This window comes from Ranitomeya variabilis, chromosome 6 (assembly GCF_051348905.1).
Source record: "Ranitomeya variabilis isolate aRanVar5 chromosome 6, aRanVar5.hap1, whole genome shotgun sequence".
NCBI classification, from domain to species: domain Eukaryota; kingdom Metazoa; phylum Chordata; class Amphibia; order Anura; family Dendrobatidae; genus Ranitomeya; species Ranitomeya variabilis.
In genome coordinates, this window is record NC_135237.1 from 264,983,940 (window position 1) to 265,056,028 (window position 72,089).

Below are 72,089 nucleotides of genomic sequence, written 5' to 3' on the forward strand. Positions count from 1 at the left end.
GGACCTGAGAATTACATCACGGCTTGTTGTGATTGGTCGCTCAGCGGTCACGTGGGCCGCCGCGACCAATCACAAGCCGTGACGTCATCGAAAGGTCTTTCAAGCGCCATTCTTAGGAACGGAAGATGCCAATTACTACCAGGGCGTGTCAGAGGGTGAGTATATTAATATTTTTTATTTTAATTCTTTATTTTACACTTAAATATGGATCCCAGGGCCTGAAGGAGAGTTTCCTCTCCTTCAGACCCTGGGAACCATAGTATCCCATTGCACTGCATTGGGTATCGCGTTTCGGCCGACCCCGACCCCGACTTTTTAATAGGATCGGCCGATTTCACTCGACCCGACTTTTGAGAAAGTCGGGTTTCGTGAAACCCGACCCGATCCTATAAAAATAAAAGTCGCTCAACCCTAATCAGAACTTCTTTGAGATAGAACAGCCCCTGCTCCAATCTCAGAAGCATCCACCTCGACCTGAAACGGGAGCGAAACATCTGGCTGACACAACACAGGGGCAGAAGAAAAACGACGCTTCAACTCCTGAAAAGCCTCAACAGCCGCAGAGGACCAATTGACCACATCTGCACCTTTCTTGGTTAAATCAGTCAATGGTTTAACAACACTAGAAAAATTAGCGATGAAGCGACGGTAAAAATTAGCAAAGCCCAGGAATTTCTGAAGGCTCTTCACAGAAGTAGGCTGAGTCCAATCATAAATGGCCTGAACTTTAACAGGGTCCATCTTGATAGTAGAAGGGGAAAAAATGAAGCCCAAAAATGAAACCTTCTGAACTCCAAAGAGAAATTTAGACCCCTTCACAAACAAGGAATTAGCACGAAGGACCTGGAACACCATTCTGACCTGCTTCACATGAGACTCCCAATCGTCCGAAAAAACCAAAATATCATCCAAATATACAATCATGAATCTATCCAGGAACTTTCGGAAGATGTCATGCATAAAGGACTGAAACACAGATGGAGCATTAGAAAGCCCGAATGGCATCACCAGGTACTCAAAATGGCCCTCGGGCGTATTAAATGTTGTTTTCCATTCGTCGCCCTGTTTAATACGCACAAGATTATACGCCCCTCGAAGATCTATCTTGGTGAACCAGCTAGCCCCCTTAATCCGAGCAAACAAATCAGACAGTAGCGGCAAGGGGTACTGAAATTTGACCGTGATTTTTTTTAGAAGGCGGTAATCTATACAAGGTCTCAGAGAACCATCCTTCTTGGCCACAAAAAAGAACCCTGCTCCCAACGGTAACGACGACGGGCAAATATGCCCTTTCTCCAAGGACTCCTTTACATAACTCCGCATAGCGGCGTGTTCTGGCACAGATAAATTGAACAGTCGGCCCTTCGGAAACTTACTACCAGGAATCAAATTAATAGCACAATCGCAATCCCTATGAGGAGGTTGGGCACTGGATTTCGGCTCATCAAATACATCCCGGTAATCTGACAAGAACTCAGGGACTTCAGAACGATGGGAAGACGAAATTGACAACAATGGGACATCCCCATGTACCCCTTGACAACCCCAACTGGATACAGACATTGATTTCCAATCCAATACTGGATTATGGACCTGTAGCCATGGCAAACCCAAAACGACCACATCATGCAGATTATGCAACACCAAAAAGCGAATATCCTCCTGATGTGCAGGAGCCATGCACATGGTCAATTGAGTCCAGTACTGAGGCTTATTCTTGGCCAAAGGCGTAGCATCAATTCCTCTCAATGGAATAGGATACTGTAAGGGCTCCAAGAAAAAACCACAGCGCCTGGCAAACTCCAAGTCCATCAAATTCAGGGCAGCGCCTGAATCCACAAATGCCATAACAGAATAGGACGACAAAGAGCAAATCAGAGTAACAGACAAAAGAAATTTTTCCTGTACCGTACCAATGGTGGCAGACCTAGGGAACCGCTTAGTGCGTTTAGGACAATCAGAGATAGCATGAGTGGAGTCACCACAGTAAAAACACAGCCCATTCTGATGTCTGTATTCTTGCCGTTCAGCTCTGGTCAAGGTCCTATCACATTGCATAGGCTCAGGCCTCTGCTCAGAAGATACCGCCAAATGGTGCACAGTTTTGCGCTCACGTAAGCGTTGATCGATCTGAATGGCCAAGGACATAGACTCATTCAGACCAGCAGGCATGGGCAATCCCACCATAACATCCTTAAGGGCTTCAGAAAGACCCTTTCTGAAAATTGCCGCCAGGGCACACTCATTCCACTGAGTAAGCACAGACCACTTTCTAAACTTCTGACAATATACCTCCGCTTCATCCTGACCCTGACACAAAGCCAGCAAGATTTTCTCTGCCTGATCCACTGAATCTGGTTCATCATAAAGCAATCCAAGCGCCAGAAAAAACGCATCTACATTACGCAATGCAGGATCTCCTGGCACAAGGGAAAATGCCCAGTCTTGAGGGTCGCCACGTAGCAAAGAAATAATGATTTTTACTTGCTGAATGGGGTCACCAGAGGAGCGGGGTTTCAAAGCAAAAAACAGTCTACAATTATTTTTGAAATTCAAGAACTTAGATCTATCCCCAGAAAACAAATCAGGAATTGGAATTCTGGGTTCTAACATCGGGTTCTGAAATACATAATCTTGAATGCCTTGTACCCTTGCAGTGAGTTGATCCACACAAGAGGACAGACCTTGAATGTCCATATCTACACCTGTGTCCTGAACCACCCAGAGATTTAGGGGAAAAGAAAAACAAAACACGCTGCAGAGGGAAAAAAAAAAAATGGTCTCAGAACTTCTTTTATCCCTCTATTGAGATGCATTAACACTTTACGGGCCAGCTGTACTGTTATGATGACCTGGTGGTTAGGAGCACTAGGAATGACCTGATGAGCAAACTAGTAATACAGGACAAGCTCTGGGAAGTGGGAGCTCTGCTGACCGCAACTCCTAATCCTATAACAACAACTAGAAATAGCCGTGGAGCGTACCTGACTCTGCCTAGACGCCTCTTCACAGCCTAAGAGCTAACTACCCCTAAAGATAGAAAATAAAGCCGAACTTGCCTGAGAGAAATTCCCCAAAGAAAAAGGCAGCCCCCCACACATATTGACTGTGAGTTAAGATGGAAGTCACAAACACAGGAATGAAATAGGTTTCAGCAAAGGAGGCCAGACTTAACTAAACAGACTTGAGGATAGAAAAGGTATCTTTGCGGTCAGCATAAAAAATTACCAAAAAACCACGCAGAGTGTGCAAAAGAGACCCCACACCGACTCACGGTGTGGAGGTGCCACTCTGCATCCCAGAGCTTCCAGCTAGCAAGGCAAAATCATGATAGCAAGCTGGACAAGAAAACAGTGGTAAACAAATAAGCTAGCAGGGACTTAGCTTTTGCTGGAGTAGACAGGTCATCTGAAAGATCCAAGAGAGAACTGAACAAGTACTAGGACATTGACAGCTGGCATCAGGTAACGATCTAAGTGGAGTTAAATAGAGCAGCCAGCCTAGGACTAAACGAGGTCAGCTGAGGAAGGAACCTCAGAACCAGCAGCTCCACTCACAGCAACCAGAGGGAGTCCATGGACAGAACTCGCCGAAGTACCATTCATAACCACCGGAGGGAGTTCGAGAACAGAGTTCACAACAGATATGCAATGTGCCGACATGGTGGAATTCCACTCTGCACATGTTGCAGCGACTGTGGCAACAGCGATGAGCCCTGACGCAGTATGTCATGTCGTATAGCCTGGGCGAATGCAGTAGGGACGTGGTGCATATCAAATTTACATAGTGGGCACAGATTAAGGACCTCTACACCCTTCAGCACAGTTTCGAAATGGGTACTTAGAAATTTAACTCTGACGACGCCATCATCAGCATCACTATTCACGGTCATCTTTATGCTGGAACAGACTTTGAATAGCCTGCGGGACGAGACGGTGGTCTCAGAAGAAGAGGAGGACACAGAGGAGGATGTGGAAGGGATAACATTGTCTCTAAGTTCCAGACTGTCATCAAATAAGTGGGTGCCAAGGGTGTATTACTGCGATCGAAGGGGGCTGGTGATAACAGACAAACTGTTAATGAAGGTGCAAGATCCAAATGGAGGAGGAAGAGGTGATGGGCGAGCAACTGTCATTTGAAGATAACAATTCTCTCCTCTCTGTTGTTCGTGGTTGGTGGGAGGGTACGGAGGAAACGAGCATCATTGTTACCCAGCCACCAACACAGCATTGGCTTGGACCTCATGATAGAGCCTGATATATTAGTGCTTTCTTGCTGCACAATCTGCAATATGATTCCCATGTAGTTATGATTAAGAATACTGCTGACTACTAGGTTTCCACTCTGTTAGATCCATGTTATAAAACCAAATTTTGCAGATGCTTCCTGCCCTGGAAAGGGACCTGCAAATGCTGGAGTATCAAAACACACTTTTACACAACCTTAAGAGAACTTTTCCCCAAGACAGCAGTTTAGCACACAGTTTGCAATGTAGCTCTAGACTTCCAACCTCTGGCATGTTATTTTGTCAATTCCAAAACATTAGCAGTAGCAGCAGCAGTGGTGTAAGTGGAAGAAGCAATTTCTGTGAGTCCTTTAACACTTTTTTTTAAACCAGCTCGAGCACCAGCACAACAGAGTCCAAATCTTAGACACGGTGAAAGAATGGAGAGGATGATGCAGAAGTATCTAGAACTGATAATCAATATCATCAGGGAGGGTTTGTACCCTTTCACATTTTGGTCTTCCAAAATGGATGAGTGGCCTGAGCTCACCTCACACGTGTTGGAAGTTTAATCGTGCCGTGCAGCCAGCATTCAATCAGAACATGTCTTCAGTGTTGCTGATGATATCCTGATGATAAGAGCAGCCGATTGTCCCCTGAAATTGTAGACCATCTAACTTTCATGAAGAAGAACAAGTCTTTGATCGCCAAGGAATTTTGCACCTAATCGCAGACTGTACAGACTAGGTGATATTGCATTTATTAGTGAGTGTGCTGCATTAATATCACATAACTGTGATATCTTTAGTGTGGCTTCTGCTGTGGCTGCTTCTGCTGATGTTAACACAAATTTGTGCAAACGTGAACAGTCATGGTAGGTCTACATCTGCTGGATTGGGCATAGTGGAAGACCTGTCGGTCCCTATTATACTGTTTCTACTATGGTGAAATTGATGCCACTTTGGTAATGTCTGCCAATAATTTTGGGAAATGTAAACAATCCTGGTTGGGTGTCCATCTGGTGGATTGGGTGCAGTGTTATAGAATAAGATTTGTGGATTATATATGCGCTACTAACCAATTCGAAGCCAGAAGTAGTGAAGGAATTAATGGTGGTTTATCCAACGCGTTTCAGAGTCTATATGACTCCTTCTTCAGGAAATACCACATCAACATCTGATGTTGATGTGGTATTTTCTGAAGAAGGAGTCATATAGACTCTGAAAAGCATTGAATAAACCACCATTAATTCCTTCACTACGTCTGGCTTCGAATTGGTTAGCAGTACGGACTTAATCCACAAATCTTTGTCTATAATATTTCTGTTTTGGTTGCATGTCGACCCATGGATCTGTGGCAGCTGGCATATACACGCTTTCACTACACCACAATCAGGTGAGCAGCTCTTTGCTAATGCGACACTTGTAAATCGTGAGATAAGACCCTATCTGCGCTTTTCTTTTTCCTGCAAGTTTTTATTACCAGGATTGGGTGTAGTGGAAGACCTGTCGGTCTCTTTTATACTATTTCTACTGTGATGAAATTTATGTCACTTCTGTGGTGTAAGTCCCTCATTTGTTTAAATGTGAGCACACCTGGTTGGGTGTCCATCTGCTGGATTGGGCGTAGTGGAAGACTTGTCGGTCCCTGTTATACTTTTTCTACTGTGGTGAAATTTAAGCCACTTCTGTGGTGTAAGTCCCTCATTTGTTTAAATGTGAGCACACCTGGTTGGGTGTCCATCTGCTGGATTGGGCGCAGTGGAAGACTTGTCGGTCCCTATTATACTATCTATACTGTCTTGAAATTGATGCCCCTTTGGGGGTGTCTACCAATAATTTTTGGAAATGTGAACACTCCTGGTTGAGTCTCCTTCATGCGAGATTGCCTGTAACAGCAGGCCTCCGAGATTGTCAGGCCTCCACTTCCTTGGATTCAACTACCCACGTTACTATAATTAAATTTTTCTGACAATGGTAGTATATGAAACTGATGTTTGTGCCACCTGAGTGTGACTGAGTGTGAAAGCAGGTAGATGTGTTGCACGTGGTATCAGGGCTCCCAGCAAATGAGGCTCACACCGATCTCTCACCCACCTCATCTTACTGTGACGTTCAATTGAAAGTTGTAAATGCTGTCCCAGACTCCAATACCTCATGCCTGGCTGATTGCTGTAGTGCCATGTGTTTCTCCCTCATTTGATGTGTTTTGGCTGCATTTCAGGGCATTATAAGGTGTTGTTCATGTGTTTGTTTGTTTTTGCCTCCCATTTACATGAATGCCGTTTGGTTATGTTCGGTGAATATTTGATGAATTAATCAGCAAATATTGCATATTCAGCGATCATAACCTGAACAGATCATTGAAATATTCGCTCATCTCTAGTTATGTATTCCATATATTTTATTTTAGACTGGAGAGTTGCATTAAAAGGGTTTGTTTGAGATTAGAAAATAATGGCTGCTTTCTTTTAGAAACAGTGCCACTACTGACTAAGGGTTGTGTGTGTTATTGCAGTGTAGGTCTGTAGCTACATTCATTTTAAAGGGATTGAGTTACAGTACCTGTCACAATCCATGGTCAGGGTTGGCACTGTTTCTGAAAGAAAGCAGCCTTGTCTTTCTAGTCTGGACAATCTCTTTATGTGCTGCCTCCCAGTGCTGCCTTTACTATGCAGGACAGTTAAGGGTGAATGTGCAATTATTAGATTCTGGATTAATTCTGTTAGAGCTGTTTTCAGTATATCTTGCAGTACATGTGGATACTCTACTCGTCCCACATCCTGATTAAGGCTCGTTACCTTTTAGCATTATAAGCTCAGGGTTTCATGGCTAGTTGAACTCTCCTAGGATCCTAGGACAGGTCATTCTGTCTCTTAGTCACATATGCTCTGGATCACACAATCCCTTTTCTTTTGCCTCCTCTCCCTTCGGATCACCCGAGAAGGCGGCACAGCTCACCATGGACCTTTAGGTCCACTTACTATGCACTCCAAGCTCTATGTGACTCTCTGATAAGAAATAGTCACTTTCCTTTCCTTCATTCTGGGCTAGTCCCAAGCATTAACTCTGTCTACCCCTATGGTCAAACTACACATATTACTAACGTTACTAACACACATCCCGATTCACATTATATCACATCTAGTGTTGAGCATTCCGATGCTGCAAGTATCGGGTATCGGCCGATACTTGCTGTATCGGAATTCCGATACCGGGATTCCGATACTCTTGTGGTATCGGATATCGGGTATCACAACAACATTAATGTTAAAATGTGTAAAAGAGAGAATTAAAATAAAAAATATCGCTATACTCACCTGTCCGACGCAGCCGGGACTTCAGCGAGGGAACCGGCAGCGTTGTTTGTTTAAAATTCGCGCTATTACTTGGTTACGTGAATTCCCGGCTTGTGATTGGTCAGGTCGGCCATGTTGCCGGGACGCGGACCAATCACAGCAAGCCGTGACGAAGTTACGTCACGGCTTGCTGTGATTGGTCCGCGTCCCGGCAATATGGCCGCCCTGACCAATCACAAGCCGTGACGTCACGGGAGGCTGGACACGCGCCCATTTTAAAATGAGCGCGTCCAGCCTCCCGGCTTGTGATTGGTTGACCGCGGCGCAACCAATCACAAGCTGTGACGTCACGGGAGGCTGGACACGCGCCCATTTTAAAATGAGCGCGTGTCCAGCCTCCCGTGACGTCACGGCTTGTGATTGGTCAGGGCGGCCATATTGCCGGGACGCGGACCAATCACAGCAAGCCGTGACGTAATTTCGTCACGGCTTGCTGTGATTGGTCCGCGTCCCGGCAACATGGCCGACCTGACCAATCACAAGCCGGGAATTCACGTAACCAAGTAATAGCGCGAATTTTAAACAAACAACGCTGCCGGTTCCCTCGCTGAAGTCCCGGCTGCGTCGGACAGGTGAGTATAGCGATATTTTTTATTTTAATTCTTTCTTTTACACATTTATATGGTTCCCAGGGCCTGAAGGAGAGTTTCCTCTCCTTCAGACCCTGAGAACCATCAGGAATACCGTCCGATACTTGAGTCCCATTGACTTGTATTGGTATCGGGTATCGGTATCGGATTAGATCCGATACTTTGCCGGTATCGGCCGATACTTTCCGATACCGATACTTTCAAGTATCGGACGGTATCGCTCAACACTAATCACATCCCATAATATTATATATTAAATTTCACATTACACCACATAACAGTAAACTTGTTTATTCAGAGGTGAAACGTGGGCAGCTTGTCCATATACTTAAGGTGCAACCTCTGATTAGTACCTATGTGTCACAAGACTTTTATAAATGTAATCTGTACTTGCTATTTGAAAGGAAGAAAACAAGGATTTTTGGGGGTAGATTTTGTAATAACACTAAACATATTTGATAATAAATGGATTATAGAGTATGATAGATTATAGATAGAGTTAGACAGATAGGTAGTGTATCTATAATACATGTACGTCTGGTATGGATTTATCTTTTATGTCTTAATTTCTTATTTTATCATCTGTTTAATGATAGCAATGACAACTTTATGTATAATTTAGACATTTTATTTCTTCAACAACTTAAAAAAACATTAAATTTAGTTTAATAAAAAGTGGCATCTCTTAGAAATGCTTTAATCTGTAGGCTTACATAATACAAATATTAAATTAGTACCTTAGAGTTTTATTTGAAGAGACGCAAAAGCTAGAGAAAGTCAATTCAGCACTTTGTTATAATATTATGTATATACAGACAATGCCAAAAATGAGGGAGAATGAAATTTAAATGAGAACTTGTAATAAAAAAGCCTTTCTCTTCAATAGGAGAAACTTCTTGCTCATTGAAAACCTTCCTTTAGTACTGTAATGGCAGCCCCTGCTGTCTGCTTAGGAGAACAGCAGAAGTAGACACTGATTTCCTATTGTTTTTCCCTTTTATTATATTCTCTATTGAAATATTGAATTAGGCAATTAGTAGGCTAACTTATACAAGAAGTATAGAAAGGAATGATTATTCAAATATAATAAATATATGAGATATATATCTATTCAAAATGTTGAAAAAGATGTGTGAATTGTATTTGCTGCACAAACTAGAGAGTGAGTTTTATCAATAGCACACTGTTTACTAATGTGAGTTTGCATGGAAAAACTCTGTACGAGGCTCAACAGTAAATTGGTGCCGAATCCCCTTTTTCAAGACTGGTGAAATCACAGAGGTTGTACTCCCACCCTTAATAAGGGGATATCTTTGGTTATGTCATCATTTTGTAGGTTAGGAAAAGTTTGAAATTAACAAAAGTTATTTTTTCCCATTGAAAATATGTGAGTATGTGTGCTTATCCACTCACAAGGTTTGATTTAGTCTTTGTGGCTTTCATAATAAAGCAGAGTGTGCAACATTGCTTATTCAAAGAGCCACATTGTTATATTAAACTAATCCCTCCCAAAATTTAAAGATTTACTAAAATGATTACATCATGAAAACCAATATATGTACTTGATTACATCACTAGAACCAAGTTTTGAGACATTCTGAGATTATGAAGTGGATTTGGAGAATTTCTGCTCCAATATCTCATTGTGACCACACCCAAACTTTCACTTTCACTCAGTTTGTGGAGCAGAAACTGTGTAAAAACTCACCAAATCCTCCATATAATCTCACAACACCAAGTTTTAGTATGATTAAATTTTACCATAGCCATTAAGCATGTCTTCTGGCCAGTTATGGATTGCTTCAGATGTACAACATCAGAATCACTATCAGTGCATGAATGCAGAACAAGAATTGGTACATGAATGCAGCACCAGAACCGCCATCAGTACATGAATGCAGCACCAAATGTAGTACAGCAATCAATTGAAATGTCAGGTCAGCCCCACATAAACTTGTACTGTATGAACCTGCAACTTCCAGATTGTCCTTAGCAATAGTAAGAATATGTTGGAAGTTGTAGTTGCCAGTCATCATTTGACTGCGTACCATACAGGAACCAAACTATTGATTAGATGCAGTCAGTATAACAAATAAATATTTAAATCCAGGTACCATACAGGTGAATTTTTCTCTAATTAAAATTGTTCTCATGTAGTACAGACACCATGATTAGGTTTCACCCCCACATCTCTGCAGACTTCCATCTTTTCTGTCTTCTGTAGTGTATCCTTGCATGGTGCCCTTAAAAAAGTATACTTATAATGCTCCATGAATAAATATATCTCCTATGTTGTGCTCCTTTATAAATATTTGCTCACTACACACTGCCCAATCCATAATAGCTCCCACAATGTCCCTCTCCATAGTATCTTCCACATTGCCCTTCTCCATATTATCACCTCACTCTGCTCTTCTCCAAGTCACTCACTCTGCCCCTCTCTAAAATATTCCTATCTCACTCTGCCTCTCTCCATAATATTTTGCCACATTGCCCTTCTCTATGATATCCCCCCACACTACCCCTCTCCATAATATCTCCCCACACTATTCCTCTCCATAATATGGAGCCCCACAGCCCCTCTCCTTAATACCAGCCATTACACGTCTCCATAATATTCTCTCACACTGTCGCTCTCTATAACATCTCCTTCCACACAATATCTGCATATGAATAAATATTGCAATCTTTCCCCGTGTTCAACGTAAATACAGGCACTACTTATTTTCTGTTTATATTTGATATTTATATCATATTAATTGTTTGATGTTCTTTACGTAGTTTTATGGGTGTATTGCTGAATCTATTTAATATTAAATAGCTTATTGCTTGGTGGTGCTTATTCCTTGGTGGTAATCCTATGTTATCAGTGGTCATGTAGCGGGTCATTGTATTATGTTGAATCTGATTTGATTTTTGTAATAGTCTTACATTTACCCCAATCATCAGTGTTGTACTTACAAACACCTTTTGAGTTTAAAACATTTCCTGCCGCTCAACAAACATGAAAACCTTTGTTCTTATTTTCACCACATGAGCTGTCAGAAACTTAACAAAGCATACCTTGCTAAAGTCATCTTTTAAATATTCTTTTAATAACTTAACTGATACCCTTTTCACTCCCAGAATCCTCTCCTGCATCTTATTCATAGTTTGACCTTCCTCCTCACTGGCTCATCCATCATACATTGAACTTTTCACTCTTCTCCATACTTGTCTTATCCTGGCAGGGAAACCTTTGTCTATATCCTTTTTTACCACTCACAGGGGACTCTGTATTTCTACAAGTATGTATCACAAGGCAAAATATTTGGGAGACAAGATTACCACTTTGACTCCCTTTGAAACTTGGTATGGATGGTCACCTTTAGAAACCATCTATCATCCTTGTTTTTTGGCATGTTAGCTAATAAGAGCGGCATAACATCTGATCAATAGAACATGTCTAGCACATCAGCAACAAAGAATAACTAATCACTCCCTTCTCTTAGCCTTTCCCAATGGGCAATGTTGGATACAGGAAAAAAGTGTATTAATTGCTGAAAAAAACAATCTTGGAATGTGGAAATTTATTAAAATGTATGTGTACAATATCTATCTATCTATCTATCTATCTATCTGTCTATAGATAGATATCATATATATATATATATATATATATATATATATATATATATATATATACACATATACAGTGAAGAAAATAAGTATGTGATACATTGCCGCATTTGCAAGTTTTCCCGCCTACAAAAAATGGAGAGGTCTGTAATTTTTATCGTAAGTACACTTCAACTGTGAGAGAGAGAATCTAAAGATAAAAAACAAATTAAATTGTATTTTATTGCTTTAAATAAGTTTTTAATCATCTACCATCCAACAAGAATTCTGGCTCTTACAGACCTGTTTGATTTTTTTAAGAAGCCTTCCACCTCTGCACTCATTACCTGTATTAATTCCACCTGTTTGAACTTGTTACATGTTTAAAAGACACTTGTCTACACACTCAATCCATCGCACGCTAACCTCTCCACCATGGACAAGACAAGGTCCCTTTGGTCACCCCAGCACATGTCCAGACCCGTTTGAAGTTAGCCAGTGACCATTTGGATGATCCAGAGAAGGCATCGGAGAAGGTCATGTGATCAGATGAGACCAAAATAGAACGTTTTGGTTTCAACTCCATTTGCCGTGATTGTAGGAACAAGAAGGATGAGTGCAACCCAATGAACTCCTTCCCAACTATGAAGCATGGTGGGGGAAACAACATACTTTTGGGGTGCTGTTCTGCAAAGGTGACAGGATGACTGCACCATGCTAAAGGGAGGATGGATGGGGTCATATACAAAGAAAAAAAAGAGTACATGCACAAACTAAATGATCGCCAAATATTAACAAATTTAAATTGGAGAACAAAAACGAATCCTTAAAAACACTTAAAAAGCATCCAAGCATGTTTTTAAAGATTCTTTTTTGCTCTCTAATAAAAAATTGTTAATATTTGGTGATCCTTTAGTTTGTGCATATATCATTTTTCTCTTTGTATATGATTCAATTGATATACAGTAAGGTGATTCCATTTATATGTAGTCTATGATGGTGCCGACTTACACTTGTATATTTTGAATCGATCGGGTAATGTTTCGCAAGATTTTGGCCAACAACTTCCTGCCCTCAGTAAGAGCATTGAAGATGGGTCATGGCTGGGTCTTCCAGCATGCTGAAACTGATCATGGGCATATAACTCCTCTGATGCCATAGTCAGTAATGACAGCGACATAGAGGGGCACTGCACAGGGAGAGTGCTCCCTGCACCTTTCATCAAGACATCGTGATGCGATCGCGTTGTCCTGATGATCTCAGTAGAGACCCCCGGCTCCAAGATGGCCACACGGTCCTTCCCGGTCCTGCAAGGAAAGTGGCTTGTGAGCGCCTGCTGTGAGAAGGCGCCGGCATAACTCCTTCCCTGCCTGTCAGATCCTGATCTGATACTTTGCAGTGCAAAGTGTCAGATCAGCCATCTGATGTTATATTGTAAAAGTATTTTTTTTAAATCTCTAAATAAAGATAAATAAATATTTTTCCAATAAATAAATGTATTTATGTATAAACTAGATGGTAGCCCGATTCTAATGCATCAGGTATTCTAGAATATGTGTGTAGTTTATTTATGAAAATTTTCGAATAATACATTGAATACACAGGATTCGGCCGGCCAGGCGTGACCAGTTAGCGAAGCGTGGTTCAAATCCCATGCCAATTCGCAGCCGGACTGCACTGATTGTTCTCGGCTGTCCACGTAGTGTATAGCACAGCCATGTAGTATATAACAACCCACGTAGTATATAGCACAGCCACGTAGTATATAGCACAGCCACGTAGTACATAGCACAGCCATGTAGTATATAGCACAGCCACGTAGTACATAGCACAGCCATGTAGTATATAGCACAGCCACATAGTATATAGCATAGCCACATAGTATATAGCACAGCCACGTAGTATATAGCACAGCCCATGGAGTGTATAACAGCCCACATAGCACATAACACAGCCACGTAGTACAAAGCACAGCCACGTAGTATATAATACAACCACATAGTATATAGCACAGCCACGTAGTATATAGCACAGCCCACGGAGTGTATAACAGCCCACATTGCATATAACACAGCCACATAGTATATAGCACAGCCACGTAGTATATAGCACAGCCACGTAATACATAGTACAGCCATGTAGTATATAGCACAGCCACATAGTATATAGCACAGCCCACGGAGTGTATAACAGCACACATAGCATATAACACAGCCACGTAGTATATAGCACAGCCACGTAGTACATAGCACAGCCACATAGTACATAGCACAGCCACATAGTTCATTGCACAGCCACGTAGTATATAGCACAGCCACGTAGTATATAGCACAGCCACGTAGTATATAGCACAGTCCACAGAGTGTATAACAGCCAACATAACATATATTACAGCCATGTAGTTTATAACAGCCCACGTAGCATATAACACAGCTCACATAGTATATAACAGCCCATGCACGCAGTATATAATACAGCCCATGTAGTGTATAACACAGCCCACGTAGTGTATAACACAGTCCACGTAGTGTATAACACAGCCCACGTAGTGTATATCACAGCCCATGTAGTATATAACACAGCCCTCGTAGTGTTTAACACAGCCCACGTAGTGTTTAACACAGCCCACGTAATGTATAGCGCAGCCACGTAGTATATAGCACAGCCACGCAGTATATTGCATAGCCCACATAGTATACAGCACAGCCCACATAGTATATAGCAATGTGGGCATCATATCCCTGTTAAAAAAAGAATTAAAATAAAAAATAGTTATATACTCACCTTCTGTCGGCAGCCCGGATCCAGGCGAGGCGTTTACTGATGCCCCTCGCGACACTCCGGTGACCGCTCCATGCATTGCGGTCTCGCGAGATGATGACGCAGCAGTCTCGTGAGACCGCACGTCATCATCTCGCGAGATCGCAATGCATGGATCGGTCACCGGAGCATCGCGAGGAGCGGGAAAGGCTTGTTCTGGATCAGGGGGGCGACGGACGGTGAGTATATAACTATTTTTTATTTTTTTTAATTATTTTTAACATTAGATCTTTTTACTATTGATGCTGCATAGGCAACATAAAAAGTTGGTCACACAGGGTTAATAGCAGCGTTAACTGACTGTGTTACACCACGGCATAACGCGGTCCGCTAACGCTGCCATTTACCTTGTGCGAGCGCTGACTAGAGAGGAGTATGGAGCGGGCACTGATGGCTGGGGAGTAGGGAGGGACTAATTCTCGGCCGGACTGTGCTTGTCGCTGATTGGTCGCGGCCTGGTGGCCGCGACCAATCAGCAATGTGGGATTTCCGGGACGGACAGACAGACAGACAGACAGACGGAAGTGATCCTTAGACAATTATATAGTAGATAAGAAAACAATGAAAGTACACATATTTGGTATTGCTGAGTCCATGATGACCCACTCTATTAAACTGTCTCATTAGTTAACCCTTCACTAAACACCGTAAAAAAATAAAATAAAAAAACTAGGCAAAAAATAATGCTTTATCATCACACTGAACAAAAAGTGTAATAATGCTTGATCAAAATGCTGGATGTAAAAAAAATGGTACCGCTGAAAATGTCATCTTGTCCCGCAAAAGGCAAGCCACCACACAGCTCCATCAGCAGAAAAATAAAAAAATGATAGCGCTCAGAATAAAGTGATGCAAAAATAATTATTTTTTCCATAACCCCTTAGTGACGGAGCAAATTTGCAGCTTAATGACCAGGCCAATTTTCACAATTCTGACCATTGTCACTTTATGAGGTTATAACTCTGGAACGCTCTAATGGATCCTACTGATTCTATTTTTTCAGGACATATTGTACTTCATGTTAGTGGTGAAATTTCTCTATATTACTTGCTTTTATTTATGAAAAAACTGAAATATGGTGAAAATTTTTAAAATTTTGCAATTTTCAAACTTTGAGTTTCTATGTCCTTAAATCAGAGAGAGATGTCCCAAAAAATAGCTAATAAATAACATAAATAACAATAAATAAAATTTCCAACGTTTTTTCCAGCACAATTTTGGAAGTTATAATGGTTAAAAGTTGACCAGCAGTTTCTCATTTTTATTATAATGGTTAAAAGTTGACCAGCAGTTTCTCATTTTTACAACACAATTTGCAAAACCCTTTTTTTGGGACCATCTCACATTTAAAGTCACTTTGAGGGGTGTATAAGACAGAAAATACCCAAAAATGTAATCATTCTAAAATCTACACCCCTCAAGGTGCTCAAAACAACATTCAAGAAGTTTATTGACCCTTTACGTGCTTCACAGGAACTGAAGCAACGTGGAAGGAAAACTGTTATGATCCGGTGGTAGGATCACCAAACTGACCTGATAGGTAAACCTGAATAGTAGGACAAGCTCCGGGGATGTGGGAACTATACCAACCGCAATCCTGATCCTATCCACACACACTAAAGGCAGCCGTGGAGCGTTACCTAAAAACCTAGATGCCTCTTCACGGCCTAAGAAACTAGCTACCCCTAGAGGGGAAGCAAAGCCTCACTTGCCTCAGAGAAATAACCCCAAAGTTTAGGCAGCCCCCCACAAATAATAACGGTGAGCTAAGGGGAAAATACAAACGTAGGAATGAAAAACAGGTTTAAGCAAATGAGGCCCGCTAACACTAAATAGACAGAAGATAGCAGGGATCTGTGCGGTCGGTACAAAAACTATCAAAAACTATCCACGCAGAAAGTACAAGAACCCCCACACTGACTCATGATGTGAGGGGCGCACTCTGCTCCTAAACTTCTGACAGAAAACATCTGCTTCATCCTGACCCCGGGAGAGAGCCAGCAAAACCTTTTCTGCTTGGTCTACCAGATTAGGTTCCTCATAAAGCACTCCAAGCGCCAGAAAAAATGCATCCACATTTTGCAATGCAGGATCTCCCGGCGCCAGAGAGAATGCCCAATCTTGAGGGTCACCACGCAACAAAGAAATAATAATTTTAACTTGCTGAACCGCATCACCAGAAGAACGAGGTCTCAGAGAAAGAAATAATTTGCAATTATTTTTAAAGTTCAAAAACCTAGATCTGTCTCCGGAGAACAGCTGAGGAATAGGTATCTTAGGCTCTGACATAGGACTGCGGACTACATAATCCTGAATGCCTTGTACCCTAGCAGTGAGATGATCCACACTAGAAGACAGACTCTGAAGGTCCATAGCTGCAGCTGAATTCTGAACCACCCAGAGATTAAGGGGAGGAGAGAGGCTAGACACACTGCAGAGGAAAAAAAAAAAAAAGAACTCAGGATGACCCTCGGAAATGACTCTACTGGTCCATCTATCCGGGACAAACAGTCTCTCCGGTGGACCACGGTCAGGTCTATTGGCCTGAAATTCCTGCAGTACCCGTCGTAAATCAGGGGAGATGGCAGACAAAATCACCCCCTCTCTGAGGACACCAGCCGGTTCAGAAACTCCCGGAGAGTCAGGCACAAAGCTCCTAGAAAGAGCATCAGCCTTCACGTTCTTCGAACCCGGAAGGTATGAAACCACGAAATCGAAACAGGAGAAAAACAGCGACCATCGAGCCTGTCTAGGATTTAGCCGTTTAGCAGACTCGAGATAAGTCAAATTCTTGTGATCCGTCAAGACCACCACACGATGTTTGGCTCCCTCAAGCCAATGTCGCCACTCCTCAAATGCCCATTTCATTGCCAACAACTCCCGATTACCAACATCATAATTCCGCTCGGCAGGCGAAAACTTTCTTGAAAAGAAAGCACATGGCCTCATCACAGAGCAATCAGAGCTTCTCTGTGACAAGACAGCCCCAGCTCCAATCTCCGAAGCATCAATCTCGACCTGGAAGGGCAGAGAGACATCCGGCTGACGCAAGACAGGAGCCGAAGAGAACCAACTTTTGAGCTACTGAAAGGCCTCAACGGCCACAGAAGACCAATTCGTCACATCAGAACCCTTCTTGGTCAAATCCGTCAAAGGCTTAACCACACTGGAAAAATTAGTGATGAAGCAACGGTAAAAATTAGCAAAACCCAAGAACTTCTGAAGACTCTTTACCGATGTAGGTTTAGTCCAGTCATAAATAGCCTGGACCTTGACTGGATCCATCTCAATGGTAGAAGGAGAAAAAATAAAGCCCAAAAAGGAAACCTTCTGGACTCCGAAGAGACATTTAGAGCCCTTCACAAACAAAGCATTGGCTCGCAGGACCTGAAATACCAACCTGACCTGCTTCACATGAGATTCCCAATCATCAGAAAAGACCAAAATATCATCAAGGTACACAATCATAAACCTATCCAGATATTCTCGGAAGATATTGTGCATGAAGGACTGGAACACAGAAGGGGCATTAGAAAGCCCAAAAGGCATCACCAAGTACTCAAAATGGCCTTCGGGCGTATTGAATGCTGTTTTCCATTCATCGCCCTGCTTTATACGCACAAGATTATACGCTCCATGAAGATCTATCTTGGTGAACCAACTGGCCCCCCTAATCCGAGCAAACAGATCGGACAACAGTGGCAAAGGTACTGAAATTTGACCGTGATGTTATTTAGAAGGCGATAATCTATACAGGGTCTCAAAGAACCATCCTTCTTGGCCACAAAAAAGAACCCCGCACCCAAAGAGGACAAGGACGGGCGAATATGCCCCTTCTCCAAAAACTCCTTGATATAACTCCGCATAGCGGCATGTTCTGGTACAGACAAATTTAAAAGTCGTCCCTTAGGGAACTTACTACCAGGAATCAAATTTATGGCGCAATCACAATCCCTATGAGGAGGTAGGGCACTGGACTTGGGCTCATCAAATACATCCTGGTAGTCCGACAAAAATTCAGGGACTTCAGAAGGAGTAGAAGAAGCAATAGACACCAAAGGAGCATCGCCATGAATCCCCTGGCAACCCCAACTTGACACAGACATTGCTTTCCAATCCAGGACTGGATTATGAGCCTGCAGCCATGGCAGACCTAACACGACAAAATCATGCAAATTATGTAACACAAGAAAGCGAATCACCTCCTGATGTGCAGGAGTCATGCACATGGTCACTTGAGCCCAGTACTGAGGTTTATTCTTGGCCAATGGCGTGGCATCAATTCCCTTTAGTGGAATAGGGAATTGCAATGGCTCCAAGATAAAACCACAGCGCCTGGCAAATGACAAATCCATCAAATTCAGGGCAGCGCCTGAATCCACAAAAGCCATAACTGAGTAGGATGACAGAGAGCAAATCAAAGTAACAGACAAAATGAATTTAGGCTGTATAGTACCAATGGTGACAGACTTAGCGAAGTTTTTTATGCGCTTAGAACAATCTGAGATAGCATGAGCAGAATCACCACAGTAAAAGCACAACCCATTCTGACGTCTGTGATTTTGCTGTTCAATTCTGGTCAGAATCCTGTCACATTGCATAGACTCAGGCTTCTGCTCAGAAAATACCACCAGATGGTGCACTGGTTTGCGCTCCCGTAAGCGCCGATCAATCTGAATGGCCAAAGACATTGACTCATTCAGACCCGCAGGCGTGGGAAACCCCACCATAACATCCTTAATGGCTTCAGAAAGACCCTTTCTGAAAATCGCTGCCAAGGCACACTCATTCCATTGAGTGAGCACAGACCATTTCCTAAACTTCTGACAGAAAACCTCTGCTTCATCCTGACCCTGGGAGAGAGCCAGCAAAACCTTTTCTGCTTGGTCTACCAGATTAGGTTCCTCATAAAGCACTCCAAGCGCCAGAAAAAATGCATCCACATTTTGCAATGCAGGATCTCACGGCGCCAGAGAGAATGCCCAATCTTGAGGGTCACCACGCAACAAAGAAATAATAATTTTAACTTGCTGAACCGCATCACCAGAGGAACGAGGTCTCAGAGAAAGAAATAATTTGCAATTATTTTTAAAGTTCAAAAACCTAGATCTGTCTCCGGAGAACAGCTCAGGAACAGGTATCTTAGGCTCTGACATAGGACTGCGGACTACATAATCCTGAATGCCTTGAAGCCCCACACCGACTCACAATGTGAGGGGCGCACTCTTCTCCCCAGAGCTACCAGCAAGCGAAAAATCACATATAAGCAAGCTGGACTGAACACATCATATACTGAGAAACATATTCAAGGAAACAATGAGCAAAAAAAACTAGCAAGACTTAGCTTCTCAGAAATAGACAGGTCACCAGGAAAATCCAGGAGAGGTCAGAACCAGTACTGAATACAACGACAGCAGGCAACAAGTAAAGGTCCAGGTGGAGTTAAATAGGAACCAGCATAGCAGGAAATGAGGCAGCTGAGCCCAGCTCCAGACCCGCAGTATCGCTAAAGACCACCAGAGGGAGCCCAGACGGAATTCACAACAGAAAACATTAATATTTAACTTTTTTTTACAAACCTTTTACTTCAGAACCATTTTTTTTCACAAGTGTAAAAAGAGAAAATGAACCACAAAATTTGTTGTGCAATTTCTCTTGAATATGCCGATACCCCATACGTGGGGGTAAACTACTGTTTGGGCGCATGGCAGAGCTGGGAAGGGGCACCGTTTGACATTTTCAATGCAGAATTGCCTGGAAGTGAGATCAGAAGCCATGTCACTTTTGGGAAGCCCCTGATGTGCCTAAACAGTGGAAACCCCCCACAAGTGACACCATTTTAGAAACTAGACCCCTTAATGATCTTATCTAGATGTGTGATGAGCACTTTGAACCTCCAAGTGCTTCACAGAAGTTTATAACACAGAGCTGTGAAAATAAAAAATCGTATTTTTTCCACAAAAATGATGTTTTTGCCCCCAAATTTTTTATTTTCTCAAGGGTAACAGGAGAAATTGAGAAATTAGACCACAAACTTTGTTGTGCAATTTGTCCTGAGTATGCTGATATCCCAAATGTGGGAGTAAACCACTGTTTGAGCGCATGGCAGAGCTCGGAAGGGAATGGGCACCTTTTGACATTTTCAATGCAGAATTGGCTGGAATTGAGATCGGACGCCATGTCGCTTTTGGTGAGCCCTTGATGTGCCTAAACAGTGGAAACCCCCCACAAGTGACACCATTTTGAAAACTAGACCCCGTAAGGAACTTATCTAGATGTAAGGTGAGCACTTTGAACCTCTAAGTGCTTCACAGAAGTTTATAATGTAGAGCCGTGAAAATAAAAAAATCTTATTTTTTCCTCAAAAATGATCTTTTCGACCCCAAATTTGTTTTTTGTTTTACAAGGTTAGCAGGAGAATTTAGTCAAACTAAGATGTTGTGCAATTTGTCCTGAGTACGCCGATACCCCATATGTGGGTAAAGCCACTGTTTGGGCGCATGGCAGAGCTCGGAAAGGAAGGAGCGCCGTTTGACATTTTCAATGCAGAATTGGCTGGAATTGAGATGGGGTGCCATGTCGCTTTTGGGGAGCCTCTGATGTGCCTAAACAGTGGAAACCCCCCAAAAGTGACATCATTTTGGAAACTAGTCCCCTTAAGGAACTTTTCTAGATGTGTGGTGAGCACTTTAAACCTCCAAGTGCTTCACAGAAGTTTATAACGCAGAGCCATGAAAATGAAAAATCTTTTTATTTTCCTCAAAAATGATATTTTTAGCCCATAAATTTTTATTTTCACAAGGGTAACAGGAGAAATTGGACCCGAAAGTTGTTTTCCAATTTGTTCTGAGTATGCTGATGCTCCATATGTGGAAGAGAAACTACTGCTTGGGGACACGTCGGGGCTCGGAAGGGAAGTAGTAATGTTTTGGAATGCAGACTTTGGTGGAATGACATGCGGGCATCATGTTGCGTATGCAGAGCCCCTGCTGTGCATAAACAGTAGAAACCCACCACAAGTGACCCCATTTTGGAAACTAGATCCTCCCATTGAACTTATTTAGATGTGTGGTGAGCACTTTGAATGCCCAAGTGCTTCACAAAAGTTTATAACGCAGAGCTGTGAAAATTCCACAAATTTGTCTCCTGAGTACCCTGATGCCCCATATGTGGGGATAAACCACTGTTTGGGCGCACAACAGAGCTCAGAAGGGAGGGAGCACCATTTGATTTTTTGAATGCAAAATTGGCTGTAAACAATGGTGGCACCATGTCACATTTGGAGACCCCTTGATGTATCTGCACAGTGGAAACCCCCCAATTCTAACTCCAACCCTAACCCCAACACACCCCAACCTTAATCCCAACCCTATCAATAATCCTAGTCACAACCCTAACCCCAACACATCCCTAAACCCAACCCTAACAATAATGCTAATCACAACGCTAACCCTAATCAAAACCCTAACCATAACCCTAATCACAACTCTAACCAAAACACACCCCTAACCCAAATCAAAAACCCAAAACCTAACTATAACCGTAATCACAACCCTAACCCCAACACACCCCTAACCCTAATCCCAACCCTAACCCTAGTCACAAACCTAACCCTAATCTCAACCCTAATCACAATACACCCTAACCCTAATCCCATCCTGAACCTAACCCTAATCCCAAACCTAACCCTAATCCCAACCTCTAATCTCAACCCTAACCCTAATCCAAACCTAACCCAAATCCCAAACCTATTCCTAATCCCAAACTAATCTTAATTTCTACCCAAACCCTAATCCAAACCCTAATCCCAACCCTAACCCCAATTTCAACTCTAGCCCTAACTATAGCCCCAACCATAACCCTAACTTTAGCCCCAATCCTAACCCTAACTTTAGCCCAACTCACTTTAGCCCAACTCTAACCCTACTTGGAAAATGGAAATAAATACATTTTCTTAATTTTATTATTTTTTCCTAACTAAGGGGGGGTTATTTTCTATTTTACTATTTATAAGATCTATCACAGTGACCAAAATGAAGCAATAGGAAAAATCTTTCTATTGTTGCCGGGTGCCGGTTGGCAGATCTCGGCGTGTGCACTGCACATGCACCCACCATTTTGTTCCCGGAAAAAGATGGCGGTGCCCATGGGGGAAGCAGACGGGCTGAGGAGCACCGGGAGACACTGGTAAGTATCAGGGGGCAATCAGGGACCCTATTTCTCTGTCCTCTGATGTGCTATCACATCGGAAGAGAGAGAAATTAATTGGCACATCTGACTTTTTTTGTGGTTGCTGGTATACGGTTAATACCGGCGATCGCAACCCAGGGGTTGGTAAAAACAGACCCGTATCATGTTCTTTGGGGTCTCGGCTACCCCCATCAGCCGAGACCCCAAGATCTGCAAGGTGCCGGCCAATCTCGGCGGGCGCACTGTGCATGGTCCCGCAATTTTGTTCCCAGGAGAAGATGGTGGTGCCCATGGGGGGAAGCACGAGGAGCATCAAGAGGTACCAGGGAGGGATTGGGGACCCTATTTCTCTTTCCTCTGATGTGAGATCACATTGGAGGACAGAGAAATTAAATGGAACAGCTGACTTTTTTTGCGGTCACCAATAAATGGTAAATAACTTAGATTGCAACCCGGGGTTGGTAAATACCAACCCAAATCATGTTCTCTGGGATCTTGGCTAGACCCTGGAGAAAATCCAGCTCTGGGGGTGCTATAAACTTTTTCCAAAGCACCGTTAATTAACTACCGTTAAAAGGCGTATCGGCGGTCGTTAAGAGGACAAAATAGTTTTTATTGTGTAAAAGTGCCAAAACATAAAAAACTATATAAATGATGTATCACTGTAATCGTACTGACCTGAAGAATAAAGTGGTCTTACAAATTTTACCACACGTGGAACAGCATAAAAAAAAACAAAGCAAAAAGCAATTCCTGAATTGCTGTTTTATGTTCATCCTGTCTCCCAAAAATCAGAATAGAAAGCGATCAAAAAAGTAATGTGCCTGAAAATGATAGTAATAAAAACATGAGCTCGTCCTGCAAAAAACAAGCCATCACATGACTCTGTCAGCTGAAATATGAAAAAAGTATAGCTCTCAAAATATGTTTTAGCATCACCATTAAAAAGCGTATTTTGTCAGCAGCCAAGCATAAAAACTGTACCTGATGGGGCTCACAATCTAAATTCCCTATCAGTATGTCTTTGGAGTGTACGAGGAAACTGGAGCACCCGGAGGAAACCCATGCAAACACGGGGAGAAGATACAAACTCCTTGTACTTGGTGGGATTTGAACCCAGGACTCCAGTGCTGCAAGGCTGCAGTGCTAACCACAGAGTCACCAATATAAATCTGGTATTGCTGTATTGGGTACCAACCCCAAGAATAAAGTTGCCTAATTGCTTATATCGCACAACAAATGGAGTAAAAAATAAATAAAACCAATTCTTCACATGCTAATGATTTTTTCATTCTGCCTCCCAAGGTTTGCAGTAAGGCTTAGCGCACATTTATCCTGCACTCTGCACTGTGCCCTTACACCTGGGTTTCCATGTAAATCTCTGAAATACGTGATTCAGACAGAACCCCTGGCAGAAAATTCCCTATAATGAGGCAGATGGAGGCACTGTGGATGCCGTCTGGCATGTGATCCGGTGGTGTCCGTCTTTTTAGGATTGCATAAAAGTGCCGTCGGCCACAGTTTTGTGCACTTCTGAAAAGGACACCGCTGAACAGAGGCCAGAAGGACTCCAGAAAAACTCTGCTGCCTCATTATAGTGAATGGATCCCTCGGGGGTTCCATCTGTCACAGCACTCGGAGATTTAGATGGAAACCCCAAAGTAAGGGCTCAGCATAGAGAGCCAAATAAATGTGATCTCAAATGTTATGTTAAATTTTCCCAATAAAAGCTTCAACTCAGTCCACAAATAAGCAAGTCCCCACTACAATGTCATATGTTAATGGAAATATAGGGAGCATCCTCGTTACTGGTAGTACAAAGACTCTGGAAAAGTTAAATGGCTCCTCGCTCCCCATAAGAAATTCAGCAAATTCTCCTCTCCTAAATCCAAATGCCCCCCTCCCTGCTGAGCCCCAGTGTGCCTAAACAACATTTAGCACCCACATATTTGGCATTTCTGTAGTGATGAGAGCCTGCCTAATTTACAGGTGTTTGTCTCCAGAACCATGAGCTGGGCATATTGTACAGGTGACTGCAATGTACTGGTCACTGTAACGTACTGGTCACTACAACGGCAGTTCGTAATTTTCACACAGCAACATCCTCTGCTGTCTGTTTCTGGAAAACACACATGGAGTCAAAATCATCACTACAAATTACCAAAGGGTTAAAATTTCCAAAATGGGGTCCCTTATAGGGGGTTCTGCTGTTCTGGCATCTCAGGGCCTCTGCCAATGTAACATGGCACCCTCAAAAAGGTGCAGCAAAATCTGCAGTGTAATATGGCACTACTTCCCTTCTGAGCTTTGCCCTGTAGTTTTCGACCACATATGGGGTTTCAGTGAGCTCAGGAAAAATTGCACAACAATTTTGGGGTGTCCACTTTCTTTTTTTGCCCTTGTGAAAATTCAAAATTTGTAGCTAAAAAAGAATTTTGTGGGATCAATGTGATTTTTTTTTATTTTCACGGCTTAACATTATAAACTTAGTGAAGCACCTGGGAGTTCAGGGTGCTCAATACACATCTAGATAAGGTCCCAAATGGGTCAAGTTTCCCAAATAGTGGCATTTGTAGGGGGTTTCCACTGTTTAGGCACATCACGGGCTCTTCAAATGCAACATAGCGTTCGCTAATTATTCCATAAAATTTTGCCTTTAATAAGTCAAATGGCGCTCCTTCCCTTTCAAGCCCTGCCATACTCCAAAACAGTAGTATTCCCCCACATATGGGATATCAGCTTACTCAGGAGAATCTGACCAACAAATTGTATGGAGCACTTTCTCCTGTTACCATTATGAAAATACAAAATATGGAGCTAAAAAAGATTTAGCTGGGAAAAATTAGATTTTTTTATTTCCACTGCTCTACATTATAAACTTCTGTGAAGCACCTGTGGGTTCAATGTGCTCAATAAACATCTAGATAAGTTCCACAAGGGATCTATCTTCCAAAATGGTGTTACTTGTGAGGGGTTTCCACTGTTTAGGCACATCAGGGGCTCTCCAAACGTGACATGGCAACCGCTAATTATTCCAGCATATTTTACAATCAAAAAACAAATGGCGCTCCTTCCCTTCCAAGCCCTGCCATGCGCCCAAACAGTTGTTTACCTCCACATATTGGGTATCTATGCACTCAGGAGAAATTGCATCTGAGGGTTCAAGGTGCTCAGTACACACCTACATAAGTTCTAAAAGGGGTCTAGTTTTAAAATGTTGTCACTTGTTGGGGCTTTTCACTGTTTAGGGACATCACAGGCTCTCCAAACATGACATGGCGTCCGCTAATTACAGTCATATGAAAAAGTTTGGGCACCCCTATTAATCTTAAGCTTAATGTTTTATAAAAATGGTTTATTTTGCAACAGCTATTTCAGTTTCATATATCTAATAACTGTTGGACACAGTAATGTTTCTGCTTTGAAATGAGGTTTATTGTACTAACAGAAAATGTGCAATCTGCATTCAAACAAAATTTGACAGGTGCATAAGTATGGGACCGATGCACAGTGCCACCATCTGCAGCAAGTTGATGCTGCAGATCTCTGGAGGTGGTCTGAGGATTGTCCTTGACTGATCTCACCATTCTTCTTCTCTGCCTTTCTGATGTTTTTCTTGGCCTGCCACTTCTGGCCTTAACAAGAACTGTACCTGTGTTCTTCCATTTCCTTACTATGTTCCTCACAGTGGAAATTGACAGGTTAAATCTCTGAGACAGCTTTTTGTATCCTTCCCCTGAACAACTATGTTGAATAATCTTTGTTTTTAGATCATTTGACAGTTGTTTTGAGGAGCCCATGATGCCACTCTTCGGAGGAGATTCAAACTTGCAAGTGGCCACTTTAAGTAGCTTTTCTCATGATTGCATGCACCTAGCTATGAAGTTCAAAGCTCAATGAGGTTACAAAACCAAAAAAGTGCTTTAGTAAGTCAGTAAAAAGTAGGTAGGAGTATTTAAAACAAGAAAATGATAAGGGTGCCCATACTTATGCACCTGTCAAATTTTGTTTGAATGCAGATTGCACATTTTCTGTTAGTACAATAACCCTCATTTCAAGGCAGAAACATTACTGTGTCCAACAGTTATTAGATATATGAAACTGAAATAGCTGTTGCAAAAAAAAACATTTTTATAAAACATTAAGCTTAAGATTAATAGGGGTGCCCAAACTTTTTCATATGACTGTATGCCAGCAAATTTTACATTCAAAAAGTGAAACGGCGCTCCTATCTTCCGAGCCCTGCCGTGTACCCAAACAGCAGATTTCCCAACATATAGGGTATTGGCACACTCAGGAGCACAACAAAATATATGGTCCATTTTCTCCTGTTACCTTTGCAAAAGTAAAAAAAAGTAGGTCTAAAGAAAATTTTTTGTGAACAAAAAATGTTTATTTTCTTCTTCCACATTGCAAAAATTTATGTGAAGCACCTGAAGGGTTAATAAACTTCTTGAATGGGGTTTTGAGTACCTCGAGGGGTGCAGTTTTTAGAATACGAACTGGTAGTTTTTTGAAGCAGATTTGTTAGATTTTTTCCATGCTTCTGACCCACTATCCGTATCATGATATTCCATATTGTCTCCTGAAAAATCTGAGGCTTCAGCATCACTGGGGTCAAACATAACTTTTCATCGTCCAAAATGTCCAGAACCACTGTTCATACCATATTTCAAAATGGGCATAGGGTAAATCTTCTTCCTCCAACTGTATACGCAATTGCTACGGTAATTAGAACGTTTTTTGTAGCCATAATTTCCTCCTCAATTTTGTTCATTGTATTATTCAGTTTCTCCTGCAATTTCTTGTATTCCATGTCATTATGATTTTCCATTAATTTCAACTGGATTTGTGCCACATTTTCTTCTAAATCTGCCAGTTTCTGATTTTCTAATTTAAGTATCAACTGCATTAATTTGACTGAACAGTTCGATAGTATATCATCCCATTGTTTTTCAAATTGGTCGCCAAAATCAATATTTGATTGCTTTGTGTGAACAGGGCCAGAAATATAGCATGCAGTAGAAACAGAGAACAATGTTTAATGGATCACAGTATATGTGATTCTCAATCACAAGTAGTTTTTTCTACACCATTTTCCATTGAATATCCACAAATAGTCAATATAATAAAACGGCATCTTCCAGTTTTGAGGCAGGATAAAAAACTTACACCATTTTAGATAGTGGAGTGCGATTTGTAGCCAAAAAATCCAATACTTTAGCCAACATGTTGTCACCCAGTTTATATGTGGGATCAAATAATTCAGGAAAAAGAGCTTATTCCTGGTCAGAAAGTACAGGTAACTACAAATGCAGCATGAGTAGATGTGGATTGTGTCAATATATGCAAAAAAACATCATATTTAGAGCAAAAGATGCATAGCATGATTATACTATCAAATTTTTTTGCTAATTGTAAATCCAGGTCTGTAATATATTTGGTTTCCTGTCAGGTGTGTAATGTGCAATATGTTGGATCGACCACACGTAAATTAAAGCAGAGAATTAAAGAGAATGTATCAGGAGCCCCTACAGGTAATAGCAATGATAAACGCTCTTTGTCAGGAGTGTCCAGATACTTCAAGGAGGTTCATGCTGGTGACACGACTTCTATGAGTGTAACTGCCATTGAACAAGTAAAGAGGGCAGTCAGAGGAGGGGATATAGTATCTACTCTACGAGCCAAAGAGGCTGCTTGGATCTTAAAATTAAATACTTGTTTCCCCAAAGGAGTAAATTATAAAACAGATCTGATGTATTTTTATTAAGTGATGTTCTCATGTATAAATATAATAAAGATATGTGGTTTATGTATATATGTGGGGGTATTTATGTATTTATGTGTATTTACATGTATTTACATATATTGGCGAAGGGTATTGTTGTATTCTTTCTATTTGTATTTGCAATATTGTATATAGACTTAGTGGCTATAACATTTGTATCACTCTCAGGTTGGGCAGGGTGTGTGTCTTTGTCCAATGGATACTCAGGGATTTGATATATGGTTAATTGACATGTATTGTGATTGGTTGTAGCCTTTTGTTGTGTGCCTTTATAAATTGTGTTGTAATGTGTTTTTATTATGATATGACTAAGGGTAGTATTGCCTGAAAAGAGTCAGCCTGTTTTTATGATGCACTAATAAAGGACAAGATTTTTATTCTGTTTTCATCTCCTCCATTCAATATTTGCATGAACTGGACAAGTGAGTGATTTGTATTTTCACCAAGGAGTCGGCTGGCAGGAACTTGGTGGTGATCCGTGCTCTGCACATGTCTATTGAGAATTGGATTCTAATTAGGGTTGAGCGACTTTTACTTTTTCAGGATCGAGTCGGGTTTCGTGAAACCCGACTTTGTCAAAAGTCGGGTCGGGTGAAATTGGCCGATTATTTCGAAAAGTCGGGGATCTGACCGAAACACGAAACCCAATGAAAGTCAATGGAGAATCAAAGTCGGCAGTGAGTGGAGGACAGGAAAACACCAACAGAGCCCATTTTAATGCCAAAAACATCAATTCTTGTTACTTAAGCTTGTCAATCTTAATTTACCTTATAATAATAGTTAGCCATTGAAAATTTGGGGGTCATTTGGCAACAGTTGTGGGGGGAGTAGGGCTGGCTCAAGTTTTTCGTGGGCCCAGAAAACGCAGACTATGTCACGGCGGTGGAGCAGGGAGAGGTAAGTATTTCAACTTTGCAAGTGCTGTGATCCTGAGCAAGCAGGGGGGGCACACTCGTTCGCATTGCCACTGGCACAGGGCCCCTCAAAGTACAGCGTTGTGATTGATGGCGGGGGCGCCTCCCACCGGCAGAGACACTTTTGCGTACTATGAGGGGCCCTGTGCCAGTGAAGTCGCCAATGAGTATGCCCCCCCATCTGTTGAATTAACCTGCACTTTCATCTGCACCTTCCTCTTTGTCCCCATGTAAGGTGGTATAGTATGCGGGAAGGGGAACCTGAGTTTCAGCAGGGTCAGATTCAGGCTGTGTAGAGTGCAAGGGGAATGTAGTGGTCTGTGTCAATGTACCAGCAGACTCCTCTAGCAGTGGCTGGGCAATGGGCAGGAATGAGGAGGAAACACAGATATAGGCCCAAAATAAAAAAAAGTAGGCTAAAAGCTGTTAAAAATTGGTAACAGGAGTAAACAGGCGGCATTGGTTTGTTCAGTGGAAGAGAACAACAATCAGCGGCAGACACCGTTAGTAGGCCCAACCAAACAAGTAGGCCAAATGCAGTTTCATAGTCTAAATATAGGCCGAAAGCCTGAAGATTGAAGCTCAGCTTTGTGTAGTAGAGGAAAACAAGAGGCAGCAGCAGACAACGTTACTAGGCCCAAACCAAGAACTAGGCCAAATGTAGTTTCATATTGTTGTTACAGGCCGAAAGCCTGAAGCTTCAAACTCAGCTTTGTTTAGTAGAGGAAAACAAGAGGCGGCAGCAGACAATGTTACTAGGCCCAACCCAACAAGTAGGCCAAATGCAGTTTAATATAAAAAATATTTAAACGAAAGCCTGAAGATTGAAGCGCAAGAAAAATAAACCAGGAGAACACCAAGGAGCGGCAGACACCGTTAGTAGGCCCCAACCCAACAAGTAGGCCAAATGCAGTTTAATATTTGAAACGGGACAACAGTTGAAGTTCAGATTTGTTCAGTGAAGGAAAAAAAGAAGCAGCGTCAGACACCGTTATTACGCCCAAATAATAAAGACAGTGGTAGTAGGCGCAAAGTATTAAATGGAGGCCAGGGCCCCTGTATATTTTAACTATCATCTATCATTTCAAATAATTCGTATTGGCAGTGCCATTTAAGGTTTTAACCGCACAGACTACACAGTGGTGGGCGGTGGTACTGGCACAGGGCCCCTCATATTACGACGGTGTGATATGAGTTGTGGTTCAGTGTCTCCCCCCCAAAAATGAGGAAGTCTGGTGGAAGAGGCCGTGGGCGGGGGTTGCCAGCTGGTACTGATGGTGCTGGTGGTGCTGCATCTCGTGGTAATGGCAAAAGCACAGTAGCACCTAAGGCTGGAGGTGTTCAGCCTGCGTCATCGTCTGGCTACACAAGGCCTTGAAGGCTCCCTTACCTGGGACTAGGAAAACAGCTTTTAAAGCCGGAGAAGCAGGAAAAAGTGTTGTCTTTCCTTGCTGACTCACCTTCTAGCTCTTTCGCCTCCTCTTCCCAAAGTTCTAAATGTAAGAGCAGCCAGTCGCCAGTGGATGCTCCCGGTCAGGAAAAAGACGTTTCCTTGTGTCCTTCTCCCAAACCAAAAGTGAAGGATGCATCAGGCGACACTACAGGTTACTTCATGGAGCTCTTTACACATACCGTGCCTGGGTTAGAAAGGGAAATTGTACACTGCCAATTACAAGAAGAATCAGACATGGAGTGCACTGATGCACAGCCACAGCTAGATTGTGATGCTGTTCCATTGACTCTGATCACTACATTGCCATCGCAGTTTACTGAGCCAGAATGTGACCCTGATGAGACTATGGTGCCCTGTCCCGAACGCTATAGCACCTTACATGGTGACACTGAGGAAGGTGCACATGACATTGAGGAGGAGTGATAGATGACCCAGATTGGCAGCCATTGGGGGAAGAGGGTGCCGCTGCCACTAGCTCAGAAGCGGAGGAGGATGATCCACAGCAGCCATCTACATTGCAACAGCTCTCATCTGGCAGGCCCGTATCAGGCCAACAATGTTTGCGGAAAACAAAAACAGTTTTAGGAGAGTGTGGCCATTCGGTGAAAGTAGCACAGCGCACAATGCCTGAAAAGGTTTTCGATAGTAGGAAGAGTGTAGTGTAGCAATTTTTTAACCAAGATCAGAATGATCAGTCAAAAGTTATCTGTAAGAAATGCTCAAAGACCTTTAGCAGAGAGAAGAATCTTCAAAATTTAAATACAACGTGCATGCTTAGACATTTAACCAGTATGCACTTGCAAGCCTGGACTAACTACCAAACGTCCTGTACCGTTGGTGCACCTGCTCGGAATGAAGGTAGTCAGCAATGCTACATTGCTTCCCTCACTGTAAGCCCACCGGTTAGGACACCACCAGCAGCAAATGTGGAGGTATCGTCGTAAGGCCAAAGCAGTCAGGGAATCACAAGGTTATTGGTAGGAAAGACTGTATGTAGGCCAACAACAAGAATACCACAACAAACTCTCTCTCAATCCGCCATGTCCACCACCACCACCGCTAGTTCGACCATATGCAGCTCTCCAGTCCAGCTCACCCTACAAGAGACTCTCGTTAGGAAAAGAAAGTACTCATCCTCTCATCCGCGTACACAGGATTTGAACGCCCACATTGCTATACTAATCTCATTACAGATGATGCCCTACCGTTTGGTTGAAAGTGAAGCTTTCAAAGACCTGATGGCCCACACAGTACCACGCTATGACCTACCCAGTCGACACTTCTTTGCGAGAAAAGCCATCCCAGCCCTCCACCAGCATGTCAAAGAAAGCATTGTCCATGCCTTGAGGCAATCAGTCAGTGGAAAAGTGCACCTCACAACAGATGCATGGACCAGTAGGCATGGCCGGGGACGTTATGTGTCCATCACGGCGCACTGGGTTAATGTGTAGGATGCAGGGTCCACAGGGGGCAGCCATAGTGGGACAGTTCAGCCTATCCCACAGTCTAAGGAAACAGTTGGCATAAGGCGTTAGCCACTCCTCCTCCTCCTCCTCCATAAGCGAAAGCTCGTGCACAGAGCGCAGTCGCCCTACCACTCCATCCACAGCTGCCAGTGTTGCACACGGGGTGTCCCATTATCGAACAGCTAGTGGTAAGCGTCAGCAGGCTGTGTTTCAAATGAAGGGTTTGGGCGACAACAGAAACACCGCAGAAGTACTGGTGGAGTACTTGTAGCAACAAACTCAGTCATGGCTGGGCAGTGTACATCTTGAGGCAGGCAAGGTATTCAGTGATAACGGAAGGAATTTTATGGCTGCAATAGCCCTTTCAGAACTGAAACACATACCTTGCCTGGCTCACACCTTTAACCTGGTGGTGCAGGGCTTCCTCAAAAATTATCCAAAGTTACCAGCCCTGCTCCTGAAGGTGCAAAGACTTTGCTCGCACATCCGCCGGATGCCCATACACTCCAGCTGTATGCTGAACCATCAGCGATCGCTGAATCTTCCCCAGCACCGCCTAATAATCGACATTGCAACAAGGTGGAACTCCACACTGCACATGATTCAGAGGCTGTACAAACAGAGGCGTGCTGTAATTAATTTGTGGGAGGATACAGGGGCAGGCACTTGGATGGCAGACATGGAGTTGTCTGGTGTGCAGTGGTCGACGCCATCATAAGCATTAACATCCCACTTATACGTCTGCTGATGCAAAGTTTGACGTACATTAAGGAGCAGGCGTCTGCAGCCGAGGAGGAGGGAAGCCTTGATGACAGTCAGCCATTGTCTGCTCAGGGAACTGTCAAGGACGAATTGGCGGATGAAGAGGATGAGGAGGAGGATGATGGGGATGAATATGTATGGGAGGAGGATGATTCTCAGGTGGCAATAGAAACTGGTGGCATTGCAATGTCTGGTACAGGTTTATTGCGGGACACTTGTGATGTTGATTTGCAAGAAAGTTGTCCTCAACCCAGCAGAAACAGTTAATTGACACCTGGAACATTGGCCCACATGGCTGAGTATGCCTTGCGTATCCTAAAAAGGGACCCCCGCATTGTTAAAATGATGACCAATGATGACAACTGGTTGGCCTGCCTCCTGGATGCAAGATATAAAGGAAAACTGCAAAATATCATGCCACATGAGAACCTACGTGAAATATTGGCTACCAAACAAGCAACTCTTGTAGACCGTTTGGTTCAGGCATTCCCAGCACACAGCGGCGGTGATGGTTCTCACACAAGCTGCAGGGGGCAACATGGCAGAGGTGCTAGAGGTGCAGAAATCCGAAGTGGCGTTGGACAGAGGGGTTTTATGACAAGGTTGTGGAATGATTTCGCAATGACCGCTGACACGACAGGGACAGCTGCATCGATTCAAAGTGACAGGAGACAGCATTTGTCCAGTATGGTTACAAACTACTTTTCCGCCCTTATCGATGTTCTCCCTCACAGGTCATCCCCTTTGATTACTGGGCATCTAAACTAGACACCTGGCCTGAATTGCCAGAATATGGATTACAGGACCTCGATTGCCCTGCTGTCAGTGTGCTTTCAGAAAGAGTGTTCAGTGCTGCTGGTTCAATACTGACCGAAAAAAGGACACGTCTGGCTACCAAAAATGTTGATTAGCTAACCTTCATTTAAATTAACCAATCATGGATTTCACATTCTTTTGCCCCACCTTCCCCTGCTGACACGTAATTTGCCTGAAAGATGACTTGCTTTTGGGGGGAGAAACAGAACCCTAACTCTGGCCCTGTGGTATAACACAACACTATGAGTGTGGCAGAAAGTGGCTGCCTGATATACGACGCACTAGCAGTACAGCTGAATATACACTGTGTGAGAATTTGAATCTCCATTTTTTGGGGGGAGACACTGAACCCTAAATCTGGCCCTGTGGAATAACACAACACTATGAACGTGGCAGAAAGTGGCTGCCTGATATACGACGCACTAGCAGTACAGCTGAATATACACTGTGTGAGAATTTGAATCTCCATTTTTGGGGGGGAGACACTGAACCCTAACTCTGGCCCTGTGGTATAACAAAACACTATTAATGTGGCAGAAAGTGGCTGCCTGATATACGACGCACTAGCAGTACAGCTGAATATACACTGTGTGAGAATTTGAATCTCCATTTTTTGGGGGAGACACTGAACCCTAACTCTGGCCTTGTGGAATAACACAACACTATGAACGTGGCAGAAAGTGGCTGCCTGATATACGACGCACTAGCAGTACAGCTGAATATACACTGTGTGAGAATTTGAATCTCCATTTTTGGGGGGAGACACTGAACCCTAACTCTGGCCCTGTGGTATAACACAACACTATGAACGTGGCAGAACGTGGCTGCCTGATATACGACGCACTAGCAGTACAGCTGAATATACACTTTGTGAGAATTTGAATCTCCATTTTTTGGGGGCAGACACTGAACCCTAACTCTGGCCCTGTGGTATAACACAACACTATGAACGTGGCAGAAAGTGGCTGCCTAATATATGACGCACTAGCAGTACAGCTGAATATACACTGTGTGAGAATTTGAATCTCCATTTTTTGGGGGGAGACACTGAACCCTAACTCTGGCCCTGTGGAATAACACAACACTATGAACGTGGCAGAAAGTGGCTGCCTGATATACGACGCACTAGCAGTACAGCTGAATATACACTGTGTGAGAATTTGAATCTCCATTTTTTGGGGGGAGACACTGAACCCGAACTCTTGCCCTGTGGTATAACACAACACTATGAACGTGGCAGAAAGTGGCTGCCTGATATACAACGCACTAGCAGTACAGCTGAATATACACTGTGTGAGAATTTGAATCTCCATTTTTTGGGGGGAGACACTGAACCCTAACTCTGGCCCTGTGGAATAACACAACACTATGAACGTGGCAGAAAGTGGCTGCCTGATATACGACGCACTAGCAGTACAGCTGAATATACACTGTGTGAGAATTTGAATCTCCATTTTTTGGGGGGAGACACTGAACCCTAACTCTGGCCTTGTGGAATAACACAACACTATGAACGTGGCAGAAAGTGGCTGCCTGATATACGACGCACTAGCAGTATAGCTGAATATACACTGCGTGAGAATTTGAATCTCCATTTTTGGGGGGAGACACTGAACCCTAACTCTGGCCCTGTGGTATAACACAACACTATGAACGTGGCAGAAAGTGGCTGCCTGATATACGACGCACTAGCAGTACAGCTGAATATACATTTTGTGAGAATTTGAATCTCCATTTTTTGGGGGCAGACACTGAACCCTAACTCTGGCCCTGTGGTATAACACAACACTATGAACGTGGCAGAAAGTGGCTGCCTAATATATGACGCACTAGCAGTACAGCTGAATATACACTGTGTGAGAATTTGAATCTCCATTTTTTGGGGGGAGACACTGAACCCTAACTCTGGCCCTGTGGAATAACACAACACTATGAATGTGGCAGAAAGTGGCTGCCTGATATACGACGCACTAGCAGTACAGCTGAATATACACTGTGTGAGAATTTGAATCTCCATTTTTTGGGGGGAGACACTGTACCCGAACTCTTACCCTGTGGTATAACACAACACTATGAACGTGGCAGAAAGTGGCTGCTGATATACAACGCACTAGCAGTACAGCTGAATATACACTGTGTGAGAATTTGAATCTCCATTTTTTGGGGGGAGACACTGAACCCTAACTCTGGCCCTGTGGAATAACACAACACTATGAACGTGGCGGAAAGTGGCTGCCTGATATACGATGCACTAGCAGTACAGCTGAATATACACTGTGTGAGAATTTGAATCTCCATTTTTTGGGGGGAGACACTGAACCCTAACTCTTGCCCTGTGGTATAACACAACACTATGAACGTGGCAGAAAGTGGCTGCCTGATATACGACGCACTAGCAGTACAGCTGAATATACACTGTGTGAGAATATGAATCTCCATTTTTGGGGGGGAGACACTGAACCCTAACTCTGGCCTTGTGGTATAACACAACACTATGAACGTGGCAGAAAGTGGCTGCCTGATATACGACGAACTAGCAGTACAGCTGAATATACACTGTGTGAGCATATGAATCTCCATTTTTTGGGGGGAGACACTGAACCCTAACGCTGGCCTTGTGGTATAACACAACACTATGAACGTGGCAGAAAGTGGCTGCCTGATATACGACGCACTAGCAGTACAGCTGAATACACACTGTGTGAGAATATGAATCTCCATTTTTTGGGGAGAGACACTGAACCCTAACTCTTGCCTTGTGGTATAACACAACACTATGAACGTGGCAGAAAGTGGCTGCCTGATATACGATGCACTAGCAGTACATCTGAATATACACTGTGTGAGAATTTGAATCTCCATTTTTGGGGGGGAGACACTGAACCCTAACTCTGGCCCTGTGGTATAACACAACACTATGAACGTGGCAGAAAGTGGCTGCCTGATATACGACGCACTAGCAGTACAGCTGAATATGCACTGTGTGACAATTTGAATCTCCATTTTTTGGGGGGAGACACTGAACCCTAACTCTGGCCCTGTGGTATAACACAACACTATGAACGTGGCAGAAAGTGGCTGCCTGATAAGATGCACTAGCATTACAGCTGAATATACACTGTGTGAGAATTTGAATCTCCATTTTTTGGGGGGAGACACTGAACCATAACTCTGGCCATGTGGTATAACACAACACTATGAACGAGGCAGAAAGTGGCTGCCTGATATACAACGCACTAGCAGTACAGCATAATATACACTGTGTGAGAATTTGAATCTCCATTCTTTGGGGGGAGACACTGAACCCTAACTCTGGCCCTGTGGTATAACACAACACTATGAACGTGGCAGAAAGTGGCTGCCTGATATACAAGGCACTAGCAGTACAGCTGAATATACACTGTTTGAGAATTTGAATCTCCATTTTTTGGGGGGAGACACTGAACCCTAACTCTGGCCCTGTCTTATAACACAACATTATGAACGTGGCAGAAAGTGGCTGCCTGATATACGACGCACTAGCAGTACAGCTGAATATACACTGTGTGAGAATTTGAATTTCCATTTTTTGGGGGGAGACACTGAACCCTAACTCTGGCCCTGTGGTATAACACAACACTATGAACGTGGCAGAAAGTGGCTTACTGATATACGACGCACTAGCAGTACAGCTGAATATACACTGTGTCTGAATTTGAATCTCCATTTTTTGGGGGGAGACACTGAACCCTAACTCTGGCCCTGTGGTATAACACAACACCATGAACGTGGCAGAAAGTGGCTGGAATTATTATAAAGAAAAAAAAAAGGTACTGCAATAACACGCTTCCTAGTCCCTACAATGATCTCAGGACAAGTATGGCAGCAATAAAAAGGACTTAAGAACAAAACAGTGTGGACAAATAAACAAGACAGGTAACTATGCAGAAAGGAGCAACAGGATTTTTGCTTTCAAAAAAGCAGTTGGTTTGCACAGCACCGTGCACACAGCTATGCAGCTGATGCACTAAAATACGACCTCCACTGTCCCTGGACAAAAAGGTGGTGTTGGACAGTGGAAATCGCTACAGCACAAGCGTTTTGGGGGTTAATCTTCCCTCCCTAACTATATCCCTTCTTCTGATGAAGCTGCAGCAACCTCTTCCTATGCTAAGATCGGCAGAAGTAAGATGGCGGTCGGCGTGCATGCCCCTTTATAGCCCCTGTGACGCTGCAGAAAGCAAGCCATTCACTGTCATGCCCGTCTCTAAGATGGTGGGGACCGAGACCTACTGTATGTCATCACGCTGCCCACACTCTGCGTCCTCCTTCATTGGATGAACAATGGCGGTAACAGCGTCATACGAAACGTGACTTTGGCGCTCTGATCGCCGATTGCGTGGCCGATCCCACACTAGGATCGGTTCGGGTTTCATGAAACCCGACTTTGCCTAAAAGTCGGCGATTTATGAAAATGACCGATCCGTTTCACTCAACGCTAATTCTAATACGTCTGGTTGGGTGAGCTGATGAAATCCTAGTATTTGCAAGTTTACACCACAAAGACTTAAACTGCAGGGTCAAAAACTGAAGTAAAAAATGTAATTAACCCAATTGCATAATAGATGCAGAAATGCTGTAGAAAATCTGCAAAATCAAAACTCTTTGTGGGAATGAATTTCTAAATCTAAATTCCCAATCAGTATGTCATTGGAGTGTGGGAGAAAATCTGAGTACCCCAAGAAAAGATGCAAAATTGGGGAGAACATACAAATTAATTGCAGATGTTTTCCTTTGTGATAGTTGAGCACAAGACCCACAAAGTAACAGTACAAACTTCTGAGCCACCATGTTGCCTTAAGCAGGCTTTTATGCCTCTTCCTAGTGCCACAGATTGGAGCTAAATATTTAAAAAGTGGATTACTTGCAGCTTTTATTGACACCAGCTATTTTTTTCAATTTGTAGAACTTTATAGCTTGTACTTATTGGTGCTTTAATTTCAATGTTGATGTGTAGACCCATGTGTGTTCTGGTTTGTCAAGGAATCAGTCATCTGTAGTCCAAAGTTTGGTTCAGGCATCAGAGCTTGACCTGAACTTGACCCTGAACTCGAAACCAATAGAAGTCAATGGTGATCTGAACTTTGGTGCTGTAAAATGGCTGTAAAATGGTTGTAGTAAAATCTAGGGGGCTGCAAAGGTAAGCAAACTAGGGGTAAGAGCAGGACAATTGCCATGCAAACAAATGTGGATGCGAAAATGACTTAAAATAAAATAGAATACAAAAATTAATAATCTTGAACCAGGAAGCAGAGGTCCAAATGGAGGAAGAGGTTAGGGAGGAGGTGCATATGGAAGTCGGGTTGTTGGTGGAAGAGGCAGAGGAGGATTTAGCCAGCACAGTTTTTGTTTTTTTGTTGTTTTTTTGGTATTTTTTTAGGGAAATTATTTAAAAGAACATAGACTAAAAAAAGAAAAACAATCTTGAACCAGGATGCGGAAATCCAAGTGGAGGAGGTGGTTGAGGAGGAGGTGAAGATGGACATGGTGTTGTAGGTTGAAGAGGCAGAATAGGAGGTAGCCAACACTGTTTTTGTGTATTTTCAAATTTTTTTATGGAAATGAGTTCAAACAACATAGAATAAAAAAATAGAGTTTAAATAAATAACAATCTTGAAAGAGGATGTGGAGGTCCAAGTAGAGGAGGAGGTAGAGGAGGAGGTGGAGATGGACCTGGCATTGTAGAAGGAATACAAATATTCTCTGAATGTAGCCAAATGCTATTGGAGTCAATGGGAGGCAAAAGCAATCACATACACAACCCCTTCAAATGTTCCCAAAAGCTGCCAAAACACATGAAATTAAGGGCAGACACATGGAAAGTGGCCAGCACTTACAGCTTTGAATCGAGCTTGAAATTAAGATGAGGAGGGTGAGGGATCGGTGTAGGCCTGCTATGCTGGGAACCCTGATACCACATGAAACTGCTCTACCTGCTTTGATTTTCAGCCACACTCACGTGGCAAAAATATCAGTTTCGTAGACTGCTATTGTCAGAAAAATCTAAGGATAGCAACACAGATAGTTGACTCAAAGGAGGTGGATGCCTGTTGGTATCAAAGGTCTACTGCTACAGGCAACACACATGAAGGAGACCCAACCAGAAGCCTACACATTTAAAAAAAATAGTGACAGACACCACCAAAGTGGCATCAATTGCAATAGAGTAGAACTAGTACAATGGGGACTGATACCTCTTCCATTACCCAGTAGATGGATACTATAATGGGCAATGTGGTGGAACCAATGTGCCATATCCCTCTGAAAACCTGGAGGGGAGTAACTAGGTGGCATACCAAATCCAACCTCCGATAAGCGGCAGCAGGCAAAAACCATAACCCAAGGAGGGACAAGGAGGTGGCACTGGGTGTTGCTCCAAGGCTGTCCTATAGAGTGCGGCAGCTGACCCTCTAGAGTGGGTAGGCTGGTATGGCCCCAAAGAGGGAAAAAGAATGCAGGCAGGCACTGTAGGGACACTGGAACCATAGATGCAGATGGAACCGGATGAGGAACAGAAAAGCACTGGCAGGTGCAGCATTGACCTGGGGTTTACACAGATGGGCAATGAAAGATGTGATCTGGACTAGTTGATAGACAGAAGAGCGCAAACAGTTACAAGCATAGACAAGCAGACGGGTAGACTTGGGGAAACTGACAACTAGTAAGCATGCAAGGCAAACTAACAACATTGCTCAGGCATTTCCCTATTGGAGGAGGAGCCTTAAATAGAAGGTGTCACCCAGCTTTTGGCTGGGAACACCTTAAAGCGATGTGAGAAGTCCCTTTAAGAGGGAGTGCATGCAAAATAAGCATAGTCCCCGGACCCACAACTGAACATTGGGGACAACAACACATAGGGGCAAGATGAGGAGGTGTTGTGTGAGTGGAAGACACTGAATGTCCTGTCTGTTAGGTACAAGGAGATGCAACAAAGTGCCAAGTCTGTAAGGGCAAGATATCAGAAAGTCTATAGTAAGGGGTCAAAGGCAGATGCCAGGTCCAGAAGAAGGAGGAGGACAAACTAGCATCGCTTTCATTTGGTGGTTATTTGGTCATTGGTGTCTTTAGTCAGGGCAGTTTCAGCGGAATGGTGCGGCTGGAAGCCATATTATAGGCAATCAAAGAGGGAGCAAGAGAGTAAATGGGAGGACAGTACAAAGTGTTCATGTTGTTCCAGTAGTTTGGAGGCATAGGGGAGAAGTGATATGGGGCGATAGCTAGACACAGAGGATGGGTCTAGGGATAGCTTTTTGCGGATGTGTGTGATCGAGGTATGTTTGAATCAGGAGGGGAAGACACCAGTTGTTAGTGACAAGTTGAAGAGGCGTGTTAGGCTTGGGATGAAGAATGTGGTAAGGTTTGGAATGAGGTGGGACATTATTGGATCAATGTCACAGGTGGTGAGGTAAAGTCTTCAGCTGAGAAGAGAGCAGAGGGAAGGGGAGCTGGTGAATGTAGGAGAGAATTTAAAGTACTGAATAGCTGTTTACGATTGTGAGACAGGTATGATATGAAAGATGAGACTTAGGTTTGTTTTGCTGCAGTGAGCAATTTTTACAACTTCTGTTACTCTAATCCCTTACTTTGGCAGCCACACAGCGGTACACTTTGTAGGTGAGGGCCAGAAAGAACATGTGCTGCAGTAGATGGCAAGTACTGCCTCAAGTGGCCTATGCTCCTCTTCCTCCACCTTAACAACTTACAAATTACAGTCCTCAGCGGTAGCACCCTAATTACACTTGTTTTCCCTCACATTACAACTCTCCAACCGCCCAGTTGACTGTAGGGAACCACATATTGTTGAGTCTGCAGATCTGTTCACACATTCTATACAACAGGCATTGGAAGTATGCTCCAAAGATTTACAGAATCAAGAGGAGGAAATCATCTGCCCCGATGCAGAATTTTTTTTCAGTTTGATCCAGGGCTGGACGAAGTAGGGTCCGAGCAGAATCCAAAACCTTGTCAGCACACATTAATTCCGTGGATGGAAGTGATCATGATGAGACTCAGCTACTTGAGGCACCTGCAGACTGTACTGTGCTGACAGGGCAGGAAAAGGAGGAGGGTGACTCTCAGGGTGAGAACTGAGAGGATCATTAAGTAGTAGATCCCATTTGGTGTTAACCCAGAGGCTTGCAGCAGAGGAGGAGGAAGAAGAGGATATTACATTGCGGCTTCCCACAGACACAGAGTAATGCAACCACGACAAGCAATGCATCCTCAGCCCCAACTCCGTCAGTGGCCAGCAGAGCTTGTGGTTCTGCAGTTGCCTAGCTTGGGTTGATTTTTCAGACTGATAAAAAAGACAAAAATTACATTATCTGCCAAAAACGACAGAGTCGAGTTAAAGAGATGCAATAATTTGACTACTACATGCATGAATAACCTATAACTCTCAATTAGCTATATAAAACAATACTTTATTGATTAAAACCATAAACCACAACCACAGACATACCAACACTAACAACCGTGCTCTCTAGTTGGTATCCTATCAAGGGGATACTGGATGCCTACTACCTGACAGTGGAGGTTGGCACCCTACAAATAAACGAGATTGGCGCCCCCACTCAACGACGACTTGCCCTAAATCTCCTATTAATGCCCTATATATAGATGTGTCACAGCCGGGCTACCAAATATCCAACAGGAAACAAAGTAAGGGTAGATAGATATCAATAATCAAAATTACCCACTAATAAATAGGGCAAAAAATATATATATATTTATTATTTTTAATAGGGTAAGAGACACCCTATATAGATTTTTGATAGGGTGAGAGACACAGACATACAAAGTGCAAAACAGTGCAGAATAAAGTGCTATAAAGTGAACAGGTATTCCTAGGCTAAACTGCTCCCTAGCCTCAATAACTACCTTGCTGTGGAGGTTGGCACCCTACTGTACAGCGGAATTGGCGCCCCCACTCTGCGGCGGCTATCCCTTGGATTCCCTATGGGTAGCTCAAAGCAGTGCCAGAACCATATAATAATTGACTTGATAAATTTATAACAAGCAAGGCAGAAATAGATGAAAACCCTGACTAAATAGTCAGTATCACCTACAACAATCTAACCATGTACCTATAAAATGTATTGCCAACACAAAAATATCGCATCTCTCATGTATACAATCATATGCGAGTTATTTTAAAGAGGCTGTTCTCATCAAAAACCAACGATATGCCACTCTTATATGGAACTATCTGCCTCATTTATAATTATTGCAGAAATTAATTTGACAAAAGTACATGGGTAACAGTGCAGTAGAGCAGTAAACCAGGAATGATACTCATCATAAATCAGGAGATGTCATGGTGCGCCTCTACGCGTTTCACCTTTACGGATCATCAGGAGGCTTTGATGTATGGATGTGCTATGGAATAACCAGCTCCCTCTTACTTATATAGGTTCTGTAGTCAGTAAATAATTGTGGCTTGCTAGAGGCATGACTATCCCTATCTTTAAAGTGTCTGCTATATCGAGCATTTCCAACACAGGAGTGAGTTACACGGTACATATTGTAAGCATACTGGCCGCCATGTTATTGTGGCCCCTCTGGTATAGACCCTCACTCAACTCCATATGGATTCACGTTACCTCCCGTGCGCCAGTCGGACCTCGCTTTACCTGGCGTGCGTTTCAGCTGGAGCGCATACAACCGCGCCTTCCATAGAGCGCATGACCGGAAGTGGTCAGCGCTGACCAGAATCATGATTGCGCATGCCCGCATAGTATGTATTGATGCTGCTAGAGATGCACTGCTTCAGCCGGAAAGGCCCACTAAGGCGCACATAGCTGCATCAGCGGCACTGCGCCGAGCTTGTCGGCATCACTGCAGAGCGTCTATGGTTGCTAAGTAACGGGTAATTAATAAAAATAGCAGCGATCATCTTAATAGATGTAATGCTGATCATAGGGAAGCCTGCTCTACATCTTATGCATGCGCATTATAGTTATCATGTAGATACTTTGTTGTAGGAGGCCTGAATTACTAGTAACAAGGCAGCAGAAGCCCCCAACATGATCATAGCGCCATAGTGCGCCATTACAGGCTAAATGTTAATTCTAGTGCCACAATATGTTCCTATATAAATAATTTATGAGGAAGAACAGTAATAACGTATAAAAGAATAAGTGTTGATATTCACGGTAAATACCATGTACCCTCTATGAGCATGGGTCAAATAAAGGTGGCATAGCAAATGTATAGATACAATAATGCAGGTAGCCCTTTCTAAAACAGTGGCACAGTAGAGGTGCTTAAATCTGTTTTTTATATATATATAGCTTGAAATAGTATATTGGCCTTACTAGCACGAGAAACCCGAATAGACAAATTAATCAAAGAATAAATGAAACAATCAGGAGTTCGAAAGAGTGTAGGACAAACCGAGGATGGATGGATTGCTTATAGGAAACATGCAAAAGATTGGTTTTCATTCAATCCCACTGGTGCCATACAGTTTATACGATGGATCCACGCACATTCTTTCTGTAACAACAGTTTATCAAAATCACCACCTCTTGGGTTTGGTGTATAGACCTCTATTACACTAAAAGCAATGTCCTGCAAGTTGCCCTGATGTGTGTCATTCATATGTTTAGCGATGGGTGTATCACGTCCATGTTTTATATCACCTACGTGTTCACCAACTCTCCTCCTGAATTCCCTCTTAGTTTTTCCTACGTAGTCTCTAGGGCACCCACAGGTAGCAATATATACCACGCCTTTGGTCTTGCAGTTTGAAAAGTCACGAAGATAATATTTTTTACCAGTAGATGAACTAGTGATGAACTTACATGGTTTCATATGTCTACAATTGACACAGTTGCCGCATTTAAAGAAACCACAGGTTTTTCTGTCGAGCCATGTACCCTCGATAGCAGGTCTTTTAAAGTGACTGTGCACTAAGTTGTCTTTTAGGGAGAAGCCCTTTCTATATGTTATTTGGGGCTTTCCTCCAATCATGTGGGTCAAGTCTGGGTCAGCAGATAGAACATCCCAGTGTTTTTCAAGGATCTTGGCCACCCTTGTGTGCTGACAGTCATAGGTACCAATGATCCTAATGGTCTCCAAATCAGTGGTCTGTCTCTTGCTCTGAGTTTGTAACAGAGCATTCCTATCCTGTCCAAGGGCATGATTAAAAGCTGCCTCTACAATACCTCTAGGGTATCCCTTTTCCCTAAAGCGATTTTTCATATCCCCTGATTGACCTATAAATGTGTTGGTATCTGAGCAGTTTCTTCTTAATCTCAAGAACTGACCTTTCGGAATACCTCGTTTGAGAGCTTGCGGATGGTGGCTCTCCCATCTTAATAGACTATTGCTACTTGTAGGTTTCCGAAAGATCTGTGTTTTTAATGAACCATCCCTGTTGATCTGAACAGACACATCCAAAAATGACAGTACTTGTGAGTTAATTTCACAGGTAAAAAGCATGCCTATGGTATTATCATTAAGTTGTTGAATAAATTTACCAAAGGCTTCCTGCGTCCCCTGCCATATAATGAAGACATCATCTATAAATCTGTACCAGACCCCCACATGTTGATGCCACCACCTCACATCATCAGGAAAGACAATAGTTTCCTCCCACCAGCCCAGGAACAAATTAGCATACGATGGGGCGCAGGGACTCCCCATTGCAGTGCCCCTGAGCTGGTGGAAGTACTTCCTGTCAAACATAAAATAGTTTCTCGTGAGTGTGAAGTGTAGGAGGTCCAGTACAAAACGGTTATGTGCAGTACATTGGGTTGCTCTCGTCTTTAAGAAGTGGCTCACTGCCGCTAGGCCTAACTCATGTGGGATATTGCTATAGAGAGCCTCCACATCAATCGAGGCCAGGAAAGAGCCCTCAGCTACATGTATGCCATCCAATTTAAGTAGCAGATCCGAGGTATCTCGAATGTAGGAGGGAAGAGCCTGAACAAATGGTCTCAAGATTTCATCTATGTACACACCACAATTTTGTGTTAGCGAGTCAGAGCCTGATACTATTGGCCGTCCTTTAATTGGGTTCAACCCTTTATGCACCTTAGGTGTTGTATAAAAGGTGGCAGTGAGAGGGTAAGTTGGCAACAAAAATTCAAATTCACTCTTAGAGATCAAGTTATTCACTTTGGCTATTGTCAACAAATTCTCTAACTCATGCTTATAGATGAGAGATGGATCTTTGGGTACTATTTCATACGTGTCAGTATCTCTCAATATGGTGTAGCACATATGTGAATAGTCCTCAATTGTCATAATCACCAAGTTACCTCCTTTGTCGGAGGGCTTGATGACTAGATCATTACTTTTCATAAGCCTGGACAATGCTTCATGTTCCCTCTGTGTCAAATTTGAACCATATGGCCCCGTCGGGATTTTCCGTAAATCCCTCTCTACCAGTTTTAAAAAAATGTCAATACTGGTTACGTCTCCTTGTGGTGGCATTTTTTTACTTTTGTTTTTAAGTTTGGTGAAAGGACATAGATCATTGTCCTGACTATTTTCTTCCAATAGGCCCATCAGAGCCATGTAGCCCTCTATGTCTTCATTAGCCAGGCCTAATCTCTCACATTCAAGTCTATTATTGGCTGCAAAGAATTTTTTCCACTTTAGTTTTCTGCAAAACAGATTGATGTCTTTCAGCCAGCTAAAGCAATCATATCTGTTTGTGGGTACAAAATTGAGCCCCTTAAGGAGGAGACTATAATCATCTCTAGATAGAGCATAGTTGGACAGATTTATTATCTGGCCCCTATTCAGACCTTGGGTCGTAGGTAATATCCTGTCCGTGCATTCCTCTCTAAAAAAGAGACCGATGAAGATGCTGAGGATGAGGACAAATTGTTGCCATTGGGAGGGCCTCTCCCTGGCTGTTGTGATTGACCCCCTCTTTGGTGCCCTCTGGCATGATATTTTCCCCTGCCTCTCCATCCCTGTCTGAAACGTCTATTTCCTCTCGGGGTAAAATTCCCTTGAGGGCGTTCTGTGTCAGATGTCTCGATATCAGATGAAGAAATGTCAGAGACACTATTACAGCTAAAACTGTATGCCTGATTATCACTGAACGCCTTCAGGTCTCTTTGAAACTGCTGCTGCTTTCTATCTTTGATGAAAGATTGATATTTCTCAACTGAGGTCTGTAAAAGGCCCTCCCTTCTATTAAAGTCAGGGTCTGCCTTATATTTCAAGATGTTGTCAATTGATTTGTTCAACTGTTTGGAGGAAAGCTCAAACAGCTTCCTTTCCTCCTCAAGGAGCAAACACATAAATCTAATTGATGACTCAATAGATTCTTTTACCCACTTGGTCAATAGTTCAGGAGAGGCTGTCCTGGGGGATGGATTTAGATTAATTCTCAGGCCTCTGGGTATCACTTTATTTTTAATATAATTTTCCAGGGCTTTTATCTCCCACCAAGATTTAATATGTTCTTTATAATCTCCATATAAGTCTCCAAATAGTGATTTAAGTGACTGACTGCTGCTATTAGGCCCCAAATCGCTACTGGTGCTGAAGGCCTGATTGGCTTCCTCTACCCACGCTTCTGTGTTCAGAGGACCTGACAGAAAACTTGCCATGCCACCTCAAAATATATTTTGTAAACCAGAAATAAATAATGTCTATAGGTCAAAAGAGAATCAATATATAACCAAATAACCTATAACTCTCAATTAGCTATATAAAACAATACTTTATTGATTAAAACCATAAACCACAACCACAGACATACCAACACTAACAACCGTGCTCTCTAGTTGGTATCCTATCAAGGGGATACTGGATGCCTACTACCTGACAGTGGAGGTTGGCACCCTACAAATAAACGAGATTGGCGCCCCCACTCAACGACGACTTGCCCTAAATCTCCTATTAATGCCCTATATATAGATGTGTCACAGCCGGGCTACCAAATATCCAACAGGAAACAAAGTAAGGGTAGATAGATATCAATAATCAAAATTACCCACTAATAAATAGGGCAAAAAATATATATATATTTATTATTTTTAATAGGGTAAGAGACACCCTATATAGATTTTTGATAGGGTGAGAGACACAGACATACAAAGTGCAAAACAGTGCAGAATAAAGTGCTATAAAGTGAACAGGTATTCCTAGGCTAAACTGCTCCCTAGCCTCAATAACTACCTTGCTGTGGAGGTTGGCACCCTACTGTACAGCGGAATTGGCGCCCCCACTCTGCGGCGGCTATCCCTTGGATTCCCTATGGGTAGCTCAAAGCAGTGCCAGAACCATATAATAATTGACTTGATAAATTTATAACAAGCAAGGCAGAAATAGATGAAAACCCTGACTAAATAGTCAGTATCACCTACAACAATCTAACCATGTACCTATAAAATGTATTGCCAACACAAAAATATCGCATCTCTCATGTATACAATCATATGCGAGTTATTTTAAAGAGGCTGTTCTCATCAAAAACCAACGATATGCCACTCTTATATGGAACTATCTGCCTCATTTATAATTATTGCAGAAATTAATTTGACAAAAGTACATGGGTAACAGTGCAGTAGAGCAGTAAACCAGGAATGATACTCATCATAAATCAGGAGATGTCATGGTGCGCCTCTACGCGTTTCACCTTTACGGATCATCAGGAGGCTTTGATGTATGGATGTGCTATGGAATAACCAGCTCCCTCTTACTTATATAGGTTCTGTAGTCAGTAAATAATTGTGGCTTGCTAGAGGCATGACTATCCCTATCTTTAAAGTGTCTGCTATATCGAGCATTTCCAACACAGGAGTGAGTTACACGGTACATATTGTAAGCATACTGGCCGCCATGTTATTGTGGCCCCTCTGGTATAGACCCTCACTCAACTCCATATGGATTCACGTTACCTCCCGTGCGCCAGTCGGACCTCGCTTTACCTGGCGTGCGTTTCAGCTGGAGCGCATACAACCGCGCCTTCCATAGAGCGCATGACCGGAAGTGGTCAGCGCTGACCAGAATCATGATTGCGCATGCCCGCATAGTATGTATTGATGCTGCTAGAGATGCACTGCTTCAGCCGGAAAGGCCCACTAAGGCGCACATAGCTGCATCAGCGGCACTGCGCCGAGCTTGTCGGCATCACTGCAGAGCGTCTATGGTTGCTAAGTAACGGGTAATTAATAAAAATAGCAGCGATCATCTTAATAGATGTAATGCTGATCATAGGGAAGCCTGCTCTACATCTTATGCATGCGCATTATAGTTATCATGTAGATACTTTGTTGTAGGAGGCCTGAATTACTAGTAACAAGGCAGCAGAAGCCCCCAACATGATCATAGCGCCATAGTGCGCCATTACAGGCTAAATGTTAATTCTAGTGCCACAATATGTTCCTATATAAATAATTTATGAGGAAGAACAGTAATAACGTATAAAAGAATAAGTGTTGATATTCACGGTAAATACCATGTACCCTCTATGAGCATGGGTCAAATAAAGGTGGCATAGCAAATGTATAGATACAATAATGCAGGTAGCCCTTTCTAAAACAGTGGCACAGTAGAGGTGCTTAAATCTGTTTTTTATATATATATAGCTTGAAATAGTATATTGGCCTTACTAGCACGAGAAACCCGAATAGACAAATTAATCAAAGAATAAATGAAACAATCAGGAGTTCGAAAGAGTGTAGGACAAACCGAGGATGGATGGATTGCTTATAGGAAACATGCAAAAGATTGGTTTTCATTCAATCCCACTGGTGCCATACAGTTTATACGATGGATCCACGCACATTCTTTCTGTAACAACAGTTTATCAAAATCACCACCTCTTGGGTTTGGTGTATAGACCTCTATTACACTAAAAGCAATGTCCTGCAAGTTGCCCTGATGTGTGTCATTCATATGTTTAGCGATGGGTGTATCACGTCCATGTTTTATATCACCTACGTGTTCACCAACTCCTGATTGTTTCATTTATTCTTTGATTAATTTGTCTATTCGGGTTTCTCGTGCTAGTAAGGCCAATATACTATTTCAAGCTATATATATATAAAAAACAGATTTAAGCACCTCTACTGTGCCACTGTTTTAGAAAGGGCTACCTGCATTATTGTATCTATACATTTGCTATGCCACCTTTATTTGACCCATGCTCATAGAGGGTACATGGTATTTACCGTGAATATCAACACTTATTCTTTTATACGTTATTACTGTTCTTCCTCATAAATTATTTATATAGGAACATATTGTGGCACTAGAATTAACATTTAGCCTGTAATGGCGCACTATGGCGCTATGATCATGTTGGGGGCTTCTGCTGCCTTGTTACTAGTAATTCAGGCCTCCTACAACAAAGTATCTACATGATAACTATAATGCGCATGCATAAGATGTAGAGCAGGCTTCCCTATGATCAGCATTACATCTATTAAGATGATCGCTGCTATTTTTATTAATTACCCGTTACTTAGCAACCATAGACGCTCTGCAGTGATGCCGACAAGCTCGGCGCAGTGCCGCTGATGCAGCTATGTGCGCCTTAGTGGGCCTTTCCGGCTGAAGCAGTGCATCTCTAGCAGCATCAATACATACTATGCGGGCATGCGCAATCATGATTCTGGTCAGCGCTGACCACTTCCGGTCATGCGCTCTATGGAAGGCGCGGTTGTATGCGCTCCAGCTGAAACGCACGCCAGGTAAAGCGAGGTCCGACTGGCGCACGGGAGGTAACGTGAATCCATATGGAGTTGAGTGAGGGTCTATACCAGAGGGGCCACAATAACATGGCGGCCAGTATGCTTACAATATGTACCGTGTAACTCACTCCTGTGTTGGAAATGCTCGATATAGCAGACACTTTAAAGATAGGGATAGTCATGCCTCTAGCAAGCCACAATTATTTACTGACTACAGAACCTATATAAGTAAGAGGGAGCTGGTTATTCCATAGCACATCCATACATCAAAGCCTCCTGATGATCCGTAAAGGTGAAACGCGTAGAGGCGCACCATGACATCTCCTGATTTATGATGAGTATCATTCCTGGTTTACTGCTCTACTGCACTGTTACCCATGTACTTTTGTCAAATTAATTTCTGCAATAATTATAAATGAGGCAGATAGTTCCATATAAGAGTGGCATATCGTTGGTTTTTGATGAGAACAGCCTCTTTAAAATAACTCGCATATGATTGTATACATGAGAGATGCGATATTTTTGTGTTGGCAATACATTTTATAGGTACATGGTTAGATTGTTGTAGGTGATACTGACTATTTAGTCAGGGTTTTCATCTATTTCTGCCTTGCTTGTTATAAATTTATCAAGTCAATTATTATATGGTTCTGGCACTGCTTTGAGCTACCCATAGGGAATCCAAGGGATAGCCGCCGCAGAGTGGGGGCGCCAATTCCGCTGTACAGTAGGGTGCCAACCTCCACAGCAAGGTAGTTATTGAGGCTAGGGAGCAGTTTAGCCTAGGAATACCTGTTCACTTTATAGCACTTTATTCTGCACTGTTTTGCACTTTGTATGTCTGTGTCTCTCACCCTATCAAAAATCTATATAGGGTGTCTCTTACCCTATTAAAAATAATAAATATATATATATTTTTTGCCCTATTTATTAGTGGGTAATTTTGATTATTGATATCTATCTACCCTTACTTTGTTTCCTGTTGGATATTTGGTAGCCCGGCTGTGACACATCTATATATAGGGCATTAATAGGAGATTTAGGGCAAGTCGTCGTTGAGTGGGGGCGCCAATCTCGTTTATTTGTAGGGTGCCAACCTCCACTGTCAGGTAGTAGGCATCCAGTATCCCCTTGATAGGATACCAACTAGAGAGCACGGTTGTTAGTGTTGGTATGTCTGTGGTTGTGGTTTATGGTTTTAATCAATAAAGTATTGTTTTATATAGCTAATTGAGAGTTATAGGTTATTTGGTTATATATTGATTCTCTTTTGACCTATAGACATTATTTATTTCTGGTTTACAAAATATATTTTGAGGTGGCATGGCAAGTTTTCTGTCAGGTCCTCTGAACACAGAAGCGTGGGTAGAGGAAGCCAATCAGGCCTTCAGCACCAGTAGCGATTTGGGGCCTAATAGCAGCAGTCAGTCACTTAAATCACTATTTGGAGACTTATATGGAGATTATAAAGAACATATTAAATCTTGGTGGGAGATAAAAGCCCTGGAAAATTATATTAAAAATAAAGTGATACCCAGAGGCCTGAGAATTAATCTAAATCCATCCCCCAGGACAGCCTCTCCTGAACTATTGACCAAGTGGGTAAAAGAATCTATTGAGTCATCAATTAGATTTATGTGTTTGCTCCTTGAGGAGGAAAGGAAGCTGTTTGAGCTTTCCTCCAAACAGTTGAACAAATCAATTGACAACATCTTGAAATATAAGGCAGACCCTGACTTTAATAGAAGGGAGGGCCTTTTACAGACCTCAGTTGAGAAATATCAATCTTTCATCAAAGATAGAAAGCAGCAGCAGTTTCAAAGAGACCTGAAGGCGTTCAGTGATAATCAGGCATACAGTTTTAGCTGTAATAGTGTCTCTGACATTTCTTCATCTGATATCGAGACATCTGACACAGAACGCCCTCAAGGGAATTTTACCCCGAGAGGAAATAGACGTTTCAGACAGGGATGGAGAGGCAGGGGAAAATATCATGCCAGAGGGCACCAAAGAGGGGGTCAATCACAACAGCCAGGGAGAGGCCCTCCCAATGGCAACAATTTGTCCTCATCCTCAGCATCTTCATCGGTCTCTTTTTTAGAGAGGAATGCACGGACAGGATATTACCTACGACCCAAGGTCTGAATAGGGGCCAGATAATAAATCTGTCCAACTATGCTCTATCTAGAGATGATTATAGTCTCCTCCTTAAGGGGCTCAATTTTGTACCCACAAACAGATATGATTGCTTTAGCTGGCTGAAAGACATCAATCTGTTTTGCAGAAAACTAAAGTGGAAAAAATTCTTTGCAGCCAATAATAGACTTGAATGTGAGAGATTAGGCCTGGCTAATGAAGACATAGAGGGCTACATGGCTCTGATGGGCCTATTGGAAGAAAATAGTCAGGACAATGATCTATGTCCTTTCACCAAACTTAAAAACAAAAGTAAAAAAATGCCACCACAAGGAGACGTAACCAGTATTGACATTTTTTTAAAACTGGTAGAGAGGGATTTACGGAAAATCCCGACGGGGCCATATGGTTCAAATTTGACACAGAGGGAACATGAAGCATTGTCCAGGCTTATGAAAAGTAATGATCTAGTCATCAAGCCCTCCGACAAAGGAGGTAACTTGGTGATTATGACAATTGAGGACTATTCACATATGTGCTACACCATATTGAGAGATACTGACACGTATGAAATAGTACCCAAAGATCCATCTCTCATCTATAAGCATGAGTTAGAGAATTTGTTGACAATAGCCAAAGTGAATAACTTGATCTCTAAGAGTGAATTTGAATTTTTGTTGCCAACTTACCCTCTCACTGCCACCTTTTATACAACACCTAAGGTGCATAAAGGGTTGAACCCAATTAAAGGACGGCCAATAGTATCAGGCTCTGACTCGCTAACACAAAATTGTGGTGTGTACATAGATGAAATCTTGAGACCATTTGTTCAGGCTCTTCCCTCCTACATTCGAGATACCTCGGATCTGCTACTTAAATTGGATGGCATACATGTAGCTGAGGGCTCTTTCCTGGCCTCGATTGATGTGGAGGCTCTCTATAGCAATATCCCACATGAGTTAGGCCTAGCGGCAGTGAGCCACTTCTTAAAGACGAGAGCAACCCAATGTACTGCACATAACCGTTTTGTACTGGACCTCCTACACTTCACACTCACGAGAAACTATTTTATGTTTGACAGGAAGTACTTCCACCAGCTCAGGGGCACTGCAATGGGGAGTCCCTGCGCCCCATCGTATGCTAATTTGTTCCTGGGCTGGTGGGAGGAAACTATTGTCTTTCCTGATGATGTGAGGTGGTGGCATCAACATGTGGGGGTCTGGTACAGATTTATAGATGATGTCTTCATTATATGGCAGGGGACGCAGGAAGCCTTTGGTAAATTTATTCAACAACTTAATGATAATACCATAGGCATGCTTTTTACCTGTGAAATTAACTCACAAGTACTGTCATTTTTGGATGTGTCTGTTCAGATCAACAGGGATGGTTCATTAAAAACACAGATCTTTCGGAAACCTACAAGTAGCAATAGTCTATTAAGATGGGAGAGCCACCATCCGCAAGCTCTCAAACGAGGTATTCCGAAAGGTCAGTTCTTGAGATTAAGAAGAAACTGCTCAGATACCAACACATTTATAGGTCAATCAGGGGATATGAAAAATCGCTTTAGGGAAAAGGGATACCCTAGAGGTATTGTAGAGGCAGCTTTTAATCATGCCCTTGGACAGGATAGGAATGCTCTGTTACAAACTCAGAGCAAGAGACAGACCACTGATTTGGAGACCATTAGGATCATTGGTACCTATGACTGTCAGCACACAAGGGTGGCCAAGATCCTTGAAAAACACTGGGATGTTCTATCTGCTGACCCAGACTTGACCCACATGATTGGAGGAAAGCCCCAAATAACATATAGAAAGGGCTTCTCCCTAAAAGACAACTTAGTGCACAGTCACTTTAAAAGACCTGCTATCGAGGGTACATGGCTCGACAGAAAAACCTGTGGTTTCTTTAAATGCGGCAACTGTGTCAATTGTAGACATATGAAACCATGTAAGTTCATCACTAGTTCATCTACTGGTAAAAAATATTATCTTCGTGACTTTTCAAACTGCAAGACCAAAGGCGTGGTATATATTGCTACCTGTGGGTGCCCTAGAGACTACGTAGGAAAAACTAAGAGGGAATTCAGGAGGAGAGTTGGTGAACACGTAGGTGATATAAAACATGGACGTGATACACCCATCGCTAAACATATGAATGACACACATCAGGGCAACTTGCAGGACATTGCTTTTAGTGTAATAGAGGTCTATACACCAAACCCAAGAGGTGGTGATTTTGATAAACTGTTGTTACAGAAAGAATGTGCGTGGATCCATCGTATAAACTGTATGGCACCAGTGGGATTGAATGAAAACCAATCTTTTGCATGTTTCCTATAAGCAATCCATCCATCCTCGGTTTGTCCTACACTCTTTCGAACTCCTGATTGTTTCATTTATTCTTTGATTAATTTGTCTATTCGGGTTTCTCGTGCTAGTAAGGCCAATATACTATTTCAAGCTATATATATATAAAAAACAGATTTAAGCACCTCTACTGTGCCACTGTTTTAGAAAGGGCTACCTGCATTATTGTATCTATACATTTGCTATGCCACCTTTATTTGACCCATGCTCATAGAGGGTACATGGTATTTACCGTGAATATCAACACTTATTCTTTTATACGTTATTACTGTTCTTCCTCATAAATTATTTATATAGGAACATATTGTGGCACTAGAATTAACATTTAGCCTGTAATGGCGCACTATGGCGCTATGATCATGTTGGGGGCTTCTGCTGCCTTGTTACTAGTAATTCAGGCCTCCTACAACAAAGTATCTACATGATAACTATAATGCGCATGCATAAGATGTAGAGCAGGCTTCCCTATGATCAGCATTACATCTATTAAGATGATCGCTGCTATTTTTATTAATTACCCGTTACTTAGCAACCATAGACGCTCTGCAGTGATGCCGACAAGCTCGGCGCAGTGCCGCTGATGCAGCTATGTGCGCCTTAGTGGGCCTTTCCGGCTGAAGCAGTGCATCTCTAGCAGCATCAATACATACTATGCGGGCATGCGCAATCATGATTCTGGTCAGCGCTGACCACTTCCGGTCATGCGCTCTATGGAAGGCGCGGTTGTATGCGCTCCAGCTGAAACGCACGCCAGGTAAAGCGAGGTCCGACTGGCGCACGGGAGGTAACGTGAATCCATATGGAGTTGAGTGAGGGTCTATACCAGAGGGGCCACAATAACATGGCGGCCAGTATGCTTACAATATGTACCGTGTAACTCACTCCTGTGTTGGAAATGCTCGATATAGCAGACACTTTAAAGATAGGGATAGTCATGCCTCTAGCAAGCCACAATTATTTACTGACTACAGAACCTATATAAGTAAGAGGGAGCTGGTTATTCCATAGCACATCCATACATCAAAGCCTCCTGATGATCCGTAAAGGTGAAACGCGTAGAGGCGCACCATGACATCTCCTGATTTATGATGAGTATCATTCCTGGTTTACTGCTCTACTGCACTGTTACCCATGTACTTTTGTCAAATTAATTTCTGCAATAATTATAAATGAGGCAGATAGTTCCATATAAGAGTGGCATATCGTTGGTTTTTGATGAGAACAGCCTCTTTAAAATAACTCGCATATGATTGTATACATGAGAGATGCGATATTTTTGTGTTGGCAATACATTTTATAGGTACATGGTTAGATTGTTGTAGGTGATACTGACTATTTAGTCAGGGTTTTCATCTATTTCTGCCTTGCTTGTTATAAATTTATCAAGTCAATTATTATATGGTTCTGGCACTGCTTTGAGCTACCCATAGGGAATCCAAGGGATAGCCGCCGCAGAGTGGGGGCGCCAATTCCGCTGTACAGTAGGGTGCCAACCTCCACAGCAAGGTAGTTATTGAGGCTAGGGAGCAGTTTAGCCTAGGAATACCTGTTCACTTTATAGCACTTTATTCTGCACTGTTTTGCACTTTGTATGTCTGTGTCTCTCACCCTATCAAAAATCTATATAGGGTGTCTCTTACCCTATTAAAAATAATAAATATATATATATTTTTTGCCCTATTTATTAGTGGGTAATTTTGATTATTGATATCTATCTACCCTTACTTTGTTTCCTGTTGGATATTTGGTAGCCCGGCTGTGACACATCTATATATAGGGCATTAATAGGAGATTTAGGGCAAGTCGTCGTTGAGTGGGGGCGCCAATCTCGTTTATTTGTAGGGTGCCAACCTCCACTGTCAGGTAGTAGGCATCCAGTATCCCCTTGATAGGATACCAACTAGAGAGCACGGTTGTTAGTGTTGGTATGTCTGTGGTTGTGGTTTATGGTTTTAATCAATAAAGTATTGTTTTATATAGCTAATTGAGAGTTATAGGTTATTTGGTTATATATTGATTCTCTTTTGACCTATAGACATTATTTATTTCTGGTTTACTACATGCATGAACTTATTAAAAACTGGAGAACAAGGAATTGCGAGGAAATGTGCAACATTTTTAATAAAAGTGTAAATGGCAGTACAAAGCATGATACCAGGATAATTTTAGAAAAGTTAAAAGATGTGCAGATGAGGAAGAAACACCAGACCTGAATGCTCCCAAAACATATTGTAGCTCCTCATAGGTGTTAAAAGGTAAGGGGTGAGGTTAGGGTATTAGTGGTAAACTTGATCCATGGGTTAAATGGCCAACAAGTAATTAAAACTCCAAAAAGAGTATGCCTCTTACCTATTAGATATGGGGCAAATCAGTTTGGGGGGGATGGTGGACAGACCCCAACGGGCATTTCACTTGAATGTTCTTGTGCTCTCTTAAGGGGATAATGTAAAATGCCATGGAGGACCTGGCACATGCGCAATCAACATGAGTTAATCTGTGAATCTCACTGTGCAAAAATGCAGACTAGTGGGCCTCCCAACTACTGTCACCCCATCAGCCGCATCTTCTGATTCTTCCTTCTCCCTCACCATGGCAAGTGTTGTCACCGGCCGTAGAACCTCCACTTGTCTATCTGCTAAAGTCGGGGTGAGTGAGTGCCTCACAGCTGATATTGAAGTGGACATTCCTGCTGTTTTAGACTGATTTGGATAGATACCAAGCAAACGCCATCTTCTCTAGCTCTTTTAGTTTAGCTCCTTGCACACGCGGAACTTAACACTTATAAAATGTGTCCCCTGATACCGTGAGACCGTCCCGGAGGTGGGACTTTCCTTCGTAATGGGACGCAGCACAGCCGTCATTCCTACCCCCTTGGTGCCATGCGCCACCTCCTCAGCGTTGTTTGATTCTGTCACAGAGCCTGCACTGTTATGTTATCCCTTGGCCATGCACACTTAGCGCTGCCCATCTTCTGACATCATTTGGTGGCAGGCTGGCTGCGCCTGTGCGGCCGCGCTGCCTGAGATCCCGCCTCGCAGTGTCTTCAGATTTAATCACACTACGGGCCTGGGATCCATGGGCATGCGCAGTGCATATCTTCACCTCAGCCTCTCACTCATCTCCCTCTGCCTTCTTCAGACTGTGTGCCATCAGCTGATCCCTAATACTATGCCACGGCCGTGACGCCGCGCAGTCTGAAGAGGCCGGAAGGAGGGGAGTGAGAGGCACAGATATGCACTGCGCATGCCCATGGATCCCAGGCCCGCAGTGGGATTACATTACATGACACTGCGAGGTGGTATCTAGGGCAGCGCGGCCGCACAGGTGCAGCCAGCCTGACACCTTAATGATGTCAGAAGATGGGCAGCGCTAAGTGCGCATGGCCAAGGGATAACATAACAGCGCAGGCAACGGGACAGAATCAAACAACGCTGAGGAGTCGGCGCACGACACCAAGGGGGTAGGAATGACGGCCGTGCTGTGTCCCATTACGAAGGAAAGTCCCACCTCCGGGACGGTCTCACGGTATCAGGGGACACATTTTATAAGTGTTTAGTTCTGCGTTTGCAAGGAGCATAATTAAAAGAGCCACCTTTTCCTTTTGCATCCTTAGTGCTGCACAAGATGGCTCTTTCAGCTACAAACGCCTTGGGGGGGTTAAAGGTTCCCTTTCAACTTTCTCCAATCAGGCTTCGGCCTACACTCTGTTCCTCTGCTCCTCCTGCTGTCCCTGGGCTTCAACACTGCCAGTTGCTGTCTGGAAGTGCTGTCTGCACAGTCAACAGTTGCTCCTCTGTTATTGGGGTTCAGTAACGCCAGCTGCTCCCCTGCTGTGTTGCAGCAATACCTCCAGCCTGCTCCTCCTGCTGTCCCTGGGCTCCAACACCGCCAGTTGCTGCCCGAAAGTGCTGTCTGCACAGTCAGCAGTCGCTCCTCTGTTATTGGGGTTCAGTAACGCCAGCTTCTCCCCTGCTGTGTTGCGGCAATGTGTCCTGCGACCGCCACGCTGACAGAACTACTGAAATTTAAGGGAACCTTCCCCCCCAGGCGTTTGTTACTGGAAGAGCCACCTTGTGCAGCAGTAATGCTGCACAAGGAAAATGTGCCTCTTTTCGTTGTGCTCCTTGCACACGCTGAACCTAATACTTATGAAATGTATCCCCTCACACCGTTAAACCGTCCTGTAGGTGTGACTTTCCTTTGTAATGTGACGCAGCACAGCCGTCATTCCTACCCCCTTGGCGCCATGCGCCGCCTCCTCAGCGTTGTTTGATTATGTCAAGGAGCCTGCGCTGTTATGTTATCCCTTGGCCATGCACACTTAGCGCTGCCTGTCTTCTGACATCATTTGGTGGCAGGCTGGCTGCGCCTATGCAGCCGCTCTGCCCGAGATCCCACCTCGCAGTGTCTTCTGATATAATCACACTGCGGGCCTGAGATCCATGGGCATGCGCAGTGCATATCTTCACCTCAGCCTCTCACTCATCTCCCTCCGCCTTCTTCAGACTGTGCGCTGTCAGCTGACTACTAATAGCATGCCAAGGCCGTGATGCCGCACAGTCTGAAGAGGCCAGAACGAGGGGAGTGAGAGGCAAAGATATGCACTGCGCATGCCCATGGATCCCAGGCCCGCAGTGGGATTACATTACACGACACTGCGAGGTGGTATCTCGGGCAGTGCGGCCACACAGGCGCAGCCAGCCTGACACCTAAATGATGTCAGAAGATGGGCAGCGCTAAGTGCGCATGGCCAAGGGATAACATAACAGTGCAGGCTCTGTGACAGAATCAAACAACGCTGAGGAGGCGGCGTACGGCGCCAAGGGGGTAGGAATGACGGCTGTGCTGCATCACATTACAAAGGAAAGTCCCACCTACGGGACGGTTTAACGTTGTGAGGGGACACATTTCATAAGTGTCTAGTTCAGCATTTGCAAGGAGCATAATTAAAAGAGCGACCTTTTCCTTTTGCAGCATTACTGCTGCACAAGATGGTTCTTTCAGCAACCAACGCCTGGGGGTGGATTAAAGGTTCCCTTTCAACTTGCTCCAGTGCAGGCTTCGGCCTACACTCTGCTCCTCCTGCTGACCCTGGGCTCTAACACTGCCAGTTGGTGCTCAGAAGTGCTAGCTGCTCAGAGAAAAATAACCACCAATGTGTCAGTGGGGTTCATGTTATGATCTGGTGGCCTAAAGCAGCATGAGACGTACTCTGGAGCAGGTGGTACCTGTACTGACCGCAGACCCTGAACTTAACACCGCAACTAGAAGTAGCCGTGGAATTTACCTAGCGCTCCCTAGACATCTCGACACAGCCGGAGGACTAATTACCCCTAGAGATAGAAAAGGGAAAACTATCTTGCCTCAGAGAAAATCCCCAAAGGATAGGCAGCCCCCCCACAAATATTGACTGTGAGAGGAGAGGGAAAAAACATACACAGACTGAAATGAGAATTTAGCAAAGGAGGCCACTTCTAGCTAAATAGAAAGGATAGGACAGAGTACTATGCGGTCAGTATTAAAACACTAGAAAATATCCACCACAGAAAATACAAAATCTCCACAGTTAACTAAAGATATGGAGGGTATATCTGCATCTCCAGAGATACCAGCTTGGCTAAACAAATCCTTATACAGACCAAGCTGGACAAGACAAAAACATGGAAAAGCACTGAACAATAAGGCCACAGCATGTGGTCAGCAAAAATCAAGGCCAGAACTTATCTTTGTTGAAATGAACTGCAAAGCAGAAGAGACCAGGCAGGGATGTGAATCCTCCAGGAACAATGGACAACTGGCACTGACTAAAGGGTGAAGCAAGACTAAATAGCCTAGTCAAAATTGCAAAAAGTGAACACACCTGATAAATGCTGCGATTCAGAGACAGCAGCGCTACCACTTACAACCACCGGATGGAGCCCAAGAGCAGAATTCACAACAGTACCCCCCCCTTGAGGAGGGGTCACCGAACCCTCACCAGAGCCCCCAGGCCGATCCGGACGAGCCAAATGAAAGGCACAAACCAAATCATCAGCATGAACATCGGAGGCAACAACCCAAGAAATATCCTCCTGGCCATAACCCTTCCATTTGACAAGATACTGAAGCTTCCGCCTCGAAAAACGAGAATCCAAAATCTTCTCAACCACATACTCCAACTCCCCATCAATCAACACCGGGGCAGGAGGATCAACAGAGGGAACAACGGGCACCGCATATTTCCGCAACAAAGATCTATGAAAAACATTATGGATGGAAAAAGAGGCTGGAAGGGCCAAACGAAAAGACACTGGATTGATAATCTCAGAAATCCTATAAGGGCCAATAAACCGAAGCTTAAACTTAGGGGAAGAAACCTTCATAGGGACATGACGGGAAGACAACCAGACCAAATCCCCAACCTGAAGCCGGGAACCAACACACCGACGACGGTTAGCAAAACGCTGAGCCCCCTCCTTAGACAACACCACATTGTCAACAACATGAGCCCAAATTTGCTGCAACCTGTCAACCACAGAGTCCACCCCAGGACAATCAGAAGGCTCAACCTGCCCCGAAGAAAAACGAGGATGAAAACCAGAGTTACAAAAGAAGGGTGAACTAGCCCGATTATTAAGGGCAAACTCGGCAAATGGCAAGAAAGCCACCCAATCATCCTGATCAGCAGACACAAAGCATCTCAAATAAGTTTCCAAAGTCTGATTAGTTCGCTCGGTTTGGCCATTTGTCTGAGAATGAAATGCGGAAGAAAAAGACAAATCAATGCCCAGCCTAGCACAAAAGGCCCGCCAAAACCTAGAAACAAACTGGGAACCTCTATCGGACACAATATTCTCCGGAATGCCATGCAAACGAACCACATGCTGAAAAAACAACGGAACCAAATCAGAAGAGGAAGGCAACTTAGGCAAAGGTACCAAATGAACCATCTTAGAAAACCGGTCACAAACCATCCAGATACCTGACATCCTCTGGGAAACCGGAAGATCCGAAATAGAATCCATAGAAATATGCGTCCAAGGCCTCTCAGGGACTGGCAAAGGCAAAAGCAACCCACTAGCACGGGAACAGCAAGGCTTGGCCAACGCACAAGTCCCACAGGACTGCACAAAAGAACGCACATCCCGTGACAAAGAAGGCCACCAAAAGGACCTACCAACCAAATCTCTGGTACCAAAAATCCCAGGATGACCAGCTAACACAGAACAATGAACCTCCAAAATCACTTTACTAGTCCATCTGTCAGGAACAAACAATTTCCCCACTGGACAGCGGTCAGGTTTATCAACCTGAAATTCCTGAAGAACCCGCCGTATTTCAGGGGAGATGGCAGAAAGAATCACCCCTTCCTTCAGAATACCGACCGGCTCAAGGACCCCAGGAGAATCAGGCAAAAATCTCCTAGAGAGGGCATCAGCCTTAACATTCTTAGAACCCGGAAGATACGAGACCACAAAATCAAAACGGGAGAAAAACAGGGACCATCGGGCCTGTCTAGGATTCAGCCGTTTGGCAGACTCGAGATAAATCAGATTCTTATGATCGGTCAAGACCACAATACGGTGCTTGGCTCCCTCAAGCCAATGTCGCCACTCCTCAAATGCCCACTTCATAGTCAACAACTCACGATTGCCAACATCATAATTGCATTCCGCAGGCGAAAACTTTCGAGAAAAGAAGGCACACGGTTTCATCAAGGAACCATCAGAATTCCTCTGAGACAAAACGGCCCCTGCCCCAATCTCAGAAGCGTCAACCTCAACCTGAAAAGGAAGAGAAACATCCATCTGACGCAACACAGGGGCAGAAGTAAATTGGCGTTTAAGCTCCTGATAGGCAGAAACAGCTGCAGAGGACCAATTCGTCACATCAGCGCCTTTCTTCGTCAAATCGGTCAGGGGTTTAACCATACTGGAGAAGTTGGTAATGAAATGGCAATAAAAATTAGCAAAGCCCAAAAATTTCTGAAGGCTCTTCACGGATGTGGGCTGGATCCAATCATGAATGGCCTGAACCTTAACCGGATCCATTTCTATAGATGAGGGAGAAAAAATGAAGCCCAAAAAAGAAATCTTCTATACTCCAAAGAGGCACTTAGACCCCTTCACAAACAAGGCATTATCACGAAGGATCTGAAATACCATCCTGACTTGTTTCACATGAGACTCCCAATCATCTGAAAAAATCAAAATATCATCCAAATATACAATCATGAATTTATCAAGATAATTCCGAAATATATCATGCATGAAGGACTGAAACACAGATGGAGCATTAGAGAGTCCGAATGGCATCACAAGGTGTTCAAAATGGCCTTCGGGCGTATTAAACGCAGTTTTCCATTCGTCACCCTGCTTAATACGAACAAGATTATATGCCCCTCGAAGGAATAGGACTCTGCATAGGCTGCAAGGGAAAACCACAACGTCTGGCAAATTCTAAGTCCATTAAGTTTAGAGCGGCACCTGAATCCACAAATGCCATGACAGAAAATGACGATAATGAGCAGATCAGGGTCACAGATAACAGAAATTTAGGTTGTACAGTACTTATGGTAACAGAACTAGCGATTCTCTTGGTACGCTTAGGGCAATCAGAAATAACATGAGCAGAATCGCCGCAGTAAAAACACAACCTATTCTGACGTCTGAATCCTTGTCGTTCAGCTCTAGACACAATCCTATCACACTGCATAGGCTCAGGACTCCGCTTGGAAGACAATGCCATAGTGTGCACAACTCTGCGCTCGCGCAAGCGCCGATCAATCTGAATGGCCAGAGACATAGAATCACTCAGACCAGCAGGCGTGGGGAACCCCACCATAACATCTTTAACGGATTCAGAAAGACCCTTTCTGAAGATTGCCCCCAAGGCATCCTCATTCTATTTAGTCAGTACAGACCATTTTCTAAACTTCTGGCAATATGATTCTGCCACTTCTTGACCCTGAGACAGGGCCAACAAGATTTTCTCAGCATGATCCACTGAATTAAGTTCGTCATACAATAACCCAAGTGCCTCAAAAAAGGTGTCTACATTAAGCAACACCGGATTCACAGGTTCCAGGGCAAATGCCCAATCCTGGGGGTCACCACACAGCAGAGATATAACAATTTTAACGTGCTGGATGGGATCACCAGAAGAACAGGGTTTATGAGCAAAAAACAGTTTACAGTTATTTTTAAAGCTCAGAAATTTGAACCTATCCCCAAAAAACAAATCAGGAGTTGGAATTCTAGGCTCTAAAACCGGAGTCTGAACGATATAATCGGAAATACCCTGTACTCTAGCAGCAAGTTGATCCACACGAGAAGCCAATCCCTGAACATCCATACCAGCGCCGAACTCCTGAGCCACCCAGAGGTAAAGAGGGAAGAAAAAAAAAAAACACAACAGACTACAGAAAAAAAAATGGCTCAGCACTTTCCTTCCCTTCTTCTGAGATGCGGTTAACTCATTGTTGGCCAGATGTACTGTTATGATCTGGGGGCCTAAGAGCAGCATGAGATGTACTCTGGAGAAGGTGGTACCTGTACTGACCGCAGACCCAGAACTTAACACCGCAACTAGAAGTAGCCGTGGAATGTACCTAGCGCTCCCTAGACATCTCGACACAGCCGGAGGACTAATTACCCCTAGAGATAGAAAAGGGAAAACTATCTTGCCTCAGAGAAAATCCCCAAAGGATAGACAGCCCCCCACAAATATTGACTGTGAGAGGAGAGGGAAAAAACATACACAGACTGAAATGAGAATTTAGCAAAGGAGGCCACTTCTAGCTAAATAGAAAGGATAGGACAGAGTACTATGCGGTCAGTATTAAAACACTAGAAAATATCCACCACAGAAAATACAAAATCTCCACAGCTAACTAAAGATATGGAGGGTATATCTGCATCTCCAGAGATACCAGCTTGGCTAAACAAATCCTTATACAGACCAAGCTGGACAAGACAAAAACATGAAAAAGAACTGAACAATAAGGCCACAGCATGTGGACAGCAAAAATCAAGGCCAGAACTTATCTTTGTTGAAATGAACTGAAAAGCAGAAGAGACCAGGCAGGGATGTGAATCCTCCAGGAACAATGGACAACTGGCACTGACTAAAGGGTGAAGCAAGACTAAATAGCCCAGTCAAAATTGCAAAAAGTGAACACACCTGATAAATGCTGTGATTCAGAGACAGCAACGCTACCAATTACAACCACCGGAGGGAGCCCAAGAGCAGAATTCACAACAGGTTCAGTAACGCCAGCTGTACCCCTGCTGTGTAGCTGGCAACGTATCCTGCAAACGCCACACAGACACAAAGCTGCCTCCAGTGCAGGCTTCGGCCTACTCTCTGCTCCTTTGCTCCTCCTTGATTCCCTGGGCTCTAACACCTCCAGTTGGTGCCCGGAAGTGCTGGCTGCACAGAGAAAAACACTCGCAAATGTGTCAGTGGGGTTCAGTAACGCCAGCTGTACCCCTGCTGTGTAGCTGGCAACAACGTGTCCTGCAAACGCCACGCAGACACAAAGCTGCCTCCAGTGAAGGCTTCAGCCTACACTCTGCTCCTCTGCTCCTCCCTGATTCCCTAGGCTCTAGCACCACCAGTTGGTGCTTGGAAGTGCTGGCTGCACAGAGAAAAACATCCGCCAATGTGTCAGTGGGGTTCAGCAACGCCTGCGGTTCCCCTGCTGTGTAGCCGGCGACGTGTCCTGCAAATGCCACGCAGACACAACAGACACTAAGCTGCCTCCAGTGCAGGCTTCAGCCTACACTCTGCTCCCCCTGCTGACCCTTTGCTCCAACACCGCTAGTTGGGGCTCGAGGAAGACAATCTTGAATAGGTCCCCATCCTGGATCCAGTACCGCCAGCTGGTTCCGGCTATCTGAGTTCCACCAATGCCAGGTGGTCCTTGGTATTGCTTTCAGGCACGGGTACCTCCTGCTTAGTAACCGGGTTCCAGTAACGTCAGCTGGTCCTCAGTAGTTCCATTGGCTCTTGGACCTTCGGCTACCCATCCTGGTTCCAGTACCGTCAGCTGGTTCCGGGCAGAGCCTTTGGCTTAGGTGCCTCCTTCTGGGTATCTGAGTTCCACCAACGTCAGGTGGTCCTTGGTAGTGCTTTCTGGCACGGGTACCTCCTGCTTAGTAACCGGGTTCCAGTAACGTCAGCTGGTCCTCGGTAGTTCCATTTGCTCTTGGACCTTCGGCTACCCATCCGGGTTCCAGTACCATCAGCTGGTTCTCGGCAGTGTCTTTGACTCTTGTACCTTCTGCTCCCCATCCTGGTTCCAGTACCGTCACCTGGTTCCGGGCAGAGCCTTTGGCTTAGGTGCCTCCTTCTGGGTATCCAAGTTCCACCAACGTCAGGTGGTCCTTGGTAGTGCTTTCTGGCACGGGTACCTCCTGCTTAGTAACCGGGTTCCAGTAACGTCAGCTGGTCCTCGGTAGTTCCATTGGCTCTTGGACCTTCGGGTAGCCATCCGAGTTCCAGTTCCATCAGCTTGTTCTCGGCATTTTCTCAGCCTACTTGAACCTTCTGCTACATTTCCAAGTTCAAGACCCTAAAGACGATGACCCAGAAGACCGAGAAGCAGAAGAACAAGAGGCTGCAGAACAAAGAGCAGAAGAACATTAAGCATAAGACTAAACATCAGAGCAAAAGATATTATCTAAATTATAAGCAGAAGAAGACTAAGCAGTGTATTGGGTGAGTCCGTTCCTCCTCGTGGTGCCCCTGGAAAAAGCCTGCTGCTGCAGGCCTAACTGAACGCGGACAAATACTGCTGTGACTCTTTTGTGACAGGCAGAACGGAAGGTGTAATCTTCAAACTGTTATACATAACAACGACAGGAATGCCTGTCACAAATAAGAATATGATGAAGAAGTAGAATATGAAGAAGAATAACAGTTTAATAACAAGAGTATGAAGAATGTAACAAAAAAAAATAATAGGTAGAAGATGAAGAAGAAGATGAATAAGGTGAAGAAGAAGTTGATGTCAAAGATGCTGGTGCTGGGGATGATGAAGAAAGTGTCGGAGAAGTAAAAAAGAAGGTGAAGGGCATGGAAGTAGTGAAACATCAATATCTGACAAAATAAAAAAAAATCTTAACATTGTCAATATCTTTGTAACTCCGAACGTCTTAAAAAAAAAAAATTAAATTCCTGCTATTCTGTTTGATTGGGCTAAACCTCTATGCCTTTAATGTCTCCGCCACCTCCCCCAATACATCCTACATTATTCTTAGTTGTTTTCCTTCATGTAGAATGAACCTACAAGGAAAGAAAGGGTTTATTTTAATTCCGATATTTTGGTTCCATTGACTTGCATTGGTATCGGGTATCGGTATCGGCGATATCCGATATTTTTTGAATATCGGCCGATCCAATCTGATACCGATACTTTCCGATATCGGAAGGTATCGCTCAACACTAGTCATGAATTAATCTTGACACTTTCTCGGGTAAATAAATCTTCCAAAGAACAAATGTGTTTAGTTCTGTTTAATTTACCATAGGCTATGGTGTACTGTGGGTGCGAGGAGGATGATAGGAAAACGTAATTACTCGAGATCTCTTTCTTACATAGGGATGTCTCAACCCTGTTGGTAACAGGATTGACAACTAGGTAAATGTCTAAGGTCGGGTTCGCATTTGCGTCTGTGTGCGCAGCGTACGATCCGCATCGATCCGCATGCGTCACACATACATATCTTTAACATTGTGTACTCAGTGACATGTTTTTGTATGCGTTCACTTAAGGATGCGTACGCATACAATGTTTGGAGGTGTGCGGCAGGGTCTGGCAAAAGCAACATGTTGCATTTTTTGAGGCGTCAAATATTGTGCAATTGTCCACATGCGATCGATTGCGGATGATTGCATTAAGAAACTCATTAGTGTCTATGGGAACGCATTGGAACGCAATGACATGTGTACGAATGTTCGATACGCATGCGTACTTTAGACTGCGCATGTCCAGAAAATGATGTCAACGCCTCCACCATGCGCATAAAAAACGCAAACACATGGAAAAACGCATTTAAACGCATGCACACACAGCGTTTTTGCTTGTGCAAGATGATGTGCAGGCGTAAGCATGCTTTTGCATGCATTTGCGCATGAAGATGATACGCTGCGCACAGAAACGCTATTGTGAATTTAGCCTAAGAAAGGGGTCTCCATAGTGGGGTCATTGACAGTAAATTTGAGGTTTAAAGGGAATCTGTTGCTGGGAAAGGTCAGAGAGACCCGGCGCCTGCGCACTGAAGTACTTTGCAACAGGGCAGATAAAGTGAGCATGAGCCATTACAGGAAGCAAAGAAAAGGACGTCATCGCATGAAGATGGGAGGCGCTGGACCCGGACCGCGATGCCCTGGGTGAATATAATCTTACTTGTTTTTCTTATCTTTCAGGTTACATCGGGGGCTTATCTATAGCATTATAGAATGATGCAGATAAGCCCCTGATGGCGGTGGCCTTAACTTATAGGCGAAAAATGGGGTGACAGATTCACTTTAAATTACTGCTATTTAAATACAAATTAAATCAGGAAACCTCTTCAGTCCACCCTGCCATACAAACATCAAGTCGTTCACATATCTTCCAAACCATATGTTATCCAAGAAAGGATTCTTATCAGTAAAAATCTATGACTCTTCCCACCATGACATGTAAAGGATGGCCAGGGATGGTGAGAATTTTGAGGGCACCGAGTGTTTGAAAAAAAAATTGGGAATTGAACATGAAATAATGGTGAACCAGGAAATATGAAAGTGACTTGATAATGAAGTATTGTAGTTTGAAGAAGAGGTCCTGTGTGACCTTGAAACACATTGACTGCTAAACCTGTTCATAATAAACAATTTTAAAGAATTAAGCCATTATCTTGGATCTTTTACCAGCATAGGTTTGACACATATTTTCCTACACTTGTTGAATCTCTTCCTCGGTCCACGAACCTATGTTTCCTGCAGCTGATTTAAGTTGTTGTCCATGTTGCTATTTTGCAACCCCATCAGGCAAGTTGACACCCATTGGTTTCTCACTGTTTTTATAATAGATTTATTAATTCTACGTTTCGGAGCTGATGTAGAGCTCCTTCTTCAGGCACAGTTGAATCTAAAAGTTTACATACGCTATATAAAAAGATACATATGAATGTTTTTCAAAATGATCAAGACAACAAACCAGATATAATCCAGAGAAAAATGGAGTGTAAATATCTAAATTAGAATAAACAATAATTTATTTGTAAATCATAACAAAAACAATACTCAATAAAAATTTAAATTAAAAAAATAGATGCCATCAAAGGAGATGCAGCAGAGAAACAATAATAATTGAGGTTATCTCATATAATAGTAGACTAAGGATAATAAATATGCATGAAAAAGCTACTCTATTCATCCTGTGGAGACAGTCCAAAACAGATTGCAGTGAAAAAGATACTTTTTTAGAATGTTAGGCTTAGTGCCTTACACTGCAAAGGTTGGGAGTATACCTAATGCCACAGGGTCAAGGATAGCAATGCCTGTATGTATATGTGGGCAAAAAATAAGAGGCACTCTATATATATAAAAATGAGTGTATGTGTGTGCGTGTATATGTGTGTGTATGAGCCACGCCCACTGCACATAGCCCCAACCAATCACTAAGCATCTTTCATTTCACCAGAGCTGTTTAAAAGAAGATGAGCTGTGATTGGTTGCTTTGAGCAACACTTTTCCTTGTAGACAGTTGTGGTAACTGAGGCCTATTATTCTTATCATTTGTATGGTGTTATCATCTTTCTGTAAAGCTGGAAATAACACCATTTATTACCGTGCCGACACACATCACCCTCTGACACAAACTGCAGTGGGAGCCCGGAATCAGGAACTTCTCTTTGTCTGGCATGATGCATCCTCATTAACTTAAAACTTCAAACACAGATTAAAAAATTAAACAGAAGACAAATTTCTCCCACCCAGGTAACATTTTAATCGCTGTAACAGCGCCAACCTGACAATGTTGGCTTTGATAGGATGATGTGGGATATTAGGGGTAGTAGTCTGATGGCTCTGGCTGACTGGATGATGTGGGATATTATGGGTAGTAGTCTGGTGGCTCTGGCTGACTGGATGATGTGGCAAATCTGTTCATCTTTGCACCGGAGGGAAAAAACAAAAAATGTTGTTTACCAAAAGGCTCTTGAATGAGTCGAAAATAAAATACTATCAATATTTGGGTAATCATTTAGTTAATTTGTGTTGCAAATCTGTAGTGTTGAATATATGTTGCGAAATGTTTTTATGTGCAATATAATCATTATAATTTGTTATAACTAACCACAGTTTGTTACTATGCCTGGGCAATGCCGGGATCTTCTGCTAGTGCTACATTAAAGTGCTTTAGTGCTTATATTTGGGGATGAATTATACTTTCATTTATCTATAAGACTTTAAAGTAGCAATTAGTGTTGAGCCACCCCCCCTAGTGTTCGAGTTCGGTTCGTTGAATTGGGGCGTGTTTGACAAATGTTCGTCGAATGTTCTACGAACACCGTCGAACCCCATTGAAAACAATGGCAGGCAAACACAATCACATACAAACATATATAGAAAACACATAGAAAACACCTTAAAAGGTGTCCAAAAGCTGACAAGCTGCTCAGAAGACACAACAAACACATGGAAAAGTCACAAGTACATATAGTCATGTGAAAATAAAAGAGGTGGAGGAGTAAAAGGAGGAGGAGACACAGATATAGGCATTTCATGCCCTTCTAAAATCAAGAAAGGCTCGAGTAAAAATCTAAAATCAGCCTACCAACACCCAGACGTCATGACAAAAAAATTTAAAAAAGAAATATCTTTAGGTAGAATGGCGGGTCTATTCAGAACACTTTCCTTAGAAGACGTAGTGGTATTCCTGTTGGGAGTCATACCAAAAAAGGAACCCAATACATTCAGACTAATCCAACATTTGTCATATCCAAGGGGCAGGTCAGTAAACGACAACATCGATGTTGAACCAAGTACAGTACTATTTACTGTACCTCCTTTGACGAGGCAATCAGGCGGGTCAAGAAGTTGGGAAGGTTCACCCTAATGGCCAAAACAGACATTGAGGGGGCGTTCCGGTTACTACCTGTGCCTCCGAATAGTGTCCTCCCATTGGGCTGCTTCTGTGAAGGAGCATACTACATAGATCGCTGTCTGCCCATGGGGTGCTCCATATCCTGCTCACTATTTGAGGCATTTAGTTGCTTCCTCAAATGGGTCACCATGGACGTTTCTAAGGGGGCACATATTATCCATTACCTCAACAACTTCTTATGCCTGGGCCCAAAAGAAACGCCACAGTGTGAATACACGCAGTAGTCCACTTGTGAGAAGGAGAAAGCTGGAGGGAGAGCGGACACCCCAGAGCCAAGGGGTTAGATTGAAAAAGGAAGAAGGCGGTGTAGCTTGCTTCATGGGTGGGGTACTCTACTGAGTAGCAGAAAATGCTACTAGGCCCAAAAGGATTTCCTGGGCTAGATGCAGTTAAAAATTAGTAATTAGATAAACAGGCGGTGTAGCTTGCTTCATGGGTGGGGTACTCTGCTGAGTAGCACAAAATGCTACTAGGCCCAAAGTTATGCCTGGGCTAGATGCAGTTAAAAATTACTAATTAGATAAACAGGCAGTGTAGCTTGCTTCATGGGTGGGGTACTCTGCTGAGTAGCACAAAATGCAACTAGGCCCAAAAGGATTTCCTGGGCTAGATGTAGTTAAAAATTAGTCATTAGATAAACAGGCGGTGTAGCTTGCTTCATGGGTGGGTTACTCTGCTGACTAGCAGACACTGAAGCTTTGGAGCAGACCTCTGAATCCCAGGGCATAGTATGAGTAAACAGCTCTGCAGTCTCAACCATC